The 60,948-nt window shown below is 35.9% G+C and overlaps 6 protein-coding genes and 1 pseudogene across 6 annotated transcripts; 1 reads left to right on the forward strand and 6 right to left on the reverse strand.

Moving 5' to 3' along the window:
* The first annotated feature begins 2,869 nt into the window (after nt 1-2,869).
* On the forward strand, nt 2,870-3,409 carry LOC132021304 (large ribosomal subunit protein eL24). The gene has a single exon (XM_059405487.1). It carries the CDS (start codon nt 2,897-2,899, stop codon nt 3,368-3,370), a length of 474 nt encoding a protein of 157 aa, XP_059261470.1. The 5' UTR covers nt 2,870-2,896; the 3' UTR covers nt 3,371-3,409.
* Nucleotides 3,410-8,898: 5,489 nt separating this feature from the next.
* LOC132021264 (olfactory receptor 8K3-like) lies at nt 8,899-9,840 on the reverse strand. Its single transcript, XM_059405397.1, has one exon. It carries the CDS (start codon nt 9,838-9,840, stop codon nt 8,899-8,901), a length of 942 nt encoding a protein of 313 aa, XP_059261380.1.
* A 13,390-nt stretch (nt 9,841-23,230) lies between these two features.
* On the reverse strand, nt 23,231-24,172 carry LOC132021268 (olfactory receptor 8K3-like). Its single transcript, XM_059405410.1, has one exon. The coding sequence runs from the start codon at nt 24,170-24,172 to the stop codon at nt 23,231-23,233; it is 942 nt and encodes a 313-aa protein (XP_059261393.1).
* Nucleotides 24,173-34,445: 10,273 nt separating this feature from the next.
* On the reverse strand, nt 34,446-35,387 carry LOC132021276 (olfactory receptor 8K3-like). The gene has a single exon (XM_059405423.1). It carries the CDS (start codon nt 35,385-35,387, stop codon nt 34,446-34,448), a length of 942 nt encoding a protein of 313 aa, XP_059261406.1.
* A 7,684-nt stretch (nt 35,388-43,071) lies between these two features.
* Nucleotides 43,072-44,044, reverse strand: LOC131998594 (olfactory receptor 8K3-like; annotated as a pseudogene).
* Nucleotides 44,045-50,093: 6,049 nt separating this feature from the next.
* Nucleotides 50,094-51,035, reverse strand: LOC132021282 (olfactory receptor 8K3-like). Its single transcript, XM_059405436.1, has one exon. It carries the CDS (start codon nt 51,033-51,035, stop codon nt 50,094-50,096), a length of 942 nt encoding a protein of 313 aa, XP_059261419.1.
* Nucleotides 51,036-59,703: 8,668 nt separating this feature from the next.
* Nucleotides 59,704-60,651, reverse strand: LOC132021239 (olfactory receptor 8J2-like). Its single transcript, XM_059405364.1, has one exon. It carries the CDS (start codon nt 60,649-60,651, stop codon nt 59,704-59,706), a length of 948 nt encoding a protein of 315 aa, XP_059261347.1.
* Nucleotides 60,652-60,948: the final 297 nt, after the last annotated feature.

Raw genomic sequence — 60,948 nt, forward strand, 5'->3', positions numbered from 1 at the left:
CCCTCTTTTTAAGCATCCTCTTCCTCTTTATTCAAGATTTAAAAGCAAAAAATGATAAGAACACATGCTGAAAACTTATCATTTACAAAAATTCCATTGAATACACTAAAAAATCATACTATGCAAGCTAACACGTTCTTACTGGCTTAGTACGCAGTGATTTGATAGCTTTCCTTCATTTAATAATGTCAGCTTTTACTATTAACAAACAAAAATAAATCTGAGGAAAATATATTTGCATGAAATTGAATGAAGTAAAATTTTTCTGTATTTTTGAATTCTAATACCGTTAAGGTCAGGGGTTGCCATCTGCATTCCTCGAAGCCCATGAATCAGTTGAAGAAATATTCAGGTGATATTTTTTGTTAGTTTGTAAATGATAGGCCAGCCATATTAAACTGCTTAACAAAAATCTCTATAAACAGGAAAAAAATTGACACCTGGGGGCTCAGTCAGTCAGGATTCTGAATTCTGTTCAGGTCATGATCCTGGGATCAAGCCAGCAGGGAGTCTCCTTCTCCTCCACCTTCCTGCTCAGGCTTTCTCTCACTATCTCAGTCTCTCTCAAATAAATAAATAAAATACCAAAAAAATAATAAATAGGAAAAAACAGTTTCATATATTCCTGTAATAAAATTGTACAAATTTATAATCGTAAAATGATTGTATTTACAGATAGACTTTGGAGTGTATATGATATGGATATGAATTGTTTTAAAATATTTATAACAATTAATCAGGAGAAATAAGAAGCTACTGCCATAAAATTATTTCCAACAATGTAACAGTTGTCATAATTCTATTATTAACAATGCATATTGTCAGTATATATACAGAAGATATGCATAACTCATTTTACTGTATTTCACTTGATTGCACTTCACAGATTCTGCTTTTTTTTTTTTTTTTTTTTTTTTTTTTACAAATCAAAGGTTTGTGGCAATCCTGCATCAAGCAAGTGTATTGGCACCATTTTTTTTCCATTATTATTATATTTGAACTACTGCAATCTCATAATAAAACTTGAATGGATGTAAAGCAGATAGAACAGGGAAATGCTGGGGAACTAGAGGAGGAGGAAGGGCTGAGAACAAGGTGTCAGGTCAGCATTTCCCTGTTCTACCTACTTCATTCTAGAAAGTCAGGATTTCCCTGCTCTACCAGCCTCATTCTAGAACTCCCCCAGTCTCCAGTATCAGATGGAGTTGTCTCCTCTAGATGAACAGAGAAAGTGGTTCTCTTGAGATGGACACTTCTCTTGGTAAAGATGCTGTGAAGATTGTTGAAAAGACAATAATGGATTTAAAATAGTACGTAAACGAAGTTGATAAAGCAGTGCAGGGTTTGAGAGGACTGATGCAAATTTTAAAGTAGTTCTAAATGGGAAAAATGCTATCAAAAAGAATTTCATGCTGCAGAGAAATTCATTTGTGAAAGGAAGAGTCCATCAATGCAAACAATTTTATTGTCTTATTTTAAGAGATTCTCTCAGCCCCCCCAACCTTGAGAAACCACTGCCCCATCTGTCAGCAGCCAACAACATGGAGGTGCTACCGTCCACCAGCAAAAGGATTATGACTTTTGGAAGCTCAGAGCTCTATCAGATGATGGTTAGCATTTTTATCAATAAAGAATTTTTTATTTTTATTTATTTTTTAAAGATTTTATTTATTTTTTTGACAGAGATAGAGAGTGAGAGTGTATAAGCAGAGGGAACACGAGATGGAGAGGGAGAAACAGGCTCTCTCCTGAGCAGGGAGTCCAATGTGGGGCTCCATCCCAGGACTCTGGTATCATGACCGGAGCTGAAGATAGTCGCTTATCTGACTGAGCCACCCAAGTGCCCCAATAACGTACCTTTTACAATTAAGTTATGTACATGGTTTTTTAGACATAATGTTTCATCACAAACTTAACACAGTACGGTATAGTGTGAACACAACTTTTATAGGCACTGGGAAATTCCTGAATTCATTTCAAGCACTTTAGTGTGATACCGGCTTTATTGTGGTAATGGAACTTAATCTGCAATATTTCCAAGGTATGCCTGTTGAGTATATTGAGTATTGTCCTGATTCATGTAACTATCCTAAAGCTGCCGACCACAATGATTAGGCAAATAAAAGGAATAAGGTACAACTCAGAAATGTCTACCAACCCCATAAAAAGAAACTTCATGAAGCAACTTTATATAGATTGTCATTGAAAGAGCTGCTGGAAACCAGAGGTGTCAACAGAAACCAAGTGGGGAATATGGACATATATTTTCATCTGGCAGCCATAAGACAGTTCCCTCCTTCCCCTGCTAGAGCATTGTCAGAGAAAGTCAATTAAACAGGAATTATAATAAAAAAATCCAGTGTCTTATGTAAAAATGCTCAAGTTTCAGATGTTAGAGACACCAGACACAAAGGTACAAATATTGTATAAGGACACTTATATGACATGCCTGGATGGGTGAAGTCATAGGGGCAAGAAAGAAATTGTTGTTCTTGAGGCTGGGGTTTGGAAGTATTGACAGGAAGTGAAAGCTAACCACTAATAAGCACAAGTCCTCTTTCTGGAATAATGAAATGTCAAACTGATCGTGCCGTTGGTTGTATAACTCTGTGAATACACCATAATCACTGAATTATTTAATAGGTACTAAATTCCTTTTTTTTCTTTTAAGATTTTATTTAGTTTCTTGAGAGAGAGAGAGAGAACACATGAGCCTGGGTTTGGGGAAGCAGAGGGAGAAGCAGACTCCCTGAAGAGTAGGAGCCCAATGTGGGACTCAATCCCAGGACACTGGGATCATGACCTGAGCCAAAGGCAGCTGCTTAATCAACTGAGCCACCCAGGAGCCCCAATAGGTATTAAATTCTTGCTTTCCTTCTTCGTGGCTGCTGCAGCTATGAAGGTCGAGCTGTGCAGTTTCAGTGGGTACAAGATTTACCCCGGACATGGCAGGCGCTACGCCAGGACCGACGGGAAGGTTTTCCAGTTTCTTAACGCAAAATGCGAGTCCGCATTCCTTTCCAAGAGGAATCCTCGACAGATAAACTGGACTGTCCTCTACAGAAGAAAGCACAAAAAGGGACAATCGGAAGAAATTCAAAAGAAAAGAACCCGCCGTGCCGTCAAATTCCAGAGGGCCATCACTGGTGCATCTCTTGCTGACATAATGGCCAAGAGGAATCAGAAACCTGAAGTTAGGAAGGCACAACGAGAACAGGCCATCAGGGCTGCCAAGGAAGCAAAAAAGGCTAAGCAAGCATCTAAAAAGACAGCAATGGCTGCTGCTAAGGCTCCCACGAAGGCAGCACCTAAGCAAAAGATCGTGAAGCCTGTGAAGGTTTCTGCACCCCGAGTTGGTGGAAAACGCTGAGTTGGTGGATCAGATTTTTAAATAAACATCTGACTATAACTATAAAAAAAATAAAAAATAAAAAATAAAATAAATTCTTTATGGCTGGGGCGCCTGGGTGGCTCAGTGGGTGAAACCTCTGCCTTCGGCTTAGGTCATGATCTCAGGGTCCTGGGATCGAGTCCTGCATTGGGCTCTCTGTTCAGCAGGGAGCCTGCTTCCCCCTCCCCTCTCTCTGCCTACATCTCTGCCTACTTGTGATCTCTGTCTGTCAAATAAATAAAAAAAATCTTAAAAAAAATTATGGCTAGACAAAACATGTCAAATTTTCTGACTTTGTAAAAAATAAAACCTTGAAAGATATCTTTTTATTGTTCTATTTCTAAATCACTTTTTAAAAAATAAGTCTAAAAAATGTGGTAGAATGAAAAAAATAAAATAAAAATAAGTCTATAATTTTTATGGAATCAATGTGCACTGTCATGGCTGAGGAAGAATTCTAGGAAGGGGTAGATTTTTAAAATGCCAACATTTTCTATGTAAGGATAAAAACTGTATTTTTCCTTTGCCTACTCTATGGTTGATTGAATTCTATTATTCTGAGTTATAAACCAGTATATTGAGCTATGAATTATATTAATTAGATTTCTCTGCCCATCATGTAAGTTTGTTGGAATTTAAAGAATATCATGCAAAATACTTTAATCCTTATGATCAAGGAGATAATAAAGGTAAGATTGACTGTAAATAAAATAAGAACTTCTGTTCAGATATGACACAGGAAAGAATGGGAAGGCATGCCCACACTGTTCTAGATGTGTCACTCACACATACTACTGATTTGAGTAGAGTTTCTCCTGTAACATGACTTCTGAGGCTTCTCTACCTCCCTGCATCCTATCCAGCTCTCTAGTGGTTCCTCTTTCTCCAGGGAATTCTGAGATAAACATGGTGCCCGTTGTCATTTCCTAGATCCTTCTTCTTTCCCAATGGTGCGCTTCTCCAATTAATAAATCATGTGCAGATGTAGTTAAACACTTGGGAGTATTATGATTATTGTGGCTCATCAATTATTTAATGAATCACATATCATTCCTTCTTCTAAATAAAATAACATTTAACTTTCATACTCAAGCTTCTCAACTAGTAATCTCTCTCTCATATTTTCAGGAGCTCTTTCATTGACAACCTGTATAGGCTGATTAATAAAGTTTTTTTTTTTTCATTAGAGTGATAGAACTATAGCTTATTCTTTGTATCTGTATAATCACTGTGGTAGGCAGGCTTTGAAAGCTTACATGAATCAGGGCAATCGTCAATATATTGTACTTCTTTGGGGAGGTGTTTTTCACATCTTAGTCTATATGAAGAGTATGCTCTAAAATACATATTGGCCAACCTTCCCAACTGCATGTGATGGTCTGCCTGTCTCCACTGTATCATTTAGGAATGTTTTCCCTATACATGTAATGGACCACTCCACAAATACTGGCTGAATATAGAGAGTTTCATTTAAAAGTAAGTGATGGGGGGCGCCTGGGTGACTCAGTTGTTAACTATCTGCCTTCAGCTTCTTCAGTCCTGGGATCAAGCCCTGCATTGGACTCCTTGCTCTGTGGGAGGCCTGCTTCTCCTTCTCCCACTCCCCCCTCTTGTGTTCCCTCTCTCACTGTGTCTCTCTCTGTCAAATGAATAAATAAAATCTTTAAAAAAATAAAAATAAGTGACAGACTGTTGAGATTCATGGCTTTCACTAGCTCCATAGCACAACAGTATCAGAGCCAATATATTCTTTTGTCCTAAGTTGATTTCCCAAAGGACTGAAGCTCAGATAAAATTTCTGCAAAGCCTAAGGAGCAGAAGATTGTAGAGAACAAATATTTCCCTACAGGCTTCTCTTTCATTTGGGAAGGAATATCTGTCTCTCATACTGTCCCTAGTAGAATTCCCATGACAAATCGTCAATGGTAGACTTTTGGCGTTTTTTGGAATTCTACTTCTCCTCCTTCTTACCCTTCATTTTTCAAAGGCAGCCAAATGTCTTAGAACAGAAATCATTTCCTAAAATAAAAACCTTGTTTATTTCTTTTCAGGATGTTTCTGAAAACTTAATTCTTGTCCTTCTGATTTATTACAGATTTACTCAGGCCTGCATTCACTTTACTATGGCTATTTGAGCAAAATTGCTCATATAAAATGCCTGATTAGTTAATTACTGAGTTAATTTATTTATTTTTCACTAACTAATTTTATGTTTTTTTGAATTCTTTTTTTTTTCTTAAAGATCTTACATATTTATTTGACAGAGAGAGTGAAAGAGCACAGAAGTGGGGAAGGCAGAGGGGGAAGGAGACTCCTCGCTGAGCAGGGAGCCCAACATGGACCTTGGTCCCAGGACCCAGGGATCATGACCTGAGTCAAAGGCAGAGCCTTTACTGACTGACCCAACCAGGCACTCCTTGAATTCTTTTTCTATGCAGATATGGCTTTCACTATTTTATTAATATCTCTGCTGTTCCTCCTCTCCTAATCTGACATCTGGCAAAGTGACAGGTTACTCTCTGTCATCTTTGGGATGACATCAGTGAAGCATAAAAATAACAATTCTTAAAGGCATGAAGTATCCAGTATGAACTAGACCCCCTGGCCTTGAACCTAACACCTCATGCATTGATGTGTACTATGACAATTAACTTCTCTGAAGTAATATTTCATAATATAAAAAATAAAAATTTTAATATACTCTATCTCAGACATCTGCTTTGAGGAGAATTAATCCACACTTGAAGGATGCCTGTTTTATAGTACCCCAAAATGGGATATTATTACCCAGTAGTTTTTATGACAATCACACAGATTCTTTAAAGTAGATCAACAGTTTGCTAGTATTTATCATCCCATGACACTGTTCATGAAATATTTTTTTCTGTTTTGAGATTATTTTTTACAGAAGTTTTAGCTTCACTGCAAACTTAAGAAGAAGAACAGAGATTTCCCATATACCCAACAAATGCCTAGTCTCCCATCCCATTACCCACATCCCCCACTAGAGTGGTACATTTATTACAATTGATGAACCTACATTTTTACATCATTTTCACTGGAACTCCATCATTTACATCAGGGTTTCCTTTGGTGTTCCACTTTTTCTTTTTCTTTTGTAATTTATTTTATTTTTTCAGTGTTCCAAGATTCATTGTTTATGCACCATACCCACTGCTCCATGCAAGGAGTTTGGCTTTTCTATTGCTTTGAACAAATATATAATGACTGGTCCCTACCATTATCGTTTCATACAAAGTATTTCTGCTGCCCTAAAACTTTTATTTGCTCCTCTATTCATCCCTTCCTCTGCTCTAACTCCTATCAGTCATTGATCTTTGTACTCTCTCCATAGTTTCGCCTTTTTTCAGAGTGTTGTATAGTTGGAAGTTGGAATCATACATCTGTTCACTTAAGGTTGCACCATATCTTTTCATGGCTTGGTAGTTCCTTTTTACTGCTGAATACTATTCCATTGTCTGCATGTGTCCTAGTTGGCTTACCCATGCACCTACTGAAGGGCATCTGGGTTGCTTTGCATCAGCCCTTTCAAAATTTTATTTCAATGAATTTTTTTTATTAAATGGCCATTGGTTAAACAGATAATCTTATTGCATAATGGTGAACAAACCAAATATGACAAACAAATAACTTCAGTAAAATCCCAGAACTATTAAGAAGAATAAAGAAATGAGTGAATGGGAAATCAAAAATGAAAATAAGTGCATGGGAAAATGTGGAGTGATGTGGAGCAACTATGCACAAAAGGCAAGATCAGTATATCTTAGCCATCTATCAGTCCTCATTCACCTTAGATATGTGGCATGGTGGGAGGATGGGGTGGCTGGAGGATGGGCAATGGGGAAGGTGTGTGCTCTGGTGAGTGCTGGGAATTGTGTAAGACCGATGAGTCACAGACCTGTACCCCTGAAACAAAGAATACATTATATGTTAATTAAAAAATAAAAATTTTTAAAAAAGAAAGAGATGTGACATAGTGCAAATGAAAGAATTATTTCCCTCAGATTCTCCCAAGTAGGACAATCAATAAATGTAGTTAGATGATGACAACCAATTAAAATATAGTATGCAATCAATATTGATAAATATTGGGAAAGATCAATCTAAGGAAAGAGAGGCAATACAATTAATGCACTGTAGAATAGCCCTCTTCCTCAAGGATACAAAAACAAGAGAGGCATGCCTTTTAAGTATGGATAATTACTCTTTTTTAAAAAGATAAGGAAATGTTACAATATTCTAAACCAAACAACCAGTTATTAAGAAAGAACAGGAGCTCCTTGGTTAAGTGTTGGACACTTGGTTTTGGCTCAGGTCATGATCTTATGGGTTATGAAATAGAGCCCCACATCTGGGTCCACACTCAGCTTGCAATCTGATTGAAGATTCTCTCTTTCTGTGCCTCCCCCACCAAATAAATAAACAAATCTGAAAGATAAAGAAAGAAAGAGAAAGAAGAAAGAAAGAAAGAAAGAAAGAAAGAAAGAAAGAAAGAAAGAAAAGAAAGGAAAAAGAGAAAAGAAAGGAAAAAGAGAAAGAAAGATGGATCACTGAGGAAAAGTGCAAACTCAAAATATTACCTTAATTTGAATATCCTCTAATATCACCAACAGGGACTTTTTGAGACAAACCAAGTGCCAATCAGACTGCTGGATTACAAAGTATGTTCAGCTAGTAGACTCATGCACTGATGAGGAAAGAATGGGATCCCAATGCTTGTAATAAAGATGTTTGAATAAACTAATACGAGTACTTCAAATCATTAAGTATCACAGAAACAACCAGTATTGACTGTAATTCTAAAACATACCTGGGAAGAGTATGAAAGCTAAAATAGAAGGAAAGGGCTTACACATGCAAACAGACACATACACACACGCGCACATGCATACACACATACATAGGGACTTCAATTTTATTCTAATAGATGAAAAAAACAGAATCCTTGACAACTTTGTGTGTGTGTGTGTGTATACATCATCTACCATATTCTACAGTACTATAGTATCTATTTGATTTTTTAAAAATTAATTTATTTATTTTCAGAAAAACAGTATTCATTATTTTTGCACCACACCCAGTGCTCCATGCAATCCGTGCCCTCTATAATACCCACCACCTGGTACCCCAACCTCCCACCCTCCCACCACTTCATTCCCCTCAGATTGTTTTTCAGAGTCCACAGTCTCTCATGGTTCACCTCCCCTTCCAATTTACCCCAACTCCCTTCTATTTGATTAATGTATATACTTCACCTTTCTCTCTGAAGGAAGGCAATATTTTTTTAGGAAGGCAAATTTTTTACTGTTTTGTTCAAAAATTAATTTACAGCAGTTTGAAGTTTCTAGCGTATGTAAAACAAGAAATAATGATTATAAATAGATAATATATGTTGAACTCATTTGTATTTATTTTCTTTGGAGGCACATAGAACAAAATTTTAAGTCCATAACCTAGTTTATAGGAATCATATTAGACAGTGAATTTTAGGAAAAAATACTAGTTATTTTTTTCCACATCCTTTGTCTTGCATATTTCACATCCTTGTTCCTCAGGCTATAGATCAAGGGATTCAGCATGGGGATAACAAGGGTATAAAATACGGAAGCCACTTTATCAGTGTCAGAGGAATGACTGGACTCGGGTTGCACATACATAAATATCAAAGTCCCATAGAACACTGTGGCCACTGTCAGGTGGGACCCACAGGTGGAAAATGCCTTGTGCCTACCCTCAGCTGAGTTCATCCTGATGATGGCTACCAGGATCAGCAGGTAAGACACAAGCACTATCAGAAGGGATGAAATCAAATCAAAACCAGCTAAGACCAGAATAATTATTTCAGTGTCCTGTGTATTTGAGCAAAGCAAAGATAACAAGGGGACACAATCACAGTAAAAATGACTGATGATATTGTAACCACAAAAGGATAAACTAAAAATATTTATGGTGACTATGAGAGATACAAATGTGCTGTAGAGGTAGGGGACGGCCACCAGCACGTAACACACCCTTTGGGACATGATGACAGGGTAGAGCAGAGGGTTACAGATGGCGACATAGCGGTCATAGGACATTGCTGTTAGAATAAATAGTTCACTAACAATGAACACAAGAAAGAAAGCTAGCTGTACAGCACAAAAATAATAGGAAATTGTATTTTGATCCACAACAAAATTTACTAACATTTTGGGTCCCACGGTTGTGGAATAGCCAAGATCAGTGAAAGCCAGGTGTCTGAGGAAGAAGTACATGGGTGTTTGGAGCCTGGAGTCCACCTTGGTGAGGATGATCATGCCCAGGTTGCCCACCACTGAGACCAAATAGATGATGAGGAACAGCCCAAATAATGGAGCCTGCAGCTCGGGTTTGTCTGTGATCCCCATGAGAATGAACTCATTGAGCACCGTAAGATTTTGAGTTTCCATGCAGGCTTATCAGGAAACCTATTCTGGATAGAGACATCAGCATGGTCAATAGATTTCATGCATTATCACTTGAGTGATTTTTAGCATGCAAAACTAGTACAAATAAAATGCATTCAAACTTTCCAAATTCAGATATTTGAAAATAAACCCTTCTTGGAAGAACACTAATATACATAAACACAGATAGTGGTTGCCAACTGAAATGATTTTCCTAACCAGACAACATTTTATCAGAAGACATTTAAGTTGTCACAACCAGAAGGTGGGGTTCTACTGACTAATGACAGTTAAAGGTCAGTTATATTTCTGTTACATAATAAAATATAATGTATTACACTATACTTCTAAACATCCTACAAGACCCAATATCCTGCCCAAAATATGAATAGTGGCAAGTTTGAGAAACCAAGATGGTATTGATAGATAGATAATAGAGAGGGAGAAAGAGAAGGAGAAAAAGATACATAAGTAGATACAGACACATATAGATATATAAATATAGACACAGATATAGACATATGTACATATGAAACATTTAAAAAATCAAAACTATGTTAAAAATTTGAGTGTAACATATAAACTATACTGTGCTATATTTTAAAGTTTTCTATTAAAAAATAAAGTTTTCTATTAGTCATTGATATAATTGTAATTATACATTGGTGTTTATAAGTGCACTTAATAATATGACTTAATACATGTTAATATATAATAAATTATATTATACAGTTATAATTTATTATATATTGACATGTGTATTATGTATTCAAAAAATTGTACAGGACCACTACTTCAACACATACTCCCTTAAAATCCTTTATACTCACAGGTGATACAGGCTGACACGTGAAAACAGTTGACAGCTTTGACGGATATTGGACAAGAGAATAAATAAAACTATAACAGATTGTAGTTGAGAATTGTCTTTTTTGCATAAATATAAGATATATTTATATTGATATAGTCTGTGTTATACCTCTATTTATGGCATATATGAGGTTCACTTTGGGCCAATAATTTAACTTGTTTAAACCTCTTTATTCTCCTATACAAAACAATACTTCCTACGTAGGGCTATTGAGAGGGAGGAGTGAAAATCAAATGAACCAGTGTGCCTTCGTAGTAGTTTTTTGTTTTTGTTTTTTAAATGGTGACCATAACTTAGCTCAAAGCAGATTTCTTTACGTGCATGTTTATAAGTTCTTCTGCACTGTGAAGTATCTTCTTTGTCTGCGCTATGATGTTGAACAGGAAATACGTCAAGTAATACGGAATGCGACATAATGCAGGCACTGCCCTGACCCTTTCTCTGTAACTAAATTCAACTATCAAGTTGTTATTCTTTTAATTTTTATCTTTTAATTTTCTTAACTACTTTAACAAAATACTAATATTTTATTTTGATATAACATTTCTTTTTTTTTTTTAAGATTTTATTTATTTATTTGAGAAAGAGAAAGTGAGAAGAAACCATGAGAGAGGAGAGGGTCAGAGGGAGAAGCAGATCCCCTCCTAAACATGAGGCCTGAGGGGAGACTCAATCCTGAGACTCCAGGATCATGACCTGAGCTGAAGACAGTCACCTAACCAACTGAGCCACCCAGGCACCCTTGATATAATATTTCTTAATACACTAATCTTCCTCTAGGAGTATTTTCATTATAATTGTCATGTACTAACTTGCATGTGACAAATCAAATACATTTCATCATGCAAGAACCTAGGAGAAAATGAGGAAACCTGGGAAAATTGGGAGAATGAGGAGCACCTAGATGGCTCAGTGGGTTACGTGTCTGCCTTGGGCTCAGGCCATGATCTCAGGGTTCTGGGATTGAGCCCCCACTTCCTTACTCTTAGCCTCCTTCCTGGTTCTTCATTCCCTCTCCCTTCATTCCCTCCCCTCCTCTGCTCCTGCTAGCTCTCTCAATCTCTCTCTAAAAGAAACAAATAAAATCTTCTTTTTAAAAAAAAGGATGAATGAGCAGTCACTGGCATTGTTTTCATGATAAAAATTCATTTAAAAACTCCCTTGGGATAAAGAGATACTAGACTTAAAAACTGAATAAAGTCACATTATACAATACCATAGAAGTGAAATAAAATAGACTAAAGATGAGATCTGCATGGATTTTCTTGATATTACATTAAATTCCTCTATACTTTAGGACTGCAAGAATTTTCATAGCACATATATACATAATGATTACATAAAAATGTGTTTGATTATTCCTAATGATAAACAGATTAAGAACATACCAGTAATAACTGGGTGGCAGATTAAGGTAAGAGAATTATTAAGTTTAAAATATTGTAAGCAGGATCCTTTCTTAAGAAAAAAGAAATAGGGGCTCCTGGGTGGCTCAGTGGGTTAAGCCTCTGCCTTCGGCTCAGGTCATGATCTCAGGCTCCTGGGATCCAGTCCCGCATCAGCTCTCTGCTCGGCAGGGAGCCTGCCTCCTTCTCTCTCTCTTTCCGCCTGCTTCTCCGTGTACTTGTGATCTCTCTCAATCAAATATATAAATAAAATCTTTAAAAAAAAAAAAAAAGAAAAAAGAAATAGAGGGTAACCTGAGTGGCTCAGTCAGTTAAAACATATGACTCTTGGTTTTGGCTGACATCATGAACTCAGGGTTCTGGGATCAAGCCCAGAGTCAGGCTCCCTGCTCAGCATGGAGTCTGCCTGTCCCTCTTTCCCTGCTCCTCCCCCACTCATGTTCTTTCCCTCAAAAATAAATAAATAAATAATAAATGCAATCTTGCAGAAATAGAAATGGTACTGGTTATAATGATGAAAACTTACATTATGAAATAATGGGGCATTATAATGTAGTTGATTTATATAACCACAGCAGTCTCTGTCCTATAAGAAAATAGAAGCATATTATCTTATGACATTAACTGTACAATGATTTCATAAAATCTGCATTTAATTTGCTTAAAATATTGCTTCTAATGTTGTGACCTCCTGTCACCTACCCTACCTTGATGCATGTGACTTTCTTACATCAGAAAGATGGAAACATGTATTAGTTGGTAGTAATTTTAGAAAACTATTTTCAGCAACTGTGATAAGAAGTGGTATAAACCTTGTTTTTTGTCTGTTTTGTTTTGCAAGTATGAAAGGTTGAGAAAAATCATACTAGGTAAGTTCTAGTTGTCCTGTAAGCTAAGGAAAGATAAACATGTATTTTTACTTTCCTCTAAGCTTGAGAGTTCTAAGAACCAAATTGCTATTTCATATTTTAACACCTTTGTTGAAGACCGATGATAATTTTTTTTAAAGCTACATTCTTTGAGATAATTGTATCTGCTTCTTGTCAGATCCTACTTAAAACTGAAGAATGTGCTGAACATTGTACCATCACCATAAACTGGGTCCTTAAAAGTCTGCTAATATCCAAATAATGCTTTTCACAGCTCAGTGTGAGGTGGAAATCCCCTTTTGTCTCATTAAGGAATCTGGAAAGAATCATACTTATATTTTTATTTAAATAATCATCAAATCTTAAATTATATTGAGAGGGTCACAAAAAAGACCCTGGGGCAACTAAATAACTAAGAATTTGGAAAGATATCAAACTGCAAGACTGAATACAGTCAGCTTCTTAATTTTGCTGATTTAAAAAAATGGATATCTCTTTAGTTCTGCTTCATTTGCTCTCAATTTTGGCCTGCGTTGGAGATAAAATTATTTATATAAAAAATAGTTTGCAAGCAATAGCATGACTTTGCTTCAAAGATGTTTCTGAATATTTAGACTGTGGATACACCTGAAAATACTCAGAAAAATAGTGTGAATAGAAAAGGACAGGTCTCCGATTCCTGCTCAGCATTAGGGAGTAGTAGAAAGCAAAGCAAAGTAAAGCAAAACAAAACAAAACAAAAACCCAAAAATGAAATTATAAATGCCAACTTTTTGCTGGAGCTTTGCTATTGAATTAAAGCATAACTTTGCTTATATCACATGATCATTGTTGATGTTGGTAACATAAGATAGCCCATGAAATATCCTGTCATTTTACCTGCAGTGAAGCCTCTGTCTTGACACCCTCATGTGTTTCTTACACAGCAGAGTGAGAACAATTTATGGATTTTTTTTAACCTTTTGAGACTCTCCCTGAGGAGATTTCAAGCAATTTGTTGACTATCCCTAATGTATTTCAAAGGATAAGGAAATGTTTGAATGTTGCCCTTTTAATTATGAGAGAAAATTTGTACTTACTGGTCTTTTTTTTTTTTTTCCTCCAGATCTTGCTTTTTGCTTTCCTTCCTGACTTCCTCCCTTTACTCTCTCCCTGTATTACCCCCTCTCCCTATCTTCTTTGTTTCCAATTCTTTACTCTTGGTTAACTTTCCTTTTATACCACAGTGAACTCAATCAAAATATCCTATCTGTAGGACATGCCATCAAGAATCTGCATTTCCATGGTGGTCCTTGAATGGCACAGGGTAGAAGAGTTTAAATACTGTCCTGTCACATTATCTTAAAGTTTTTAGGGAGGTAAAATAATACACTGTGAAAATATGAGTTGCTACTATCTGAATTTGTTGCTCGAGTTGTTTCCACTTTTCTTTCAGGGACAGAAAGTAGTTACTGTTACTTCTCATTTCCATCTGAGTTTCCATCTCTCTGTTCACCACTTCTCTTTTATTTTCTTTTATTTTTTCTTTTACTGCATATTGCACCATTTCAGTGATTCCATTCTGTGCACCCTTCCCCCCTCCAAAACGGATCTATTCCTTGCCAGAAAGTCTATCCTGCTGCCCCTTTTTAGCAACGCCCACTGCTTCTGCCTCTGCCACTGTTCCTAACTCCTGGTGATTACTAATCTTGTTTCCATCACTGTATTTTTGTCATTTAAAGAGTGTTTTATAAATAATAAACCATTTGTAATCTTTTGAGATTGGACTTTTTTTTTTCATTCAATAGAATCCTCTTGAAATTCCCTTGTGTTTTGTGTAAATAAATCATTTGTTCCTTCATTGTTGCTGAGTAGTATTCCATGATATTGATGACAGAATTTCTATAACCATTTACTCACTGAAAGGCATTTGGGTTCTTTCTAGTTTTCAACTATGATGAGTAAAATATCTATAAACATTCACTTAAAGATGATCACATGAATATAATTTTTCATTCCTTTAGGATAAATAACCAGGAGTGTGATTGGTAGGTTGTTTTAATTTGGATCAAGTCCAGTTTATCAGTATTTACTTTCATAGATTATGCTTTTTATGTCATGTCTCTTTCACTTTTTTTTCACATTTTATTCATTTATTTGACAGACAGAGAGAGAGAGAGAGAACACAAGCAGGGTAAGAGGGAGAAGCAGGATCTACCCACCCACACTGAGAGGAGAGCCAGACGTGGGGCTGGATCCCAGAACCCAGGATGGTGACCTGAGCTGAAGGCAGACGTTTAACCTACTAAGCCACTCAGGCACCCCTTATATCATGTCACTAAACTCTTCACTAACCCAAGGTGTTGAATATAGGCTTTCCCCTATATTTTAATCTGAGTTTATTATAGTTTGCCAATTTACACTTAAGTTGTTATTCAATCTTTGTATAAAAGTTAAGCTAACATTATTTGTTTGTATATTTTTACTTCTGTACTCCCAATTACAATACCACTATTATTTTTAGAAGATTTTGTTTGCTTGTTTATTTATTTATTTAGAAAGTGCAAGTAGGGGGAGGAGCTGAGGGAGAGAGAGAAAATCAGAAGCAGATTCCATGCAGAGCACGGAGAACATCAGGGGGCTTGATCTTAGGATCCTTAGATCATGACCTGAGCTGAAATCAAGAATTGGTTGCTCACAAGACAGATACCCAGGCACCACAACATCATTTTTTTACGCTTGATCTTAGCCAAAAGGCTGAGAAGTGATAACACCATTTATTTTAAAGGTTATTCTCCTTTTCTTGAATTATCTTTCCATTTTTTGGAAAAATTAGTTGAACTAATTCGAAAGGTCTATTTCTGTCTACTTGATGTTGATTCATGTGTTTGTATCTCCACCAATGCCATGTAGTCTCCATTATATGTCTACATAGTAAATCTCAACATGGAGTGGATAGTTTTCTTCCTCCTTATGCTACACATTAAAATGTGTTTAATCTCTGCTAGTTTCTTGAACTTGCACACAAATTTCAGTGTAAAGTTGCCTTTAGCAAAGTCTTACTGGGTTTGCATTTAACCTACAGATCAGTTTATAAAGAATTAATATTTTAATGTGTTGTCTTTAAATCCATAATCTTAATATGTCTACTGATTTGTTCAGATCTTTTTTGATTTCTTGAATCACTATTTTGTACTTTTCTGTAGACAGTTCCTGTACATGATTTGCTTGTTTCTACTTGCATAGTTCATTGCATGTGGGGGGCTGTGAATGTTTTATTTTTTATTTCATTTCTATATGTATATATAGAATGATATTTATTCATTATTCATGTATCATGGATCCTTGGTGGACTCATAGTTTTCTTTTAGACTTTCATTTTTCAGATTTGTGGAAATTTTCTATTAGATAACATGTCATTGGCCTAATTGGGTTGGTATCATTTTTTTCTTTCCACATTGTATATACTTTATGTTCTTTTCTTGCACTTTCTGAGAATTCCTATTTGATCTGTTTTGTATAAATATAGATGATTGCAAATTTGTAGGTTATTTTTATTATAATGTCATCATAAATTATGTAGTCTTTTTGTTTTGGCATCCTTTGTTGGGCAGAATTAGTTTGAGATTATCCCCCTTTTTGGATGTGCCAATCTAATCCTTCATTACTTTTTATTTCGAGAGGCATTCCCTTGCTTGGATAGCCTACAGTCCATTCGCAAATAGATGAACATTTGGTTTGTTTCTGGTTTGGAGCCATCACAAATAAAACGTCACTAAAACTGTAGGGGGAAGAAAAAGAAAATTCTCCTTTATCACCTTAACGTTTCCTCCTAGCCCTGAGTTTTAAACTGATGCAAGAGATTAATAGGATCAATGCATACAGATTTTATTTAGTAATTTTTTACTTGAATGTGGGAGTCATCACAAGAAGAAAGAAGATCCAAGAACTGGCTCAGCCTAAGTGCTTATATACGAGGTTGAACAAAGACCTGCAATTATAGAAAAGTAACTTACATTTTGGGGAGACTGGAGGCAGATAAGAGTAATCTTTCCTTAAGATTTTATTTATTTATTTGAAGTGAGAAAGAGCAGGAGAGAGTGCAGGAGCAGGGGGAGCAGGAGAGGGAGAAACAGGCTCCCCACTGAGCAGGGAGCTCAATGTGGGGCTGGAAGCATCCCAGAGCCCCTGTATCATGACCTGAGCTGAAGTTGGATGCTTAACCACTGAGCCACCCGGGCACCCCGAGAGTTATTTTAACAAACTCTGTTTGTATAGGTTTCTCTTGGCCTCTGGGTTTCTGTCTCTGGTGATGAGAATTATTATTTTTTTTTCCTTCTAGATTAAGGAGGGCATCTTTAAGATGGTAATTTCATTTCCTGCTTTCAGAGAGAAAAGGAGAATTCAGAGTGCCTTTTTTGCACTTCCAGTGTTTTCAGTGTCTTTGGCTCAAAGTAATCTATATACCAAAGCAGCAAATTTGGGAGTGATACAATCTGAATTCTTTCAGTTGCTGTGGACATTTGGATACAAATCTCATGAAAGTTCCTGTTCTTCCATACTCTTACCAACGTCTAGGTGTTCTAATAGATTTATTGAATTTCATTAAATTGAAGTTTCATTGACAAGGATACTGAGCAACTTTTTATGTGCGTATTTGCCATCTTTATGCGTTGTTTGGTGAAGTACTTTCCAAATGCTTTGCCCATTCTAGAGATCTGTCATTATTATAGAGTTTTGAGACTCTGTGTATATTGTGGAATTAGCACTTTATGAAATACATTATTTGAAACTGTTGTCTTCCAGAGCATAAATTGGTTTTAAACCTTCTTAAGAGTATTTTTGAAGATATGTATACATATATTTATATATATATCAAATATAAAAATATAAATATATATTTATACAAAAGATAAATACATCTTTTGAAGATATATATCTTTTGAAGGTATCTTTTGAGATATATCATTTTGGTGTTGTGCAATGTATAAAAATTTTGTCTTATTGGTTTTATTCTGGGTATTGTATTAAATAAATCTTTGCAGAACCCGAGATCATGAATATTTTCTACTATGCTTTCTCCTGAAATGTTTAGATTTTTAGGTATTACATTTACATCTATGATCCATTGTTGGTGAATCTTTATATGAGTTACAGTTTGACATTCAATATTTTATATATATGCATCTAATTAGCCCATCATCATTTGTTGAAAGGTCTAGCCTTTTTCAACAAATGGCCTTTTTCTTTTGCCTTGTAGAAAATGTATTATTCATACATCTGTGGGTTACTTTCTGATCTACCAATTTTGTTTCATTGATCTGTTTCTTGATTTTTATACCAGTGCCACACCCTTTTAACGCTGTAGCTTTGGAGTAGAGCTTGAGATCCATTAGTATTTTCCAGTGTTTTTATTCCAACTGCATTTCTCTTTGCAAGTTAATTCAGCTATTCTAGGTATTTGCATTTCTCTCTGTATTTTAGTTTCAGCTTCCCAATTCCTACCAAAAAATAATGCCTGTTTGGATTTCTATTCGAGTTGCATTGAATCTATAGGTACATTTGAGGATGTTTGATATTTTAACAATATTGAATCTTTCAGAAATAAATATGGTATATTTCTCACTTATTTACATCTTTCTTAGTGTCTTATAGCAAAATTTCTTTTTTTTTTTAAGATTTTATTTATTTGTCAGAGACAGAGAGAGAGCGAGCGAGCACACAGGCAGAGTGGAAGAGGGAGAAGCAGGCTTCCTGCGGAGCAAGGAGCCCGATGTGGGACTCGATCCCAGAATGCTGGGATCATGACCTGAGCCGAAGGCAGCCGCTTAACCAACTGAGCCACCCAGGCGTCCCTTATAGTAAAATTTCTTAACGTTCGCTACATGCATTTCTCATATTTAAGTGTTTTACAGTTTTGATACATTTGTAGCAGATATTTAAAATTCCATTTCTAGGGGTGTCTGGGTGGTTTAGTTGGTTAAACATCTGACTTCTGATTTTGGCTCAGGTTGTGATCTCAGCATTGTGATAGTGAGCTTTGTGCTGGGCTCCAGAATCAGCATTGGATCTGCTTGAGATTCTTTCTCTCTCCCCTCTCCTCTCTCTTTCAAACATAAATAAACATTCCATTTCTAATTTTTCCTTGGTTATTTATAGAGTTAAACATTATTTTGTGTACTGGTCCCCTTTTTGAAATGACACTAAATTCACTTTTCAATTCAGTAACTGTTTTCTAAAGATTCCAATGGATTTCTGCCTTCACCATCTTGTCAGTCTATCAGTAAACACAGTTTTATTATCTCCTTTTCAATCTGGACATTTTCTATTATTTTTTTTCCTTGCCATATTGCATTGAATACTAACTTCAGCACAATGTGGAATAGAATCAGAAAGAAGAGTCCTCCTTGCCTTGTTCCTGATCTGATGGTAATGCATTTCATTTTTTAAATATGGTATATGATATCCACTGTAGGTTTTCATCAATGCTCTTTTTCAGTTTTAGGAAATCCCATTTAATACTAGCATGGCCAAAGTTTTTGCGCTTTTTTTTTTTAAGGTGTTCAAATATATTCTTTTTCTTAAAAAAATTTACATTTTAAGTAAAGTTTTTGTTTTTAATATATATTGACATTTCATTTAATGCTAGTATGGTCAAAGTTTTTACTTTTACTGGATTTTGAAACTATTAAATGTTTTGAATTTTTTTTTCAAAGTTCATTGCATTTTTTAATGAAAAAATTTTTTTCTGTTTCTTTTCTTTATTTTTTTTTTTTAAGATTTTATTTGTTTATTTGAGAGAGAGAGCACATAGGAACATGAAAGTGGGGAGGGGCAGAGGGAAAGGGAAAAGCTGAGTGGGGAGTCTGACAGGGTTCTTGATTCCAGGACCCTGATATCATAACCTGAACAGAAGGCAGATGCTTAAATGACTGAGCCACCCAGGTCCCCCCTCCCCTTATTTTTTAATCTTTCTAATTTTTTAATATGGTGATTTTATTTTTAAATGTTAAATCATCTGTACATTTCTGGAATTAGCCTAATATGGTGCCTTACTGTCTTGACATACTGCTAGATTCCTTTTGCTAAAGCTCTTATTACAATTATTGCGTAAGTGATCCTGACTGACACCCTCTGTTCTTTTCTTGTCTTAGGATGCTTTTGCTTTTGATATCAGGGGAAAGTGCTCCTTAAAGAAAATTGAGCTTCATTTCAATTTTCTAGAAGAAAATATATAATTGGTTACTTCATTTTCCCTAAGCACTTAGAATTCCCCAATTAAGACTCTCAGGCATGATTTTAGATTAGTGAGAGTTATTTTTCATATGTATTTCCATATTGAGATTCATTTCATCTTGGATTTTTTTCATACAGTGTTTCTTAGTGTCCATATGCATAAAAATGTACTATGTACCCTTCTTAGTTTCCTAAACTAAAACATAGATTTTTTTTTAAGATTTTATTTATTTATTTGACAGAGAGCCAGATAGCAAGAGAGGGAACACAAGAAGGGGCAGTGGAAGAGGAAGACGTAGGCTTCCCATTGAGCAGGGAGTCTGACATGGGACTAGATCCCAGGACCCTGAGGTCATGACCTGAGCCAAAGGCAGACACTTAATTACTGAACCACCCAGGAATGCAAAACATGGACTTTTTTTTATAGACACCCTTAGTGTATTTAAATTTTTTGTACTTTTTATATTTTAAATTTTGTTAATCTTTCTGAATTATCATGGCATAATATATAAAATTCCAATATTCTTCATAATTTCACACAAAAATTTCAGTTATGTGCCAATTCTTTATTTTTTGAATTTTTCCATTTTATGGAAAAATATTAAACTTTCTGAAATAACTTAATATTGAAATAGAGACTAACTTTTAAAATAAAATCTATTATCAAAATTTGTAAATCTCAATATCTTCTGTTCTCTTTCTGGTTTATCATTTGAGGGATGATGAAAGGTACAACAAGATTTATTTTAGAAGTGGGCTAGTGGGTTTTATTGAGTTATTTTATGTTTTCAAATCCAGATATTTGAGCCTTTTATTTTCTTTTATTACAAAAGTCATAGTTATTCACTGAAGATAATTTGGGGAAATATATAACCAAAATATTAGTTTAGACCTTTTCAAATATCTTAGCAGCCACCAAAAACTTGTTTTTGCTCCTAGAAAGCAAAATATTTTCTTACATTGATACTCGCAAAGTTCATACTCAGTATATATTTCTCTCAATAATGAAAAAATTATATAAATGAGTTAGTAAGAGTTTTCTTCACATAAAAATATACATATAGTGTGTTTTCATTCTAATGAATAATTTTTATTCAAATTTTACTGATTGCACAGAAAATTGTATTCCATAATGGAGGACAGATGAAACCCTAGTATCTCTGAGATGTAAATGATGACAAAATGTGCTAAAAATAAGCAATAAAGTAAGAATTTAGAAGGGTTAGGAGGACATTTTCCAGAAGATATAACATATACTAGTGGAAATTGTTTCATATCTTACTAAATTTTCACTAGAAGTATAGTATAGATCGAATTATTGGATTATCTCCTTTTGCTTCCTAATGAGGAATTATCAAATCAATGCAGTAAAACCCTAATAAAAATATTTTACATATTTATATGAACCAATTTTGAGGAAAATCATCCCCTGAAAAAAGCAACAAAACTTAATTTAACAGAGAGTAGACCTCTTATGAAAGCTAATTTTAAATACGTATTCTTATTTTTCACAGAGAAGAACGTGTAACAATCCCATTAGACAAAAATAAATAGAAATCAAGATCCCAATACAACGTAAAATCAAACATCGAAAATTGGAAGCTTCTATGGGATACCTCAAGAAATTTATCTTTTTTTTCTCCAACTTTATTGAGGTATAAATGACATATAGCAACTGTAAGGTATATGATGTGTTGATTTGATACACTTATGTGCTATAATATGATTACAATTTAGCATTAACTAATGTCTCCATCATGTCACATAAGTGGCATCTTTTTTTTTTTTTTTGTGGTGAGGACATTTAAGATTTACTGTCTTTACTTTAAAGTATGTAATGGAGTACTGCTAACTCTAATCATGAAAATTTAGGTTTTTAAAGATTTTATTTATTTATTTGACAGAGAGATCACAAGCAGACAGAGAGGCAGGCCAAGACAGAGAGGGGGGAAGCAGGGTTCTCGCTGAGCAGAGAGCCCCATGCGAGGCTCGATCCCAGGACCCTGAGATCATGACCTGAGCCAAAGGCAGAGGCTTTCACCCTCTGAGCCACCCAGGTGCCCTAAGAAAATTTATCTTAATTTGTATATCCACTGGTATAAAGAAATGGGCTGATTAAGACAAATGACATGTCACACTGATATTGTGAGTAACTGAGTTGCTAATTATGTTGAGTTAATAGATTTTCTAGGGCTCCTAAGCAAATGCACTGATGAGGAGAGCAGGACCCTGAGATCCCCCACATGGTTTTGGAGCTTTTCAGCAAGTTCACGTGACTGAGGACTTCCAATCATCGTGCTACACTGAATCTCCTTGAAACCACAATAAGTGTGATTTCAACACATGCCATAAAAAGAGTATAAAGACAGGTGGCTGGGTGGCTCAGCCATTAAGTGTCTGCCTTCAGCTCAGGTCATGATCCCTTGGTTCTGGGATCAAGTCCCCCATGGGTCTCCCTGCTCAGCAGGGAGTCTGCTTCCTCTTCTCCCTCTCCCTTACTCCCCTCCCCATTCGTGAGCACATTCCCTCTATCTCTCTCTCTCAAATAAATGAATAAATACATACATATGTTTTTTTTAAAAAGACGAGTGTAAAGGCTAAAAGAGAATGAACTTACACAAACACACATGCCTATGCACAGTCACTCACACAGACACTGGGAGATTTAGTCTATTAATTGAGAATAACACCAGAATCATCTGGTCTCCCTTTTACTGCCTTCCATTCTTCCTCATCCCCCATGGCATGCCCACTCTCTTACCTGCTCTTATGGTCTATGATGTCTTGACCAATTCAACTGTACTATAAATTGTACCTAATTATTATAGTTATAATTTATCTCTTCCCCTCAAGAAAAGAAAGTTTTTCTGTTCTGTTTACTAATATATTTGTAGCACATAGAATTGTGACTGGCACTTAGAACCTCTTCATGTTTGTTGAACTCATTTGTATTTATTATCACTGATAGAGACATACAGAACAAATTTTGAAGCCCATAAACTAATTTAAGGAGACTGTATCATATATAAAATTTAAGAAAAAAAATTGCAGAGTTTTTTCCACATTGCTTGTCTTGCATATTTTACATCCTTGTTCCTTAAGCTATAGATCAAAGGATTCAGCATGGGGATAATGAGAGTGTAAAATATTGATGCCACTTTATCAGTGTCAAAGGAATGACTGGACTCAGGTTGCACATACATAAATATCAAAGTCCCATAGAACACTGTGGCCACTGTCAGATGGGACCCACAGGTGGAAAATGCCTTGTGCCTACCTTCAGCTGAGTTCATCCTGATGATAGCTACCAGGATCAGCAGGTAAGACACAAGAACTATCAGAAGGGAGAAAATCAAATTAAAGCCTGCTAAGATCAGAATAATCAATTCAATTTCATGTGTATTTGAGCAGAGCAAAGATAACAAAGGGAGACTGTCACAGTAGAAATGACTGATGACATTGTAGCCACAGAAGAATGAACTAAAAATCTTGATGGTGACTAGAAGAGACACAAATGTGCTGTAGAGGTAGGGGACTGCCACCAGTATGTAACATACCCTTTGGGACATGATGACAGGGTAGAGCAGAGGGTTACAGATGGCCACATAGCGGTCATAGGACATTGCCGACAGAATGAACAGCTCACTAATGATGAATACAAGAAAGAAAGCTAGTTGTACAGCACAAAAACAGTAAGAGATTGTATTGTGATCCACAACAAAATTTACTAACATTTTGGGACCCACAGCTGTCGAATAACCAAGATCAGTAAAAGCCAGGTGTTTGAGGAAGAAGTACATGGGTGTTTGGAGTCTGGAGTCCACCTTGGTGAGGATGATCATGCCCAGGTTGCCCACCACTGAGACCAAATAGATGATGAGGAACAGCCCAAATAATGGAGCCTGCAGGTCAGGACGGTGTGTGATTCCCATGAGAATAAATTCATTCAGCACTGTCCAATTGTGTTTTTCCATCCAGGTTTATTGGAACATCTATTCTGGATAAAGACATTATCATAGTCAATAGATTTCATGCATTAACTCCTGGGGGATGTTTTAGTATGGCAAATTAGAATAAATAATATACATCCAAACTTTCCAATTTAGGATATTGGAAAACAAACCCATCCCCCACAAAGACTACTGTCTTATGTGGAGAAAGAAAGAGAAATGGAAATAGACAGGCAGTTCTCAACTGGACCCATTTTACTCCACAAAGAATATTTTCCAATATCTAGAGATGTTTTGGTTGTCACAGCTGAGAGCTGGAATGCTCCTGACTTCTAATGGTTAAACACCTGTTAAGCCGCTATATATCTTATTATATCCAATATTTAGGCCATAACAATATCCAGCCAGGAATAACAACAGTAAGAGAGTTAAGACACTCTGATGATATAGTTAGATAATTGATAGAGAGATGATACATGGTAGATAAATAGATAGCTGATAGATTGATCAATATGGATATTAAAGCAAAAATAATAAAGTTAAAACTTTAGGGATTAGAAACATTGGTGATCATTTTGCTATTCTTTAAATATTCTATCATTTATATGGCACAATTGCAAAATAGCATTTATAAAATACATCATTCATATGACCTTATACATATGTCAATTATGTAATAAAAATTTAAAGCCACAAACTACCCAGATGCATAAAACTCACTTCTCAAAACATAGTCTTAGGAAAGATATGCCAACAGGTGAAACTGGCTAGAAAGTTGGCATACTTGACAGGTATCTGACAGGTGTATGAATAAGAAAAGCATAACAGATTACAGTGGGAATTATTTTTATGGTGAAGCATATCAAGAGATACAGTCTCTGCTGTATTTAATTTATAATATATACAAAAGGTTAACTTGAGCAAAATGTGTAGGTTATGTGAAAGTCTTTATTCTCATATATAAAACTGACATTTCCTTCAAGAGTTTTTGGGTAGGATAAATGAAGTTTTAATAATTCAATGTATTGATGTTACCTGGGAATAGTTCCCAAAAACTAAGCGCCTTGTGGGATTTTGTTTGTTTGCTTGCTTGTTTGATTTTTAATCGTGACAGTAACTTACTAGAAATGCTTCTGCTCTCTTGACTTACATACCTGTACTTCCTCTGGGCTGTGGTGACTTAAGTTCTTTGTCAGGGCTCTAATGTGAGTAAGTGAGGAACTGTTTAAGCAAGATGTAACATAAACAGCTCGTCCCAGTCCCTACCTCACTCCATATCACATGACTAAATTTGAACAATCATGCTGTTATTCTTTGGAGTACTTATCGTCCACATTTTTAACCTATTTTAATAATGTTTTAATGTAAGTTATTTTGATATAAATTTGTTTAAAATATTATTCTTGCTCTTGTGGTATTTTCATTAAAATAGAGATATACTCACTTGTACGTAACAGTTCAGATGCACGTTATTGAGCAAGAAACTAAGGGAATGTGGTGGTATTGGGAGGGAAAAAAAGGCTACCGGCAGAGGTTTCACATAATGAAGGTTCATCAGAATTCCCTTTGAATTAAAAGATATAATACTTTAAAGAAAGAAAAAGTTGAAAGTCACTGTGATACACAATATGATAGGAACAAAATAAAATACACTGAAGATGAGGTATGTGTGGACCCCTGGATGTGACTGAAATCTTCTGTACATCAAGTCTGTAGGAACCCCTTCAAGCTATGAAATAGCACATAATGGAGATAAACAAGCATATAATCATATTGAATGTATCTAAATATACTAAAAATCCACAGAGAAGAAATTATGCCAGAGTGGGAGGTGGATGGCATGTTAAGGTAAGAGAATTATTTTTTGTTTAAAAAATTGTGAGGGTGGGGTCACCTGGTGGGCTCAGTCAGTTAAGCATCTGGTTTTGGCTCAGGTCATGATCTCAGGGTCCTGGGCTGGAGCTCCACACAGTGCTCCCTACCCAGCAGGGAGTCTGCTTCTCCTTCGCCCTCCTCCTCCCCCTCTCCTCTGGCTTGTGCTCTCTCTCTCGCTCACTCTCTTTCTCAAATAAATAAATAAATAAATATATAAAATATTTAAAGAAAGAATATCTCAGAGATAGTTAAAAGATAAGTTAAAAAATTGTGGGCATCAATTTTTTTTTTTTTTTTTTTTACAAAAAAGGAGATGGTACTGCCTGCAATTAAAATTCCAACCAGAAGTCTCTGAGTGAGATATATATAAGCAGAAAGAAGCATACAATTCCACAACATTAAATGTGAAGCTAAGTACATGTAATTTCCACTTAAACTCAGTTGTAAACTTGCTTATTAAGTTTGTGACCCCTTGATATTCTATACTGCTCTGATGCACACACCCTCCTTACATTAGAATATAATAGTGTGTGCCAGTACATAATAACATTGGAGAAATATTTAGTAAATGCTATCAAAAAGCAATATAAATATTGGGTTTTGCTTGTTTTTTTTTCTGCTTTGTTTTGTTTTCCTTTGCAATCATGGAAGACCAAAAAAAAAAAAAAAAAAAAAAAAAAAAAAAAAAAAAAGTTTTAAAATAAGGATTGCTAGTAATCCTTTTATCTTTAAAATTAAATTTTTAACTTTTTAAATGCTTCTTTTTAGGGCAAGAGAAAGAGAGTGCAAGTGGGGGAGGGTCAGAGAGAGAGGAAGAGAGATACTTTGTAAACTGAGTGGAGCCCCATGTGAGGATTGATCTCACAACCCTAAAATAATGACCTGAGCTAAAATCAGAGTCAGAGTCTTAGACTGAGCCACGCTGTGCCACTAAATAGTATTTTTAAGTACCAATTTTTCCAAGAGGTGAAGATAAAAGCATTTCCTCTTACCAGCTTTGGAGTACTATGAAAAGAATCACATTGCTTTTCCGTAGTTTACTATTGCTGTTCAATATTTGATATTTATTTTTCTAAATATATATTCTCTGAGATAATTATGCCTGCTTTCTCTTAGATCCCACTGGAAAATAAGGAAAATTGTGAATATTTTTCCATTACCACAGAATTTGATACTTAAGTGCCTTCTAATATTCAAATAATGCTTTGCATACCTCAGCATGAGGCAGAAACCCCTTTTGTCCTTATCAAGATATATATATGTATATATATATATATACATTTACTTAAATAGTCATCAAATATGAAATTACTTTGAGAGAATCACAAAAAGTGTCTGGAGATACTCAATAAGTATTTGGAATGACATAAAAATGAGAGAAAATACCTGTCATTTTTAAATTTTGACAATTTAAAAAAAATTCACTTTCTTCAGCTGTGCAAACTTTGGTCTCAGTTTTGGCTTCCATTTGAGATAAAATTATTCATATTAAACATAATTATTTTATAAAAGTATGAAAATGGAGTTTCAGAGATGCACAGAAGTATTTAGCCTCTCATCCCATGTGAAAACATTCAAAAAATTAAATGAAGGAAAAAGGAAGTAGGTTTGACACCCTCTTAGGCAATATGGCTACTGGAAAGGAAAGCCAACTAAATCAGAAATGGTCACATTTTGCTAGAGCTTTGCCATGGAGTACAAGTGGAACTTTATCAGCATCACTGAAACATTGTGGTACTTGGTAACATCAGGGGCCACTCAAATAGTCTGTCGTTTTTACCTGCAATGAAGCCGCTGTCCTGACTCCCATATGTGTTTCTTAACATGGCATACAGAGATCAATTTATGGATTTTCTTCACCTTTTAAGACTCTCCCTCAGGAGATGAGAGCAATTTGTTTATTATTGTTAAAGCATATGAGAGCATTAAAAAAAAATTGCCTGGAGGTTCCATTCCTAAGCAGGGGCAATTTGTACTCACCAGTGCATAAATTATCTATCAATCTACTTACCTGTCATCTATCACCTATTTATCTATCCATCTATCAACTGTTTAAGTATTTATTTATTATTTATTTCTCTCCTATTTCTCACTGTAACATAACTTTTCCTTTGCACCTCACGGGACTCTGAATTCAAACATCCTGTATTTAGACCAGGCTCACCGCGAGTCCCCATTTCCACACTGGTCTCCTCAAATGGGTGACTCAGTGAAAAAATGATAAATTCTGTTCCATATCATTATTTTAAAATTGTAAATGGAACAAAAATTATACATTATGCAAATATGATGTGCTGTTTCCTCGATTTTCATTTTTGTTTGCAATGTTCTTCCCCCTCTCCAAACAGAAACTAGCTAGGCATCCTTCTCGCTGCAGAGTGAGTTGTCATCACTGACTTGTTACTACTGCTGCTTTGATTTTACCTTTTCTCCTTAATTTCACATTGCAGCGATGTGAAATTTATTTCCTTCTGTCCAACCCCACTCCAGTTTTTCTTTTCCGTCATGAAACATGCTCTGTGGTACTTGGTATATGCCTAGATTATCAATTTGTCTATCCAAAAAGTATAATATGTTCTCTATATGTGTAACCATGTGCATGTGTTATTTTTCTATAAATTTCATTGCTACATTTAAGTCACTTTTATTACTTGCTGTGTATAAATGAGAAGATACTTTTTGCTTCTTTATGTATTATAATCCATGATATGTATCTAATGAATTTCACTTAACTTTTTATCCATAGTTTGTCTCCAAATCTCACCTATCACCAGCTTTACAGTGTACTGCCTCAATGAACACCCTTGAGCTTGTTCCCTTAAAATTGTTATGTAAAAATAAATAAGTAAATAAAAATTGTATATATGCATTCTTAATAAGAGAGAGGAAGATATATTCATAATTTTCCAAAATATTTCAGATGTATTATCCCAATACCATCTTGTATTAATAAGTTCAAGAGGTGTGTCTGGGTAGTTTAGTCAGTTAAGCGTCCAACTTTGGATCTCAGCACAGGACTTGATCTCAGGGTCGTGAGTTCAAGTCCTGTGTTGGTTTTCATGCTGGGCATGGAGTTAAATAAATAAACAAACAAACAAACAAAAACAAGACTTATCGTGAATCTTCCCCTTCAAGTTGGGTGCATAAATTACACCCTTCTTGTTAGTTGTGCATTTATAATGTTATAAGTATCTTTCATACAATTTATTATACTGATTCCCTTTTCTTTCCAAGTTACCTAACAGACATCTTATTTAAGTCTTACTGGTCTGTTTTTATTGTCACTTTTCCTTTGCTTTTAGATATTGAGATATATATGGCACAAAAATGTGATTTAAAAAATTTTTTAAAGATTTTTATTTATTTATTTGACAGAGGGATCACAAGTAGGCAGAGAGGCAGGCAGAGAGAGGGGGTAAGGGGGAAGCAGGCTCCCTGCTGCACAGAGAGCCTGATATGGGGCTTGATCCCAGGACCCTGAAATCATGACTTGAGCCAAAGGCAGAGGCTTAACCTACTGAGCCACCCAGGCACCCCAGATGTGATGTTTTGACATATGTGTATACCTGTGCAACTGTAAAAGATTTCAAGATAGCAAACATATCCATCACTCCAAAAGTTTCTTAGTGTTCATATATGTTAACTTCATTTTACCTTTCCTGCCTCTTACCTGACCAAGACAACTTGAATCTGTCCTTTCTAAAATATTTTTATATTCAAATAATTATAAAGTAATAGACTCAATAAAAACAGTATAAAGTAATCTTACCCAATAATAACATCTTGTGCCACTTGGAGTATGAGTACGAGTACACAACCAGGAAACTGACAATGCTATAACACAAATACTTTGTTCAGATTTCACCAGTTTCACCAGCTTGGGGTTATTCTTTCATGTATTTGTGTACATTCTCTGCTCTGCACTTTATCACAGGTTTACATTGTAACAACCACTGTAGTCAAATTGCAGAGCTATTCCATCTCTACAAAGGTCCCTTTTGTTATCCCTTTAAAGCCACACCATCTCCCTACCTCTTGGGCAACTGTTCCCAACCATTGGCAGTTGCTCAAAGTTTGTCACTTGAGCAATGTTTTATGACTAATACACAAGTTGTAATCTTTTGGGCTAGTCTTTTTTTAAATTAACTTCATTCTTTTGAGGTCCATCCCTGTTTTTTGTGTGTATATATCATTTTCTCTTTAAGGTTGATAAATAGTATTCAGTGGTATGGAAGGTACTGATGAAGTTCTAGAGCCTAGGTGAGGTTTGGTGGGCTGAGGTCCGGAGCCGATGACCAAGAAAGAATTCTTGAGACATCTTTGGTGCAAAATGGTGGTTTATTAAAGCACGGGACAGGACCCGTGGGCAGGAAGAGCTGCTGCCCCGGGTTGTGAGGGATGGCAGGTTGTGTACCCTGCGGTTGGGGGAAGGTGAGGGGAAGGGAGGTTCCAGTGGAGTTTTCATATGCTAAAGAGGGCCTACAAGGTGCCAGGATGTTCCAGGCCTGCCGGAGGCCTTGCCCTTGCTGCTGGATCAATGTTGTCTTTAGACCAGCCATTAACATTAAGATCTTTGGGAGACTTTTTGGTGGGGTGTCACAATCCTGCTATCAATCGTCTTTGTTAGTGAGATTTAGAACATTTGTAAGCCAAGGGAGACTCCTGTCTAGCAGGATTGTGAGCTCTGCAAGTTAACCATTTGCTTATTGTTCATGGCAGTCAGGGCTGCCTGAGGGATGCTACACTTATGGAGGGGAAAGGGTGAAGAGGGGGTGCAAGGCGCCAGCTTTTGCTCTGTCCTCAGCCAGCCTCCTGCTCCCTCATCAGTACTATGTGTTAAACCATTTAGTCATTGAAAGACATTTGTGTTCCTTTCAGTTTTCAACTATTATGAAAAAGGATTTTATAAACATACTCTCAAGATGATTGTGTGAACATACATTTTGATTCCTTAGGAATCATTTCCAAGAATGATTGTTTTAATTTTGATGAAGTATAATTTATCATATGTAATTGTGTACATTGTGCTTTTGATGTGTTGTCTACAAACTCAGCCAGTCCCCAGGTCCTTTAGAGATTTATCCCTGTACTTTTGTCTAAGCAGTTCATAGTTTTGCTTTAAAGTTATTACCTGTTTTGGAGTATGTTTTGTATAAGATTTAGGTCAACACTACTTGTTTTTGTCTGAGGACATGCAAAGATTCCAGAATGATTTTTTAAAAAGTTATTATTTCTTCTACTGAATTAGCTTTGTACCTTCATGAAAAATTAGTTGTACTTTGTGTAAAAATCTATCTCTGGGTTCTCTATTCTGTTCTTTTGCTTTATATGTCCTTCTTTCCACCAGTGCCACACAGTTTTGATGATTACTGCTACATGGCAAGTCTTAGCATGGGATAGAGCATTTCCCTCCATGATACTCTACATTTTTACATGTATTTTAGCTATGCTAAGTCCCTGGTCTTTTATAACCATTTTAGTATAAAGTCATCTATAGCTATAAAATATCTTGCTGGGATTTTGTTTCAGTTTATATTATATATAAATCAGTTTGGGAAGAATTGGTATCTTTAGTACATTGAACTTCTAGTTTATGAGCTCAGTATGTCCTGCAATTTATTCAGATCTTTGATTTATTTAATCAGCATATTTTTCAGCATACAGAACCTGCACATGTTTTCTGAGTTCTAAGTATTTCATTATATTGGGGTAATTATAAGTGGTTTTGTTAAATTTTGGTTTCTACAAAATATTTGTGCATTGCTCTTGTATCCCATCATCTTGCTGAACTCACATTTATAGGGGGATTCCTGGAGGCTCTGTATTAGACAACATGTCATTTGCTCTAGGGATGGTCTTAATTCTTTCTTTACTAGGTGTGTGCCTTTTAGGCCATTTCCTTGCACTCTCTGGGACTTCTCTTTTGATCAGTTCCATATAACTACAGATGGGTTTGGATTTTTTATTTTTTCTGTTTTTCTTTTTGTAAATTAATGCAAGATTCTTTACTCTTGTAAGTCCGGTGTCCTTTACTCTGCATAATAATTTTGAGAGTCATCCATATTTTTGTGCATATGAATAATTTATTACTTTTTATAGCAGAGTGGTATTCATTTGTTTGGATATTCCATAATGTATTTATTCAATTTCAAGTGGAGGAACATTTGAATCATTTTCAGTGTCTGACTATTACAGATAAGGCTTCTGTGGACATTCATATACACATACCTACAATGCAATGTGCTGTCTTTTCTCTTGGGTAAATACATGACAGTGGGATGCTTAAATATTTAGATGGTTGTTTAATTTTTAAGACGGTGAACCTTAAACCGGGTGGTTTTTAAATCTTTATACCATTTTAAGTTTCCACCAACAATATATGAAAGTTTTAGTTCCTCCACTTACTCACCAACAACTAGATATTATACTTGGTATATAGTGTTATCTCACTATAAATTGAAATTCATTAATGATGATAATGTTTAACAACTTTTTATGTTAGTAGCAGCTCCTTATTTCAAATTATTATGCTCTATGAAAAATATAATACTTTTTGATATGAACTATGTACTTACTTAATAATGAAATAGACCAATTTTAACTGAATGAAATAAATTATCAAAATTTGTAAATCTTAATACTTTTTTTCTCTTTTTTGGCTTACAAGGGCTGATCAAAGATACTTCAATATATATTTTAAGAGTGGGATATTGTGATCCTTTTATTCATGGTTTGTTTTTTCAAATCTATGTATTATTAATATTTCTCTGTAACTCTGTCCAACATATATGATCTAAGCAATGCATATTTTCTTATATCTATATATGGTATCTCATACTTAGGTATATAATTCTTCTTAATAATTAAAAAATAAACCACAAAAATATTCTTAATATTTATCCTTATATCCACATGTCCTCTGTGTGTATATATATATATTCTTATGAATTATTTTTATTTGAATTTTGTTGACTTCACAGATAATTTTATCCCATGACGGTGGACTCAGAAAACAGTCCAGTCTCTCCATGATGTAAATATGTCTATTGAATGTTTAAAATGTAATAACAATAAACAAAATATAAGGATATTTGGGGAGGATTATGTAGGAAGTATGTCCAAAATCCACACTAAGTATATAAATTTCTATGTATCATATCATATGTCCAAATTATAGCCTCCTCTCCTTCTGTTTTTTTCAGGTGGGATCATCAAATCAATGTGGTCAAACAATACAACCTAATAAAAATATAGCACACACTCATTTGAACCAAAATGTAGAAAGTTGACCATTTCAAAGAGGCAACACCCTTATTTAGTAGACCTTGTATGTAAGCATACAAAAACAAGTAGAATATTACTTTTTTAAAAAGCTATTTATTTATTTATTTATTTAAGAGAGCGCATGCAGGTGGCTGAGGAAGGGAAAGGGCAGGGGAACAGGGGAGCTGCTGAGGGAGAGGGAGCAGAGTGGGAGCCTCAGATTCTCTACTGAGCAGGGAGCCAGACAGGCGGAGATCCTTGCACGGTGGGCTCATGATCATGACCTGAGCCAAAGCCAGACACTTAACCAACTGAGCCACCCAGGCACCCCTAGAACATGACTTTTACAGAAAAGTTATCCTTGTTTTTCATAGAGAAAAGAAAGAGTAATTCCGTTGGACCAAGTAAGTGTTGAAGAATCAAGATCAAGCTGCTAGGAAAATAGAAATCTTGGAATTATCTATGGCAGATTGCATGAAACTTAATTCAATTGCTGTATCAAAATGGACATATTTAGACAAAATCAGATGCTGTGCTGATCTTTTAGACTGTTGAAGTGCCAAGTGTGTATAGTTGAGAGGCTCTCTAGGGCTCCTATGTGAAAATAATGGCACTCATGAGGAAAGACCAGGGCACAAAGACTCCCTGGGGAACGGAGATACAGGAGTAAATTCAGATGACTGATGACTTCAAGCGAGTGTAATACACTGAACATCCTTAATATAATAGTCAAGTGTGTTTTAGACACCCTACAGAAGTCTACACAGGCTAAAAACAAAGAAAGTACTTACAAGGAAACACACTACATACATATCATACATAGACACTGGAAAGTTTATTTGATAGTTGTTAACATGAGTCATTTTAACTCTTTTTCTGTACTAAGTATCCTTCTTCACTCCCACAGAGCATACCCACATTCCTTGCTTGGTGTTATAGTCTATAGACTCCTTACCCATCCTACTTTCCCATCCCTGAGGAAGGAAAAATATATATTTATATTTTTTTTCAAAATGTGAATAAAATGTTAGAGTACATGGAAGTCAATCTTTAGATATATTTTGAACTCATTTATCCTTACATTTCCCTCTGAAGGAACATATAGAAATGCTTAATGCGGATAGTCTATTTCATACGAACCATATGGTGTACAATAAACTTAAGAAAAGGTATTGCATGACTTCTTCCATATCCTATGTAAAGCACACTTTACATCTTTGTTCCTCAAGCTATAGATCAAAGGATTCAGCATGGGGATAATGAGGGTATAAAATACGGAAGCCACTTTATCAGTGTCAAAGGAATGACTGGACTCGGGTTGCACATACATAAATAACAAAGTCCCATAGAACACTGTGGCCACTGTCAGGTGGGACCCACAGGTGGAAAACGCTTTGTGCCTACCCTCAGCTGAGTTCATCCTGATGATGGCTACCAGGATCAGCATGTAAGACACAAGAACTATCGAAAGAGATGAAATCAAATCCAAAACTGAGAAAATCAAAATCATCAATTCAATTTCATGTGTATTTGAGCAAAGCAAAGTTAACAAGGGGAGACTGTCACAGTAGAAATGATTGACAATATTATAACCACAGAATAATGAACTAAAAATCTTGCCAGTAATTAGAAGAGACACAAATGTGCTGTAAAGGTAGGGGACGGCCACCAGCACATAACACACCCTTTGGGACATGATGACAGGGTAGAGCAGAGGGTTACAGATGGCCACATAGCGGTCATAGGACATTGCCGACAGAATGAACAGTTCACTAATGATGAATATAATGTAGAAAGCTCCTTGAATGGCACACAAATAATAAGAAATTGTGTTTTCTTCCACAATAAAACTTACTAACATTTTAGGGCCCACAGTTGTTGAATAACCAAGATCAGTAAAAGCCAGGTGTTTGAGGAAGAAGTACATGGGTGTTTGGAGCCTGGAGTCCACCTTGGTGAGGATGATCATGCCCAGGTTGCCCACCACTGAGACCAAATAGATGATGAGGAACAGCCCAAATAATGGAGCCTGCAGGTCAGGACGGTGTGTGATTCCCATGAGAATAAATTCATTCAGCACTGTCCAATTGTGTTTTTCCATCTAGGTTTATTGGAAAACCTATTCTGAATAGATAATCAGCATAGTAAATAGCTTTCATGTTATATCATCTCGGAGTGGTTTTGTTGTTTTTCTTTGTTTTTGGTTTTGTTTTGATTTGCTTTGTTTTTATCTGGTAGGGTTTTATCCTGAATACAAGTAAAATAGCAGTGTCAGAAGTCTATGAGTGAGCTGTAAGAAAGCAACAGAAAAATACAGCCTCGTGTAACATTAAATTATAAACACGTTTCTGGAAAATCCACATTTACCTCACATAAAACATTACTGATAAGATTGTGAGATTCTGAGAAGCTATCCTATAACCCAGTGCACATGCTCTTTTGTCAGAAATTCTGAACTACTGTTAAGAAAAACTGTTTTAAATGAACAGAAAAACTAATGATGTAAATATTGAGGTGCAATGATGACAGGGGAAAGAAAAAAGTAACACTGTTGGTGAAAGAAAAAAAGGAACATTGTTAGTGCTGATTTTGTGTGAGATGAGGAAAGAGAAAAGGACTTTCTCTCACTAGTTTGAGACAACTAGGGAAAATGGCAAATTGCTTTTTTGATAGTTTATTTTCTATTTTGATGATCAGATCATTGTGGTTTATTTATTTATTTTTTTGTTACACTCTTTAAGAAAATTATCTATGTTTTCTATCAGATTCCACTGGAAATTGAATACCCGGTACCTCGTGTCATCACCATAAAACGGCACTTAAAAGTCTCCTGACCTTCAAATATTGCTTTCATATCTCAGTACGAGGCAGAATTTCTCTTTTTTACTTATTATGAATTACTTAAAAAATCACCTTTATAAATAAGTTGATTTAAATAACTCACAATATTTTTGAGAATAAGCTTTTTTTTAGAAAAAGAAGAATATAGTCACTAAATGATGATTTAGGTATCAAACAAACACCTGAATAGTTACAGTTTCATAATTTTGCCACAGTTTTTCTTTTTCTTTCTTTTTTCTTAATTGCTAATTCTTTAGTTAGGTTTTATGGTCACTCGGTTTGACCTGTATTACTTATATGATCTAGTATTTATAGGACACATATATTTACATAAGCAATATGTCCCTGACACATCAAAAATGGCTATTAGCACTTGTGAAAATACTTGAACAAGTGAGGTGAAGAGATAGGAATGCACTCTTGCTCTGTCAAGCAGTATCAATAGTAGGAGATGCAGAAGTGAATCAGAAATCCTATGCTTTGACATGGATTAAAAGTGTTACCTTGCAAAGTTCACCGAAACTATTTGGATATTGGTATAACACAGCATCACCTGAAATACTGTGTTTACCTGTGATGAAACCTCTGTCTTGGCTTCCCCATGTGCTTCGTGATATGGTGATGTGAGATCAATTTATGGATTCTTTGTTGCCCTCTGAGACTCTCCCTGAAGACATGCCAAGCAATTTCTTGATATCCCTAAAGCAGTTGAAAGCTTAACAGCATTCAAGGAGGGTGTTTGTTAATTGTCTAAAACAATTTGTATTCACCACTGAATTAGAATTTTTTTTAATTTTTATTTATTTATTTGACAGAGATCACAAGTAGGCAGAGAGGCAGGCAGAGAGAGAGGAGGAAGCAGGCTTTCTGCTTGAGCAGAGAGCCCATGTGGGGCACTATCCCAGGACCCTAAGATCATGACTTGAGCTGAAGGCAGAGGCTTTAACCCACTGAGCCACCCAGGCGCCCCTAGATTTTTTTTGTTAGTTTGTGTACTACATTCATACATCTTATTTTTAACTCTTTCTCCCTCCACCCCCCGTTTTGATGGATAATTTTATGTGTGCACTTGGCTAGGCTAGGGTGGTCAGTTGTTTAGTTAAAAAAATTATCCAGATGTTGTTATAAAGATATTTTTCACACAGGATTAAAATTCAAATTAATAGACTTTGAGTATAGCCTTGTACCGTCTGAAATGTAGGTGGACCACATCCAATCAGTTGAAAATCTTACAGAGCAAAAGTTGGGGTCCTCCAAAGACAAAGAAATTATGCTCCTGACTGAAATATAGAAAATCTACCTTAGTTTTCCCTCTTTGTACTCAAGACTGCAGTGCCAACTCTTGCAATGCTAGGCTTAATCCACAGATTTTTGCCTTGCCATTCTCAACAAGCATATGTGTTAATTACTCAAAATCTCTCCCCCTTTCTCTCTCAAACCTATATTACCATATATTTTATATAATTATATATGTATTAACACATTATGTAAAACATTTTACATATATAAAATATATATAATATATATGATATCTGATAGGATATATGATATATACATATAATATATATGATATATTTTCTCCTCCCTTTGGTTTTATTACGCTGAAGTATTTTTACCAAAACAAACAACAAACATATAGGGAAATGCATTAAACTGTGTTATTCATACACCAAGCTTGCCAGTACTCCTTCAGTTCGACAATGGTCTCCTTAGAGGGATGACACGATGGACTCCTCAGATAACACAGGGAGTCATTTTTAAACACTATCTTACTGCATTGTTCAAATGATTAAATGAGGGGTACCTGGTGGTTCAGTCAGTTAAGCATCCGACTCATGGTCTTGGATCAGATCATGATCTCACGGTCTTGAGATTGAGTCCTCCATGGCCTGGTGCCCAGTGCATGTTCTGCTTGTCCCTCTCCCTCTGCTCCTCCCACCCACCACCCTCTTAAATAAATAAATGAAATCTTAAAAAAGTAAAGAATTAAATGAACTGAAAGTAATAAGATACTATGTATATAAGTAATAAGATATTGTGCTGTGTCCTTTACTTTTGTCTGTCTGTCTTTCTCTCTCTCTCTCTTTCTTGGACTAAAGAGAGTGAAATTAGTTACTCTTTCTTCTTTTTTCACAGTAAATTCTACTCATCTGTTTAGGTCTTGTCTTTCATTTTATTTGTCTATATTAGAGTTCAGTATTTCTTGTTTTTCCTTCATGCCTAATATCCATTCCAATTATTTTTCTCTCCCTTGTCACCTCCTCTACTGTACTTAATATATATCTTATAAGATCAATGTATTCTGGAAAAATATAATGTTTTATACACATATGTTTTACTATGTCATTTTGCTATCAATTGTGTTGTTGCACTTTAAGCCACATTACCTATTTGTGATGTTTTCATGTTGTGATTCTTTTTACTTCTTTCTTCATTACAGTCGATAATATATTACAAATTTTATGGATCTACTCTTCGTATTTGCTTGTCTCCAACCTCAGTTCTCAGCAATACTGTTCCAACACAGAGTTCCATGAAAAACCTTGACTTGCCATGTTAATGTGTTCCAGACAAAATCATCCGTGGTATACATTTCACATATCTGTCTCTGGCTGTGTGTGTATGTGTGTGTGCGTGTGTTGATATTCATGTAGATCCACCTACATGTATGCATATGACCGCACATAAATACCCTCAACACAGGAAGATCTCTTGGGAAGAGAAAACGATTCATTTAATTTTGTTAACTATTCCAGATTGGTTGTACCGGTTCTGATATCCTCTTGTACCTGCATAGAGATGAGGTTCTTGGGTGTTCGCATCTATGACAGGTGCCTGAATTATGTTCTCTCCTGTTAATGGGACAATATTTTATTAAAATTATTTAATCAATCAATTAATTAATTTAGGGGGAATGAGGGAACAGGGGAGGGGGCAGAGGAGAGGAAGAGAGAGTCTCAATCAGATGCCATGCTTAGTGTAGAGCCTGACACAGGGATTGATCCCATGGCCCTGAGACCATGATCTCAGCCAAAATCAAGAGCTGGTCCCTTAACCAAGAGTCAGCCCAGCACTCTCTTAACTGTATAATAGTTAAAATATGTTTCTTTTACTGACTTTTCCCTTGGTTTTTGTTTGATCTCTTGGCATGGTTAGAAATGAAGTAAAACACCTTACATAGGTATCATTGAAAATAGGAAACTGCACATATATGAGGTATAAAATTTTGATAAGTTTTGACATATGTATGGATATATGTATCTCTCTATGTAATATTTCCATTCCATCTCATCTACCCTGTAATGTCTCAGACAGGCTTGGGTTTAATTTAGCTTTCTACTATTTTGAAATACTTATAGAATTATGTGGTGCCAAGGAGCCCAGAGTTCCTGCACCTCACTTAGTTTCTACTAGGAGTAACAACTTGCATCATTATTGTACAATTCAGATTCTACCACAGGAATTATGAAATTAATGTTGGCACAATACTCTGCCTATTTGGGTCACCATCTCATTTTTGTGTTTGCAAAGAATTATATATACATATATGTATATATATGTATACATATATATGTATATGTATATATGTATATGTATGTATACATATATATGCCACAGAAAGAGCAAGCTCCAGCTGGATCAACACTGTTGGTAGGTCATGGGTGGGGCTCACAGTGACCTCGCTGCTGACTCTTGATAGAGTCCCAATCAGTGCTGTGGACTGGAGTGAGAGCCGCCCCCTCGTTCCTGGAGGGCACCCACCAAGGAACAGAGGACAGGAAGCCCAGGTTGGGAAGTGCAACTCGGGGTGAAGGCCAGGGAGAAGCAGGTGCTCTGCAGTGGCCAGGAAAGGTCCAGACGCAGTGGCGGACTTGCGTCCTGTTACGTGTGGGCTTTTGTGTTTGCAAAGAATTATATATACATATATGCAATTTTTTTTAAAGATTTTATTTATTTATTTGACAGAGAGAAATTACAAGTACACTGAGAGGCAGGCAGAGAGAGAGAGAAGGAAGCAGGCTCCCTGCTGAGCAGAGAGCCCGATGCGGGACTTGATCCCAGGACCCTGAGATCATGACCTGAGCGGAAGGCAGCGGCTTAACCCACTGAGCCACCCAGGCGCCCCATATACATATATGCAATTTTAATCATATGTAGAGGAATATAAACAGCAAAACCATTAACAGGCTTATTCCATCACTATACGGGTCACCTATGGTTCCTTCATACCTAACTGCTCTTCCCTTCCCTCATTCCCTTGTCCTTAGCCCCTGTCAACCACTAATCCGGTTTTCATCACTACACTTTTCTGGGTGCAAGATTCTCAGCTGACAATTATTTGTTTTGATACTTTAATGATGTTGCTCCACTGTCTTCTCACCTGCAGTGCTTCTGACGATAAATCTGTTATTCTTTGTTCCTCTTTCTATAAAGTGTCCAGTGTCTTTGCTTTTTGATGGCTTAATGTTTTATTTATCGTTGGCTTTGAGATATTTAATGATGAGTTGCCTTCAGGTCTGTATGTTCCTTTTATCTGGGGTTTGTTAATCTTCTTGAATCTGAGGTCTTTTAACTTTCATCATGTGTGATTACTTTTCACCTGTGTTTTCTTCAAATAATTCTAATGACATTCTTCTTTGGGAAACCTATCATATGCATACTTGGTTAGTTGAAACTGTCTCACAGATTATTATTATTCTTTTTATGTTTTTGATTCTTTTCGCTCCCTTTGTCTCATTTTGATACTTTATTGCTGTATCTATAGACTGACTAACCTTTGCTTCTGTAATGTCCAATCTACTCTACCTAAAATCCCTTTTATCTTTTACCTTGAACATGGTATTTTTTTCTCTCTAATATTTGAAATCCTTTTTTTAAATATCTTCCATGTCTTTAGTTATCTTTTTGAAAATATGATATACAATTATAATAACCATTTTTGTCCTTGTTTGATATTTCAAACAAGTGCAAATTCTTGAACAGTTTCCATTGATTGGTTATTCTATTCATTATAGATCATGTCTTCCTGCTTCCTTATATGCCTGATAATTATAGAATATATTTCACACATTGTGAATTTTTCTTGATGGATACTGGATACATTTGTATTTTAGCAATAATCCCTCAGTTTTCTTCTAGGATATAGTTATTTTGAGATAGTTTAATCCTTTTGGATATTGCTTTTATAATTTCTTAGGTGGGACCAGAGCAGTGTAGAAGTAGGGCTAATTATTCCTCTTCCTGAAGGAAGACCTTCTTGAGTACTTTACCTCAGGCCCCACAAACTATGAGGTTTTCTACTCCTTGTACAATACATTCTCACAATTTCTACCTCTGTTTGAGTTTCAGATACTGTTGCCTTTCATCATCTTAGATGGTTATTTCTTTCACCTGGATGGTTTCCTCTTGCATGTCCTGATCACTAATCTGTCCAATAATCCAGGAGGATTCTATGCAGAGATCCAGTGTTCTTTCTCTGCACAGCTTTTCTAGTGCTGGTACTCTATCTTACAAAATTCAACTACCATAGACTTCTGGACTCTCAACTTTATTCCTTCAGCTCATCAGGAAAGTGGCACAATCATGGGATTCACCTGATTTGTTCCTTATCTGTCAGGGAAACTGGCATTTGTTGCTTGATGTCAATGTTGTGACCACTTGTTTCATATTTCTTGTCTCTATTTTTGTTTGGTTTGGTGCTTTTATTTTTCTTATCTTAGTGGGAAGTTAAGGCCATCTTAATTGAAAGCAGAAAACAGTATTCAACAGATCTTAAGATGAGTCTTGGAACTAGTCTTTCCATTCTTTTCAAATAATTAATTTCCCTTTTTATGCTTCTTATACCCCACATAAATGTGAAGAAATATTGATATTTCCTTAAAGATGTGTTAAGAATGTAATCACTTCTATCCTCGGGCTCTACTTGTCCCGGATTAAACCTTTATTCTCTCTCAAATGTAACATGATCAACTCCCTCAGTGTCTTCAATTTCCCATCTCAGAGTTTTCCATCCGTTATTTGCACAGCAGTGATAGCTGTCCCCTTATCAAAGATAGATCAAACCACTCCTGAGCTCAAAATCCTCCAAAGGCCTTTTCTATCATTTGGAATAAAAGGCAAGTTTTACAATGGCCTATATAAGTCCTACAAGATCACATTCTATATTATAAGTTCATCATATCTCTTTTATTTCTTAGTCACATTTATGTTCCCACCACCTTTGACTGTGGTGTTCCTCAGCACATTAGTCATTGGAACTGCTGCAATATTTGGTCCCCATGGAACAAGCTTCTGATAGGTAGCCAGAGTCTATCCACTTAGCTCCTCAAGTGTTTGTTTCAATGCTATCTTTGCAGAACGCTCCCTGATAACCTTAATTAAAGGGTGACCACCATCCTGACTACTGGCTCTATCCCATTTTCATATAGCTCAATCCAATCCATCCCACTGTATAGACCAGTTCTCATGCTGCTTATTTTCTGTAAGCCCAATAAAGAGAGGGATTTTTGTTATTAAACTTCACAGTATATGTTTATTTCCTTGATTAATTAATTTATATAGTATCTATCAGGTATCTTCTTTGTGTGTGACTTTTACTATACTAGACTGTTATAGATAAGGTTGTAAAAAGAATATATGGAGTCTCTGGTTTTATAAAAATAAGTGTTTAGTAGAAGAGACAGACAAATAGGGTAGTGCCAGAACTTGTAGGAATAGTACTTGACCTGGAACTGAAACTAAATTAGGTTAGTATCTGAAGGATGAGAATGAAGACACAATCTGTTGGTGATTATCCTCATTTGAATTTTGAAAATAATGTATATTTTTCTTTATTTCTATGCTTATCACACATTGATTCTTGCTCACCTCCCCCCCCGGAAACAACAGACCAAGACTACAGCAAGATTAACTACAGTATACATTGACTAATACATAATTTAGTGTTAGTGTGCCCTACAGTGAATTTTAAGTAAAACATTTGCAAACATTCTGAAGGTCCTATATAGGGCATTTTTCACCTCTTTGTTCCTCAAGCTATAGATCATGGGATTCAGCATGGGTATAACCAAAGTATAAAACAAGGAGGCTATTTTATCAGTATCAAATGAATGACTGGGTTTGGGCTGCACATACATAAAAAACAGAGTACCATAAAATATGACTATCACTGTCAGATGGGATCCACAGGTGGAGAAAGCCTTGTGCCTTGCCCTCTGCAGAGTTCATCCTGAGCACGGCAACAAGGATCAGCATGTAGGACACAAGGACTATCAGAAGAGAGGACACCAAATTAAAAGCTGAAAAGATCAAAATTATCAGTCTAATTTCATGTGTGTCTGAGCAGAGCAAATCTATCAATGGTAGACTGTCACAGTAGAAATGCCTGATGACATTATAGCCACCAAATGATGAAAGGAAAATTTTTATAATGGTCAGCAAAGACAGAAGGATGCTGTATAGATAGGGGATTGCCACCAGCAACTGACATAATCTATGTGACATGATGACTGTGTAGAGCAGAGGGTTACAGATGGCCACATAACGGTCATAGGCCATTGCTGACAAAATGAAAATTTCACTAGTAATAAATATACTAAAGAAGGTGAGTTGGGTAGCACACCAGGTATAAGAGATGGTAGGCTGATCTACAGCAAAGTTTGCTAGCATTTTGGGTCCCACAGCTGTTGAATAACCCAGATCAGTGAGAGCCAGGTGTCGGAGGAGGAAGTACATGGGTGTTTGTAACCTGGAGGCTATCTTGGTGAGCATGATCAAGCTCAGGTTACCCACCACTGAGAAGAAGTAAAATGTGAGGGAGAGTCCAAGCAGTGGAGCCTGCAGCTCAGGGGGTCCTATGATTCCCATTAGAATGAATTCTTTCCATGTCGTTAGATTGTGCATCTCTGTACAGGCCATTTGGGAAACCTGTATTGGGAAGAAATGTACAAATAATCACTAACTTTCAGGACATATGACTGAGATGACCATTGTAGTAAGTGATTAAAGGCTGAGATCTTGCATTTATGGTCTGTTGATTTATTTGGCTGTCTAACACCTGGCAGCTCAAGTCTCTCTCTACCAACTCAGCTAAGCTCTTTATAGCTTTCTTAGACACCAAAAGCACAAACAGTTCAAGTAAAAATAGATAAATGGATATAATAAAATTAAAAAAAATAAAACAGACTTTTGTGCATCAGAGAACACTATAAAAGATGAAAAGATGACCCACACAGTGGAGGAGGTTGCAAGTCATTTATCTGGTAGAGCTCTGTTATATAGAATATGTAAAGATTCTCCAATTCAACAGAAAAAACAAACAAACAAACAAACAAACAGTGCAAATTAGAAAATAGGCTAAAGACTTGAACAGACATTTCTCACAGAAGATAAGCAAATGGTCAATAAACTCATGAAGAAAGGTTCAACACCCTTAGTCATTAGAAAAATGTAATTCAAAACCACAATGAGACAGCACCATACACCCCATAGGATTCTTTGTTTTTTAAGGATTTTATTTATTTATTTATTTGAGTGAGAGAGTGAACAAGAGAGAGAGAGCACTACCCCAGGGGGAAAGCCAGAGGGAGAAGCAGACTCCTCGATGAGCAGAAAGCCTGATGCTGGACTCCACCCCAGGACCCTTGTATCATGACCTGAGCTGAAGGCAGATGCTTAACCAACCAAGCCACCACGCACCCTTAGGATGGATATTAAAAAAAAATAAATAAATAAAAAGGAAAATTATAAATGCTGACAAAGGTGTAGAGAGATTAGAACCTCTATGTATTCTTGTTGGTAATGTGAAATGGTACAACCACTATAAAGACGATTTGATGGTGACTCTAAGTTAACCATAGAATTGCCATTATAACCTGGAAAATCCACTTTTAGATCTGAAGAGTACAAACTGTTGCCTCACAGTAAATGTCTAGGTTTCACCAAAATTTATAATAAAGATGTTTACAACCTTGTATTCACCCAGAAACTTCAGTTACCAAAGCAGATTTTCGAAGAGATTGCTGAAACACTGAGGGGGTATCAGACACTAACGAGGTCCTGGAGAGAGGTACTGGAGAGTCGCTGGTCTGAGTTACTTACAGAGACAAGTGCATTGCACTCACCTCTGAGGAGGAATCTGTTTTCCCCTGTATTCCTAACAGAAGCTCGTGAGAAAGATTTATGTGTATCTTTCCTCTTTTGAGGCTCTCCCTGAGGAGAAAGAATACAAGTTAATTAAGCTTGGAGGTTAATGAAGCTGTGATGTACCTGCTAATTGTATAGGACATCTTTATATCCCCCTACAAATGAAGTTCTCTTAGATACCATTCTGCACAGTGTCTCCTGGTTAACTCTTTTTACTCTAATGGAGAGATCTGGAATCCAAACATTGTATCTATAGGAAAGATATTTTCATTTTTCTCCCAACCTGTAATTTTCTCTTGTTAATACAATGGCTTTTTAGGATTTCATGGATGTGAACATAATGGAGGAATGTTTGAATCACGCTTATTGCATCCTTTTAAAAATTCACAAGGTAAAATAATATATGTATGTGTAGCCATTTTTCCCTTATTGGTGGTGTTTTAAACTTATTATTGAGTATATTTGCATATTGATAAATGTATTTATCATAAATAAATTTTACAAAGGTAGCACTTTGTGTAATTAGAATCCAAATTATACAGTAATGACAATAACAAAAATAGAATAAAACATTATCAGGACCCCAGAAGACCCTTCATTCTCCTTTCTACAATCAACTGTCCCCTTATACACACACACACACACACACACACACACACACACACAGATAACCATTATTCTGTTTTTTAACAACATAAATTACTTTCACTTATTTTTGTTACTTCATATAAAAGAAATCTTACACATACTATTTTTTGTGACTGTTTTTTTTCAGTTAATATGCTGTTATAGTCATTGCAGAATGCTCATTTTTATGTCTGTATACAACTCTTTTTTATGAATATATCACAAATCAGTTGTCCATTATTTTATTGTTCAATATTAGAACTGCTTTCAACTTTTAGGCTTTACAACTAATGATATTATAAACATTCTACTTCACCTGATGTTTTGATGAACATAAAACTTTCTTTTTTCACATCTTGGATCTTTATGAAATAACAAAAAGTGGATTTTATCATGTATTTAGAGAATGGTTAGAGAATAATTTATAGATTATAAAAAATATCCCAATAAACATAAAAGCTTCTTAACAATGGTAATTAAAAATGGCTACTCCCACACCCTTTGTGTCTACAGCAACACTGACTTAATCTTGAATATAATTCTATTTCTGTGTATCTCTTATCCTAAAAACCTGAGCCATAGGCTATGCATTTTTAACATTAGTAAGTACTACCAAATGAGTTTCCAGAGTAGTTATAACAGTATGCATTCTTAGTAGCTGTGCAAATTATTATAATTGTTTAATATTCTCATTAAGATTTGGTATGTTCCATCATTTTCTTTCTAGCATTATAGATGATGTGAATGGGTAACTATGTGATTTAATTTGCATTATCCTTGTACTGAATGAAATAAAAAGTCTTTCATTTGTTTCAGAAGTATTTATATATTTACTTTGAAAAGTACTTGTTCATGTCTTTTGTCATCATTGTACTGTATATCATGTCAACTATTCATTGATTTGTAAGAGCTATTTTTCAATAAGTGCTTTTAGATAATTTGTATATTTATTTGAGAAAATGTGAATGTGGACACCTACCCAGATCTTACTAGAATCATTTCTATTTGATTTAAAGATCTAAATGTGAAATGCAAATAAACAGTTTAGGCAAAAACATAATGGGACATTTTTGAGGTAGTAGAATATTTTAACAAAACACATAAAACAATATTTGTATAAAATTAAAATGATTCAATGAACTATTTTAAGAATTCTGTTCATCAAAATTAATAATGTGAGAGGGAAACTTTCATAGTAGGAGGGAATACTTTACCAGTCCTATATAATCAGATATACATGAATGAAAAATGACTCATGAAAAATATAAAAGTAACTCTTCCTCCAGAACAGGAGGGGGGTGGCAAAGAAGATGAATGAATTTAATATTCAGTGAAAGACACCATAGTCTCCAAAAATTACACCAGCTCATACAAATAACAGTGAAACTAAGCTGAGTTACTATGGGCACTTACATAAGTTACACATTTTGTTTCAAAACGTATAATAACATTAAGGTGTCCTGCTTGTAAGCAAGAATGCTGGGCTGATTTCAAGGGAAAACCTCCTAGTCTTGGGGACAATTTCAGAGGTAAAGTTTCAAATATTTCAGTAGACATTAAAAGTTTTATGTAGATTTTTAAGTGTAATAATATGTGTCCATCATTATAGTATCATACAGAATATTGTCACTGCCCTAAAAACTTTTGTCCTCAATTTATTTGTCCTTTTCCTGCCCCAGTATACAGGATTTTTATAGATATCATTTATAATACTGTTTTCTTTTATTCTGGCCACTGAGGTAGTTTATTGGAAATAGGTGTTGAATGTTATCATAAATCTATTTAAGGTGTTCTTTTAACTAGTAATAATGTTAATTTATGTTAATTTATTTTCTGTTGGCATTTGCATGTCTCTTCTTCTAGTTCTCCTCCTCTTCTTTCTAGCTCTTCTTCTTGCTCTGCTGTGTAGATTATATTTTTTGAAGATGTCATCACGTATTCACCCATTCCACCCTTGATAAGCACTTAACACCTATGATGACTACATCTGCCACAAACATTCTATTACTTATTCTCCAGTGGACATAATTGCACAGGAAGGGAATTGCTGCATCATAGAGTATACACACACCAAATTTAGTAATTATTCTCTTATTTTTCTAAAGTATTTATGGTAACGTACTCTCCCTGAAACAGTTACAAGAATTAGAGTTTCCCACACCCTTATCGACACTTTGAATTATTATCCAAATTTTGAATTTTAGCTACCCTGCTGAATGTGTAATGGTATCACAGTATATAATCTTCACTTACATTTAATGAATAATTTTTTTGAACACATTTATGCATTTTTGGCAGATTTGATACCCTTCTGCCCTTCCCCCCAACTTATTCATTCCCTAACAATAGGTTGACGGTGTTGATCATCTTCATTCTAGAAGTTAGAACAATTTGTTGTTTTATTTTGTTTTGTTTTACAGATTACTTTGAAGGGTGTGTGTACTTCACATGTGGTCCCTCTGGACTTTTTCGCTTTCTTACAATATTTTTTTATTAATAGAAATTTTCATTGTAGAGGGTACTATTTCTTTATTAGCATTATTATTTCTTGTACCCTAAGGAATCTTTGTTGATCCCAAGTCATGAAAATGTTATTTTACTTTGCTTTACCAAAATTTTGGTTTCAGCTTTCACATTTCCATTCATAGCACATCTCAATTACGGTTTGCATGTAGTGGACAAAAGACCAAGATTCATGTTCTACATAGGAACCTAATTGAATACAGTCAGTTTATTGAGAAGCCTGATTTTCCCCTCTACATTGTGGTAGGGCTATTATTTTAAAACTCGTGGAATTACACACGTGATTCTATTTTGGACTTTATTATTATACTCTTGATCTCTCTGTAAATATGTGCACTGATGACATATTTTTAAAAATAATCTCACTTCATTAAAGGAATTGTTTCTGTTATTGGAAGTCCTCTGAAGTCTTTCTTCTTCTGAGATATTGCCCTGGATATCTAGATCCTTTGCATTTCCACATAACTTTTGATATCAGCTTAACACTAAAAAATGCTATTGAAATTTTGATTGTTACTGCATTAAATCTACAGGAAAATTTATGGAGAACTGGCCTCATCATAATATTTATATCTTCTAACAATGACATGGTATATATATAAACATTTATCTCTCCTCCAGTAACTCAGTAATGTTTGTTACAGTGTCTAGCAATGAAATCATGCAAATCGTTCCTTAGACTGTTCCCTAAGTATTCTATAGATTTTATCTAGCATAATTGATAGTTTAAAATTTCAACTTTACCTATTTTTGCTGGTGGATAGCAAAATAATTCGTCTTTAATATGTTGATATTATATCCACTAATCTTGCAAAATCTACTTACTATTTCTAATGTTTCAGTGTGAAGTTTTTTGAACTTTTAATGTACATATTTATGACACATGAAAATAATCAAACTTTATTCTGCTTTCCCATGTTTACACATGTTCATATATCATGATGTAACAAATCTGAAATGCCACCTATCAAAGGGGATATAGTTAAAGTGTCAACAGGGATACAGCTAAGGACAGACAGTGTTGACTACACATTGATGTATATATGCCCAGCACACACACACAGAAAAAAAAAACAATAAATGCCATCTTATGTCAGTATGCCAGTGTGGTGGGCACTGGTCTTAAAGTGGTGTTTAGTCCACAAAATATATTTAAAAAAAGACACCAGAAAGGCTTAAGAAACTATTTAATGGGGGTGCCTGGGTGGCTCAGTGGGTTAAAGCCTCTGCCTTCAGCACAGCTCATGATCCCAGGGTCCTGGGATCGAGCCCCACATTGGGCTCTCTGCTCAACAGGGAACCTGCTTCCCTTCCTCTCTCTCTGTGTAACTTTCTGCCTACTTGTGATCTCTGTCTGTCAAATAAATAAATAAAATTAATAAAAAAGTTATTTAATGGCAGATGTATTGACTTCCCTTAAACCCTTAAATTGTAACATAAGTATTGGCAATTTGAGAATAGAAGTCTGCACTCCAGTTGCTCATGGTAATACTTAAGGACAAGTAAAAATTGATACCAGAAGGATGATCACTACTGGAATAACTATAAGTTGAAAAATGAAAAACATTCTAGTTTCCATTACTTTTATACATTACACTTTTTAAAGGCCTATGTCATATAATAAACAGCAGTCTGTAACATGATTTATTATATACAGAGTCTATACTGAGTCCTACATAGGCAGTCTGTGCAGACTTTTCCAGATTCTATGCAGGGAACCTTTTACCTCTTTGTTCCTCAGGCTGTAGATCATGGGATTCAGCATAGGTATAATCAAAGTGTAGAATGCAGAAGCAATTTTATCAGTATCGAAGGAATGACTTGATTTGGGTTGCACGTACATGAAGAAAAGTGTTGCGTATAATACAATAACCACTGTCAGATGGGATCCACAGGTAGAGAAGGCCTTGTGCCTTCCCTCTGCAGAGTTCATCCTAAGGATGGCCATAAGGATTAGGATGTAAGACACCAGCACTATCAGAAGGGATGAAACCAAATTGAATGCTGAAAAGATCAGTATTATCAACTCAATATCACGTGAGCTTGAGCAAAGCAAAGTTAACAAGGGAAGACTATCACAGTAAAAATGTCTAATGACATTATGTCCACAGAAAGAAGACATAAATATTTTTATGGTGGTTGTCAGAGAGAGAAAGGCACTGTAGAGATAGGGGATGGCTACCAGCACCCAGCACACTCTTTGTGACATAACAACTGTGTAGAGCAGAGGCTTACAGATGGCCACATAGCGGTCATAGGCCATTGCTGACAGAATGAATAGCTCACTGATGATGAACAAGATGAAGAAAGACAGCTGTGTGGCACACCAGTTGTAGGGGATTGTATTTTGGTTAGTTACAAAATTTACCAGCATTTTGGGTCCCACAGCAGTTGAATAACCAAGATCAATTAAAGCCAGGTGTCTGAGAAAGAAGTACATGGGTGTTTGGAGCCTGGAATCCATGTTGGTGAGGATAATCATGCCCAGGTTGCCCACCACTGAGACCGTGTAGATGACGAGGAAGAGCCCAAAGAAGGGAGCCTGCAGCTCTGGACGGTCTGTGATTCCCATTAGGATGAATTCTGTTAGCACTGTTAGGTTTTGTTTGTTCATCCAGGCTGTTAAGGAAAATTGCTGTGGGAACAACCATCACAAGAGTCATTGGGTTTCAGGAGACAATGTCTGTTGAGATTTTAGGATGCAAAGCCATTGTGGGTAAGATAAACCTAATTTTTTAGACGAGTTAATTAAAATAAGACTCACCTCCATCACTGAACCTGGAACCAAATTTAGAAAGTGTTACAACCTAAGAAATAGGGCAATCTTTGTTTGCTTGCTTGTTTATTTGTTTTTCTTTGATGCCACATGCTAGCTGGAATTCTTGATTTTTAAAAAACATTTTGCATTTAAAATGCCTGTAATTGGCTAAATATACAATACTTTAGAAGGAATTATAATAAAAGTAACAACACTCTGCCTCTTGCCCTTGCAAACTTTAGTTCCAACCTCCATGTAAACCATGATTAACCCAGTTTCCTATCTGTGATATGTTGCACACCAAGTAAAGCCTGCATCTACAAGTTATTCAATATAAAAAGGAAGAATTTGGTACATTCTTACATTTGCTTTGACCTTAGAACTGATTCTCTGAAATGATGTGTTTAATGATATAGTTGTACTTTCTACCACATTCAAAGACAAGTAAAGGTTAGACTGTATTTTTTAATTTATTACTTAAAATCATCCAATATACTGCTATAAGTGCAACAGACAGAAATATCACTCTAAAGTAGGGGATACTATCTCAAATATCTTAGAGGTTGGCAAATAATGTTGCACGAGGTACATGAATGAAAGATTAATTTGAATACTGTTCTTACACCTTTATTTCATCTTTCATCATATGTACATGAAATGTTTTCTGCTAACACATTTTATTTAAAGATTGCACTTTATCAGGGTGCCTGGGTAGCTCAGTTGTTAAGTGTCTTCCTTCGGCTCAGGTCATGACCTGAGGGTCCTAGGATTGAGCCCTGAATCTGGCTCTTTGCTCAGTGAGAAGCCTGCTTCTCCTTCTCCTACTCCCCCTGCTTGTGGTCCCTTTCTCCCTGTCTTCCTCTCTTTGTCAAATAAAAAGTGAATAAAATAAAAAAAGATTGCCCTTTATTGACTTTACTTTTCTAACTCCTTTCTCCTTCAGATTGTTTTTAAAGACAGGTGTCCCAAAATTTCATGAAAAAAGAGATTATCCATATTTTTTACTAACTATTCCAGAGTGAAAAAGTGAGAACCCCACTATAATTCATTCTGGGAGACAAAATCATGATTTAAAAAAGAAATATATGATAATAAAAGAATCCTACAATATATTCAGTATATATGCATCCCACAAACTCACATATATTCATGATATATACACACACACACACACACACACACACATACATACACATTAGTAACTATATCTACTCTAAACAATATGTCACTTATATCAGTTTTTAAAAATGTGTAACAATTATAGGACATCCAAGCTGCATTCATCCCACATTTGTCTAAATGATTGAATTTTGGAAATTCTATAATTAGAATTCATCACATTATCCAACTGAATTAGAAAGAAAATGAAGAGTTTTAATGGATGAAGAGTTAATGCCATTTAGAATGGACAAAAGCTATAAAAATTAAGAATAAAAGAGAAATACCATAATGATAGAATATCTAATATAAACTGCCAGGTACCTACTTTTAATGTCTTAAGACATTTTGGGGAAAAAAATACAGAAACCTAAACAAATTAGAAAAATATGTTCCTGTATTATACAAGTTAGTGTTATAAAAGTTTCAGTTGTGCTCAACTAGAACCTCTGGATGCCCTTAAATAAGCAGACATTTCCAAAAGAATAGAATAAAAATTCAATATTAATTTAACAGATAAATTACTTCATAAAATTTTCTCTATCCAAAAATCTATTCAAAATATTTATGGTAAAGCAATAACAAACATTCATTAGCAACAATCCAACAAGTGACAAAGCCTGATGTCTTAAGCTGTAAATATACCCAAAGAAAGGACTATCCCACAGCAGTTTTCACAGTTTGGCAAACCTCTTCATCTCAACATTCATTTTATTGTGATACTACAAAACTCTGTGGAGTTCTTCTAAAACTCAACTGAGTGAATATTTGCGTGGCCTCCTCCCACCAGTTCTACCCAAGCACTGCCTGGAAAGAAACAAGGAAACTGAGCATCAAACCTGACTCTTAGCAGGTTTGGAAGCAGAAACTCCAGAGCCGTGCCCGGACCTGGGGGATGGGCATGGAGGCCAAGGATGTCCTCTTATGCAAATGAGAACACTCAACCTCAACTCAATATTCTATAACATTTTGTAAATAGCCTCACCTGAGTGGTCATACTGGGTTGGTCATACTGAGAACACTGCACATTTACTAAAAGTTGGGAGGGAAAGAGGACAGAAGAGGATTGTTAAGTAGAGCTTACGAAAATACTAACTCCCCCTTCACAATTTTTTATTGTCTGCAATCTCAATATCAATGTAGAAATAATAACAAATAGAAATGAGGTCCCTTACCACCTTCAAAGAACACACTCATTATGGTAAACATACATCATTACTCCAGAAAACCTAGTTATGAAGAGAGATGATTTACATGCATGATGTACTGTACTGAGTCTGGCTTTGGTGACTATACTCATATCGGTCATTTCAGTGGAAGACAGGGATCCAAAATCATCATTGCAGCTGATCTAGCAATCAGTATAATCAATGCCATCTATTCACCTTAAGTGAAGACTGTCTTCTTGTTCCTTTGTGTGATTACTAGACCTGAATGCTGTCAGAAGAATTTATGAACATCTTCTCCCTTTGAGACACTCCCCTGAGAGCGTGAATGCAATTCTTGGTTATTCCCAAAGCATCTGAGAGCAAGAAATGATGCCACTGGTCTTTTCTAATTACTCAGAGTAACTTTGATTTCCCTATTGAGGAGTTTTAAAAAATATTTTATTTATTTGAGAGAGACAAAAAGAGAGAAGTAGGGGTAGGGGCAGAGGAAGAGGGAGAAGCAGACTTCCCACTGAGAAGGGAGTCCCGTGTAGGTTCCATCTCAGGACCCTGAGATTATGACCTGTGAGTTGAAGGCAGACACAGCCAACTGGCCCCCAAGCACCCTGTTTTTATATATACAATTCACTTGCTTTCCTTAGATATCATTTTTATTGTATTCACTTAAATGTCTGGATGTAAGTAGAATATTTCTCAGATACTTGCATCATCTATCAATTACATAAACTTCTAGTATTTTCCACAATGGATTCTTCCATGTTTTATATCTGAGGATAAAGACAAAACTATTTACACATGACCTATAGTGTGTTAAAAGCTCAGAAGGAATAAAAATTAGGAATATGTATGTAAAGTAATTTATAGGGCACCTAGGTGGCTCAGTGGGTAAAGCCTCTGCCTTCGGCCCAGGTCATGATCCCAGGGTCCTGGGAATGAGCCCACATGGGGCTCTCTGCTCAGTGGGGGACCTTTTTCCCTCTCTCTCTCTGCCTGCCTCTTTGCCTACTTGTGATCTCTGTCTATCAAATAAATAAGTAAAATCTTAAAAAGGGGGGGGTACCTGGTTGGCTCAGTTGGTTAAGCCTCTGCCTTCAGCTCAGGTCATGATCTCAGGGTCTGGAGATAGAGCTCTGTATTGGGTTCTCTGCCCAGTGGGGGACCTGCTTACCCTTCTCTCTCTGCCTGCCTCTCTGCCTCCTTGTGATATCTCTCTCTCTCTCTCTGTGTGTCAAATAAATAAATAAATAATCTTTTTAAAAAATAAAGTAATTTATATTCATTTTTTTAACCTAAGGGATTGAGTTAATGATACATAATTCCACAACCTGTGTTCATCCTCATCCTAATTCCCACTCCTACATCAGTTTCCTTTCCCTACACAAGTATCTCCTCCACAAAAGTTGATATATGTTCTTAATAAGAAATTCAGCTTTATGGGGTGCCTGTGTAGCTCAGTCAATTAAGTGTCTGACTCTTAGTTTCAGTTCAGGTCATGATCACAGGGTGGAGAGATTGAGCCCTGCACTGGACTCCACACTCAGTGGGGAGTCTGCTTGAGATTTTCTCCCTCTTCCTCTGCCCCTCCCCCCACTCATACTCTCCCTCTTAAACTCTAAATTAAATAAATAAATATTTTTTCAAAAGAAAGACAGCTTTATAAAGTGAATATAACTCATGCTTTGAAGTGCACACATAGGTTGTTACATGACTTATTTCGATTCATCAAGGTTCTCAATCAACTATATGTTTTTGAATTTTATTCATTTTCTATATACACAATATTTTGATGGCTTCTGTTTAATAAAATTGCTATAATCTGTCTCTACCCCCATTTACTATAGGTTTGCTGCCATAGTAAGAGGCATTTAGTTAGTTCCCAACTTGTGACTCCACATGCATCCCCACAATTAACTTTGTGTGTGTGGTCCCCACTGACCCACGAATGAACATGTCTGTGATGTATCTCCTGAGGCCCTGTTTTAGGATAAATAGAGCACATTTAATTTATTTACATAAGGATGGATCTACTCCAAGATTTCTTTGAACTGCATACATCCCACCATTAGTACACATCATTTCATATTGTGGACGTCCAACTCATGAATATGTAGCACTTGAACAAATGGTAAAGGCTGCAGCAAATAATTAAATCAGATAAACTTTATAGAGCTAATATAGTTTTCCTTGATTTAATACTTTATTTTTTAAAAGAATCCAAATACTTGTCAAGATCTGAAAAAAAGAAAAAATGTGCTATGATCCATGTAAACAAAGAAGTTCAGATATTATAACGGAGACTGATGCACATTAATTCTAGTATAATGTTACTATTTGGATGTCTATAACATGATAATGCTGATGAAGTGGTTGTTGGTGTGAAAAAACACTGACACATACCTCATAGCAAATGGGTGGAGGTGACCTCCAAATCCTACATTTCCTCCTGGGCACCTGGATAGCTGACTTCTCCTCCTCCTGGAAACTGTGAAGAAGTAGCTGAGCTGTAGCCTGACTCCTCTTGGAAGCACAGCCCCTCCCTCTGGGCAGCCAATCTCCGTCCCTACTGTGTGCAAGTCCTGAGTGCCTCCCATAGTGCTTTCTGTTTCAGAGCTTGTAGTTCTTTTCTTCAATGGTTTCCTTAAAAGCATTTTTTTTTTTTCATTTCCATTGAGATGGCTTTTGAAAATAGCCATTTGGAAAGCAGAGGTGATAGATGAGACCCATGGCACGTAGACATCTGGTGAAGACTTATGGACTTGCAGGGAGATGGCATTAGCTCAATCTAAACTTACCTAGACCTTAAGGGATCAGAAAATCTGTATCAGAACACTTACAATTACTCAGTTTAACTTTTTTAAAGAACTTATTTATTTATTTATTTGGGAGAAAGAGACTTCATGGGTGAATGAGGGGAGGGACAGCAGGAGAGGGGGAGAATCTCAGGCAGACTCCGTGCTTGGTGCTTCATCTGATGCAGGCTTGAACACATTATCCTGAGATCATGATCTGAGCTGAAATCAAGATTCTGATGCGTAACCCACTGAGTAACCAAGATAGTCTCTTAATTTAACTTTTAATTAAAAAAAAAGAATCCTACCAATTTCTGTTATCTTTAAGATTATCAATATAGTAGGAAACAATTAATACCAGACATATTTCCTGGAATGTAAATAAAATATTAGGATATATGATCATGGTGCTTCAGAACAAAATGAACTGCTATGAAAATAATCCTTCAGTAAGTTTTGGAATTTAAATTCATGAAATGGCATTTACTATGCTGAATTTGGGGAAGCTTGGTGGTTTTTCTTATTTTCATGGTCTTGAAAGGATTCAGTGTCTGTCACACAAGATTTACACACTTGTAATGCTTTCTGCCTAGAGTATCCCTATATATGGAATCAGGTCAAAGCTACTGCTTCTGTGGCAGCTGCAGAAGGAGGGGTCCTGTGGCTGTTTGAAGTGTGTCCTAGCGTTCAGGTGTTGTCGGACTTTGCTTTATTGCTGTGTCTTGCATCTTCTCTTGCCCCTCACCACTAGAGGGATTTTGTTGTCACTGGACACAAATGTCATGGAACCTTAATAGCGGTTAGTTAGGGATAAGCTGGAAGTACAGGTGACTTACATCTCATAGGGCGTGAGCTTTGATCAGTTGGAGATTAAAGCTGTCATATAAATTATTTGCCATTCCTTACTTCATGGGAAGCTGGTACTGGGCTGATACACTTTCCTGACTGGTTGATAGTTTTTTTGATAAATGTGTGCAAGTGATATGTGAGTACATGTGTATGTGTGCATACACTTAGGAACCTTTGAACTAAATACTTCCTGCTTATCCTTCATTAGAAGAGGGCTTTGTGTATAGTTTACTTAGGACAAACTTTGTAGCTAAGTAATTTAGAGGGGCAATTAGTGAAAGGTTTTTGAGACCATCCCATTGAGTGTTAGTGAATGAGACATGCAAAATTTTAGATTGCCTGGTTTCACAAAGCACACCATATATATAGATATTTGAGGCAGAAATATGTCTCCCACCCTGTCAAAGATGCCCAGAACTGTGAACATGGTGCCTTCCATACAAAGAGATCTGCTGATGTGATTAAGTTAAGGACCTCCAGTTGGGAAGTCTGGTCTGGACTCTCTGGGTGGGACCAACGTAATCCCAAGAAAGAAAGGGAGGTAAGAGAGTCTTAGTCAGAAGGAGATGTGGCAGTGCAAGTAGAGGTCAGAGTTATAGGGTCACTGTTTGGAAGGGTGTGTCAAGCAAGGGAAGAAGGTTGTCTCTAGAAGCTGGAAGAGGAAAAGAAACAGACTCCTCTGGAGGAAGGAGCAAAATCTGCTGACATCTTGGTTGTAGCCCAGTGAGACTCATTTTGAAATGTTGACCTTGAGAACTGTGGGATAATAAGTTTCTGTTGTTTCAAGCCACTGAATCAGTGGTGATTTGTTGTAGTATCAGTAGGAAACTAATACAAGTGACAACATAATTATGTTTAGAACACACATATGTAAACAAAGTTAAAAAGTGGAAAGCACTACAGTTTTCATTCTTGACTTTAATTCATTGAATAAAATACATAGGTTTGGTAGACATGCAAGGGTGAGTTTAGACATGTTGCTCCAATTCCATTCACAACTAGACTCAAAGACAATGGTTTTGTGCTGAGGAATATACTTCCCCAATTGTACAGGTATAGGTTGGTACAGCCAAATACAGCAATGGGTAAACCAGACTAACAGAAAATAAATTATCTATACTATATACTTTGATATATTTATAAAAAAGAAAACTTAAAAAATATATTTTTAAAGATTTTATTTCCTTATTTGACACAGAGAGAGAGATCACAAGTAGGCAGAGAGGCAGGCAGAGAGAGAGGGGGGAAGCAGGCTCCCCACTGAGCAGAGGCCCAATGTGGGACTTGATCCCAGGACCCCGGGACCATGACCTGAGCCGAAGGCAGAGGCTTTAATGCACTGGGCCACCCAGGTGCCCCGAAAACTTAAAAATTTTTAAGGGTAATGCTATCAAGTTATTGCTACTTCTGCCTGTGGTGAAGAGTAATGTCTGTGACACACTGTGACTTTTCTGTTTTCTGCTAAATATTTTGCTTATTTAAAACGAAAGTTAAGAGTTAGCTTACGAAACTAAGTGTCACATTTGATCTGTTTGGCTTGTTTCTGACTTCCTGAGACTGTCAGAATCTACTTTATTTCCAGGTATTGCCTTACCTCTCATGCCATGCCCTGTCTCCCTCATTACATTGTATGTTAGTAGCATTTTGCATGCACAGATAGAAAGAGATAGAATAAAAATGAATATTTATTTATTTATTGGAGGTGGTGCCCTTGAGAATTGGTGTCACCTTAATGGCAATGACTTTTTTTTTTCCCTTTTGGTCTACTAACCCTTGACTGCAAAACACTAAACAAAAATGCTAAAAGAAGTAGCGTTTGCTTTATATTTTTATACCACAGATGATTAGCTCTACATAATGTTAGGGAGAAAAAGAAGATTGGAGAAAACTAATTTTATATAATATCAGGATAAATATCAACATTTTGTTTTATGTACATGTACCACACAAGAGGAATGAAAAAGTGGACTCTCCCTTCATGCATTGTCTTCTGTTTTTCTACATGGCCTATTCCCATGAATATCTAAGCATTTTTTTGTTCAGTTTTTATTTTATCCTAAAGGTTTCTTTTTCTGTGATATAAATTTATATGAAGTGCAAGATAAAAATGGATTTTAAAAGGTAAACAAATTGTAAGATAAAATAAACAAAAAGTGAAAATAAAGCCTTTTGTAGTTGAACAAAACTGATCTATGGCAAGAAAGATGACCTGATGCTTGACCAACATCCAAGGACTGGTTTTCACATAATTTCCCCAATTTCACATTTCCTGCTCCTTGATTAGAAATTATAAAAGCCCAGTAGAAAGTTGTGTTTCATTGTAAAATATGCTTATTCTGAAATTATTGTTTACTACTTATATAAGTATACTTTCTTTGGTCAACTAACACGTCTTTGTATTAGCAAAATTTGGGTATTTGAGGTTGGAAAATAAAGGGTTAAGATTTTTCCATTGAAATCCATGGAATTTTTAACTATTTATTACCTCTGCATTTAATAGATATTAGCTTTTTAGAAGCAAATGAAAACACTTTTATGAAGACAATTGAAGCTTTAAATTTACATTAATTTGAAAGACTGACAAGGGTTATTTAGGAGTCGCTTGAATGCATCCTTCACATCTTTGTTCCTTAGGCTATATATAAGGGGATTCAGCATTGGTATCACCAAGGTGTAGAAGACAGAGGCCATTTTATCAGTATCTAAGGAGTGGTTGGTCCTTGGTTGCAAATACATGAAAAGAATTGTCCCATAGAACACAGTGACAGCCATCATGTGAGAGGCACAGGTAGAAAAGGCTTTTCGTCGGCCCTCTGAAGAACGGATCCTCAAAATGGCAAGGACAATGTTGAAGTACGATGTTAGAACAATAATCATAGAGAATATCAAATTGGTCCCTGCAGAGATAAATATTGCTGTTTCTGGAAGGTAGGTATCAGAACAGGACAACGCCAACAAGGGAACAGTATCACAGTAAAAATGGTTGATTACATTGGAAGAGCAGTATGACACAGAGAACACACAGGAGGAGACAGTCAATGCTGTGGTCAGACTGTAGAGGTAAGTGAGGGACACCAGCAATATGCACATCTGTGGAGAGACCACCACCATGTAGAGCAGAGGGTTGCAAATAGCCACATAACGATCATATGCCATTGCAGCTAGCATGAAAATCTCACCAACAATGAACACCAGGAACCCACCCAACTGGGCTGCACATCCATAGTAGGATATGGTTTTCTTTGTAACCAAGAAGTTTACCAGCATTTTGGGGGCAATGACAGTAGAATCGCCAAGATTAATGATAGCCAAGTGCCTGAGGAAGAAGTACATGGGCGTTTGGAGCTGAGAGTCAACACTGGTGAGGGTGATGATGCCCAGGTTCCCTGCCATGGTCAGTCCATAGATCAGCAGGAAAACAAAGAAGAGTGGAATCTGGAGGTCTGGGCGATCTGAGACTCCCATGAGAATGAACTCAGTCACCTGGGTGAGATTTTCTGAGGCCATTTATTTTGTTGTTCTCATCTTTTAATGGGGAAAATGGAAGGAAATTAATAGATGGTCAAATTGATTTTTCTGGTAGATGCTAGGTTGTAGACTGTCTCATATAAATTGGATAATAATTTCTGGTCACAGGTAAAAGTGTCAAATTTTAATTGTATTTCTCATAATCTTAAAAAATTCAGAAATACACACTTTCTAGAGACTAATTTCCTGTTAAAAGTGTTGTACAAAGCCGTTTTCAATTGTGTTAGATATAATTTATATTAGTTGAGTGTACAAAATCTATTATATGTATTGCTA

This window comes from Mustela nigripes, chromosome 1 (assembly GCF_022355385.1).
Source record: "Mustela nigripes isolate SB6536 chromosome 1, MUSNIG.SB6536, whole genome shotgun sequence".
Lineage (NCBI taxonomy): Eukaryota > Metazoa > Chordata > Mammalia > Carnivora > Mustelidae > Mustela > Mustela nigripes.

What these genes read in the sequence shown, in the direction of transcription:
- LOC132021304 (XM_059405487.1), top strand. Translation starts at nt 2,897, where the DNA reads ATGAAGGTCGAGCTGTGCAGTTTCAGTGGGTACAAGATTTACCCCGGA.
- LOC132021264 (XM_059405397.1), bottom strand. Translation starts at nt 9,840, where the DNA reads ATGGAAACTCAAAATCTTACGGTGCTCAATGAGTTCATTCTCATGGGG.
- LOC132021268 (XM_059405410.1), bottom strand. Translation starts at nt 24,172, where the DNA reads ATGGAAAAACACAATTGGACAGTGCTGAATGAATTTATTCTCATGGGA.
- LOC132021276 (XM_059405423.1), bottom strand. Translation starts at nt 35,387, where the DNA reads ATGGAAAAACACAATTGGACAGTGCTGAATGAATTTATTCTCATGGGA.
- LOC132021282 (XM_059405436.1), bottom strand. Translation starts at nt 51,035, where the DNA reads ATGAACAAACAAAACCTAACAGTGCTAACAGAATTCATCCTAATGGGA.
- LOC132021239 (XM_059405364.1), bottom strand. Translation starts at nt 60,651, where the DNA reads ATGGCCTCAGAAAATCTCACCCAGGTGACTGAGTTCATTCTCATGGGA.